Raw genomic sequence first — 72,089 nt, 5'->3', positions numbered from 1 at the left:
ACGAATGGGGGTCAATACAATAATGGTTAACATTTGTTGAGTGGTTACTATTCTCTAGGCACTATGTTAAGCACTTTTCAACATTAATTCTTTTATTTCTCACTACAATCCTATGAGATCAGGGGTATCATGCCCCTACTTAACAGAAGAAGGCCACTTATTTAGTGTCATCACAGCCCACACTCTCCATCATTACACTACACTCACTCTCTAACCATGGCTGGAAAATGACTCTGCATTTAAAGTTTGAATTATAAACAATTACAGTCAAAAAGACCAAAAATTCTCATGAATTAGTGCATGAACTTTGAGAAAAAGAAGGGATCCTTCGAACACATACTCGAGGAGAATGTGTAACTACATGGGACACTTAAGAAGATCAAATATATAAACTCAGGACAACAAAGAAGTTGTTGTAGGCAGGATGAAGAGGAAGACATTGCCCCTCATCCTGCTTCTTAAAAGTACCCCCAATTCCCTATGGGAAAGTAATACAGTTAACACCTAATGTCTGTTCTCTCTACTTAAAGTAAGAATTTAGCAAGTAATATGTAGTTCATTCCATAGTCCAAGTTTTGTTACTCTCAATTAATCCTTTCTGCTATCATTTTAAAGTTCTAAGTAGGGGCTGGCCTGTTGGCATAGTGGTTAAGTTCATGTGCTCCACTTCCACGGTCCGGGGTTTGTGGGTTCGGATCCCAGGCATGGACCTATGCACTGCTTATCAAGTCATGCTGTGGCAGGCATCCCACATAAAATAGAGAAAGATGGGCACAGATATTAGCTCAGGGCCAATCTTCCTCACAAAAAAAACAAACAGTTCTGAGTAAAGAATCTACTACAAGAATTATTGAAGTTCAGTGTGAGAATCAGATGAACCAGCACAGACAAAGAAAGAAGCCGTCTTAAAGAATTACACCTTAACAATGTGTATTTCCATCTGAGTGTGCAACGGAGTCACTTTTGTACCATTATCTCTTTGATCTGCACAACAAGAGGACAACAGGAAAGATACTATTACTATCCTCATTTTATAAAGAAAAAATAAAGAGGCCCAGAGATGTGAAGAGACATACCTAAGTTCATGGCTAACAAGTACTAACCTGAGACTAGAATCCAGGCTTCTCCTTCCTTCTCTAATCCTGACCCATGTTACTGACAATTTCTCAGATTTATTAATAAGCAACACAACTGATTGATTTGGTCTACCCTCTGGTGAGTTATCAGTGAGCAGTGAAATGTTCCAAAAGTGGACTAAGAAGGTACAGCTTCTAGAACAGACTTAGAAAATGGAATAGTCACATAATAATAAATGCTTTTAGCACTTAGAATATACCAGGCAGTGTGCAAAGTGCTTTAAATATATTGCCTTGTCCAGCCGTAAAACATCCTGTGAGGGATTATATTGTTAGCTCTATTTTACAGATAAAGGAGCTGAAGATTAAACAGGTTAATTTAAACCAAGGTAACAGAATCCTATATGACGGGGAGTTGTGTGTTCAGGTCCAGAACTCATCCCAGCCCCGGGAATCAACAGAGATAGGAACTCCCAGGCTGCCCTCCGCGACAGGGGCAGATGGCCCTGCCCCCAGCTTCCCCTCTCTGTGCTTAGTTTTCCACTCGCCCTCTCATCATACCTGCTGGCTCACAATCACGCGGTGATTTCTCCTCTGAAGCCTTCACTTTGATGCAGGAAATCCCATCAGGCCTCTGGGAGGCTAGTGCTCTTCTGATGTTTTTGTGATCTTCCCCTCCCTCAACTCAGAAGCATCTGAACAAGCCAAAAAGAAATTGTTTACTCCCCTGGTGGGAATGTTTACTGGGACTCATGGTGGGGCACAAAATTTAAGAAAAATAATGCTTAAATGCAATAGTTTTAAGAATAAAAATTAATGCAAAAAAATTCCATTTTAAATAAAGATGGGAGAGCCAATCCTACCCTTGCACCACTCACCTCCCTCCCCTTACCCAGTCCCGGCCCTGTCGGATCCTGTCTGTATTTAAATTCTTGTTAACTACGGACGTTTTTTGCATTAATTTTTATTTTTAAAACATGGCACTAAAACGTTATTTGCCTTGATGACAGCTTTTTTTTTTTTGAGTCCCCTTAACTTTTGTGCCTGAGGCCTCAGTTACCTCACCCCACTCCACTCCTGGACTGGGTACAGGGAAGACGCATCACCGATGGTGGGCACTGGTTTCCAGTTTACACTTTTCCCGTGTCCTTCCCTCCCTCCTCTGCACATTAGCTGTTCTCCGCATCAGCCCCACTGAATAAGTGACAGCCACGTGCACTCAAGTTCAAAGCTGAGCCTTGGGGGAGAAGGAGGGAAGAAAGTCTTCATCACGCTGCACCAGAGCTATAGCAAGAGTTTTGCTGTTTCTTTCTCTTCCTTAAAGGACACTTTTTATACTGTCAGTTGAGTAATTTGCCATGACAGAAATTCATATCTCTGATACCCTCAAAACAGAGTTGACATGTAATTTTAATTATTGAATTCCTATCACTGTTTCTCTAATGCAGTGGTTCTCAATCTTTAAAAAAACTAATCCTATGGGGCTGGCCAGGTGGCAGTGGTTAAGTTCACCTGCTCGGCTTTGGCGGCCCCGGGTTCCTGGGTTCGGATCCCCAGCGCGGACCTACGCACTGCCATGTGTGGTGGCGTTCCATATACAAAGTAGAGGAAGATGGGCACTGATGTTAGCTCAGGGCTAATCTTCCTCACCAAAACAACAACAAAAAAACAAAAAAACTAATCCTATGCACAGGCTGCTCCCCAGATCCATTAAATCAGTATCTCCAGAGGCGAGAGCCTGGCATCTGTAATCTTTGAAGCTTCCTAGGTGATTCCAGGGTGAGAATGATTGCTTTAGTGAAAGGCTAGCTTTTTATTTTCCTCCCTCAGATGGTTTTCCCTGTGGTCCTTCCCAGAGGACAATGTCAGTCAGGGCTGCAGAGCCAGAAGGAGCTGGATTCAATTCCTGGCTTTCCCACATGCCGGCTTATGACCTTGGACAAGATACTTGACTTTTGTCTCCTCAACTGTACTATGCACATAATCACAGAGTCTCCCTCTTGGACTTGTTTGGAGGAACCAAGCTGAGGCACCTGAAACACCCGCACAGTGTCCGGGGTGCGTGTGCCTGCATGCACCCATGCTCCCACACACTCAGCACGCGGTACTAGTATCACTAGTTATGAATCCATTCTGCAAATAAAATGACAAAAAGCCCAGTGAGTAAACAGATGAAGGCGGAACCGCCCTGCTGGAAGCCGGGGTGGGGAGAGACTCAGATCCACTCTCCTTTTCCAGGGTGCTCTGCAGAACAATTAGGGGTTCTGGGAAGTACTTCGAAGACCACCAGTATGGGATGTAATGACATTACAGGCCCAATTTTACTCTGGTTGGGGTGGCCTTTTCTGCCTCAGAACTGCTGCGCTCCTTTTCCAGTCTCTACTAGTGGCAGGTGTCGGGTTGCCTGGGTTCAGGGGCCACTCTGTGGCCACAGGACACAGCAGAGCAGAGCTGCTTGGCCCAAGTGGCCTCTGTGGCCTCAGGCTTATTAGTGGAGTAAACAGCCACTAACTGTGTTCATCGACCCACTGAAGACACTGCTCCAAACTCCCAGTCCCTGGTGGGATGAATGTGTTTGTTTTTTAGGTGTGCGGTGGTGGCGAGGAGGCTCCAAAGTGTTTCCTGTTGCAGAGTAGAAGGGTATTTAAGCGTGCTGTGCAGGAAGACCCCGAGGGCATGCTGGCTTGGCAAGGATTGCTCCCTTTGGGAAAAACTAGCTGCCTGTGTTCCCATCTGAGAACAGCTGTGCTCTATTTATGTCATGGGCAGTGTTGATTGTTTCAACAAAACCCGTCAAAAATCTCAGCCCAGGTCAGAGACCTCTGCCAGCTCCAGGCCAGTTCAGAGAGGGTGAGGCAGAAGGCACAGATTGGGTCAGCGTGACTGAGGTTGGCTCTGCTGTGACACAAAATTGGCCAGAGTTCCTTTTCCCTCAGGGAGGCCCATCTGAGCCCTGCTTGTTTGTGTGTGGCTTCCATTGCTTCCGTTCATTTCTTCCAATCAATACAGTGTCTTTCTTTTTTCATAAAGGAGTACTCCTTGTACCAAGTTAATAGCTGAATCAATGACTCCATAGTGAGAGTGTTTTGTTTTTTCCTCCCCTGAGCCCATTTCCAGACTTGTTTGGGAAGAAGGTTGATAGTTCATACCATAGTGTGTTTAAAGTGTCTGCCTGGATTGTTCTTTAGAGAAGATTTTAGTTAGACTCATAGTAGTTGGGCTCTTTAATCGCAAGTAACAGAAACCAGTTTGTGCTGGCTTTAGCCAGAGAGGGGAATTTATTATAAGAATAAAGGAACATCTCATGGTAGCAAAGCCAGGAGTGTGGTCGGGCTTCAGGAAGGAACTGGGAGCTGGAAGGCTGCCAGGACACCTCTGCCATGCCTCATCTCTGCAGCTTGGCTGTGTGCTGCTTTTCTCTCTCTGCCAACCGGTTTTTACGGGCTCTGTCTACAGGGAGATATGTTGCTGTCACTCAGAAGGCAGCACTCATCACTTCCACTCAAGAGATGTGCTCAAAATGACTAGTGTCTTTCAGCATCGAATCTCAGAGAAAAGAATCTGGTTGGTCAGATTCCATCAGCGATGGTCAATGGACAGAGAGCCCAGTGGCTGTCTTCTCAACCAAGGTTCCCAGGTCTGGCTGATGATTAGGCACTTGTGGGAGATTGTTTTTAAAATACCAACACAGACTCCACCTTAGAATCTCTAGGAGTAGGGCCTGAGACTCTGTATTAAAAATGCCTCAAGCGATTCTGATGATTAATTAGATTTGAGAGCCACTGAAACATAAGTCTTTGGTATCCATCAATCTTTCTACTAAGGTCTAACGAGAGACTGCCTTTTAAGCTTACTACTGTTTGTGGAGGCTATTACTGTAGGGCCAGAGTGAGCAATTCATTTCAGTGCAAATATACGTGAGTGGGATGGGGAACTCCCTACCCTGCAGAGCACTTGCTGCAGAACCAGTCTAGCAGAAATCTGAGAAGCCAGCTCAGAGCTGGATCTAATAGCATTATTCTTAAAGGGTTCGTGGTCAGGACTTTCTAGAAAAGATTTCAACAACCATTCTTACCAGGTGAAATCTGGCTCAGCGTTAGCCAAGCAGATGATGCAGGGCCTGTGGGTCAGTGTGAGAGTCAAGAAGAGGTTTAGAATCTAGGTCTTCATACTGAGGACAAATAGAACTCCATTGGGAAAATACCATTTTAGAGAATCAAGCTGTGTCTTACGTTCCCATGCTTTTATTTCTTGCACATGCTGTTTCTGCTGCTTCTAGAGGTAATAGGTAAACTATTACCTCTTCTCTTTCCAGCATCTATTGGTTTGTTCTTTAGGACTTAACTTGTGTTTCCACTTAGAGGAAGCCTTCTCTGACTCCCTAGTCCATTAATCTTTGCTTCTGCTCCTATAATATCCTCTGTATACCTTGATCACACCATAGATTGTAATCATTTGACGTCTCCATGACCTCCACTTGATAATGGGTGGTTAGCACTGTGGTAACTAAATCAACTTGTATGGGGGTTGGTGTGACCTGTCCTTCTACTGAACTGTTGTAGTGAGTGTCTGCTAATCTGGCCCCTGGCTTCCCTTCTGTCCTTCACATCCCCCTTCTTCCCACAGCCAAAGCCATTTTACTTTTGCCAACAATCTCAATACCATTCCAGGTTCTGGGATCACTCATCTCTTAATCATGGAAAACTTAAGGAGCCCTAGACCCGTAGCCCTGCATCCAGTATGCCTGCTAATCAGCACACCCTTTAGCACCATGACGAATTTTGAAGATGTTTTATTTGTGTTTTACTCTATGATATTCTAGCTAAATCAGCCATAATTCACTAGGCATGATTCAGATATTACTTCACTTAACTCCTACAACAAGCCTACAAAGAAATCTTGAGAGGGAAATCTGGGAGTCAGAAAGGTTAAGTAACCTGCCTAGGCCACACCAGAGTGTCAAGACCAAGATCGAAACTCAGATCTGACTCCAAACCTTTATGCTTTCAAACACTAGGCTGCCCTTTAGGCCCCTTTTGAAATTTACCTTACATTGTTAGCTCTCTCTCCCTGGTTATGCCTTATTTTCTCAGTTAGAATGAAATATTCAATAAGTATTTGTTGGTTGAATATAAACAACATACTTATGGATGGTATGAACTAATAAAAAGTGCCTAACCTCCTCTTATCGGTTATCAAGTACAGAATGATTTTCTAGACGTATTTGTTTAAAAGTTTCCAACAGGGGAAGATGGGCACGGATGTTAGCCCAGGGCCAGTCTTCCTCAGCAAAAAAACAAGAGGATTGGCCGATGTTAGCACAGGGCTGATCTCCTCACAAAAAATAAAATAAAATAAAATAAAATAAAATAAAATAAAATAAAATAAAATAAATACATAAATAAAAGTTTCCAAGAGAATGTAAGCCTAGGCCTATTTGCATCTTACCTACTTACCATGACTGAGGAAAAGATTTCTCCACTGTTGTCCTCATTTTCCATAAGACATTCCTGGACTCCAAGGAACCCTACTTCCACTGTGCTTTGTTTTAGGTGGGGTCCCTACATGGTAGGGTCTGAGAATGTGCAAGACACTGTATCAAGACAGGGTGATGGGGCCAGCCTCAGCTCTCAGAGTATTCATAACTGAGTCACAAAAGAGTCACACAAACCAGGCCTGAAGCAGGGCAGTTAAGGGAGGGCACTGCATACACAGGTTCTCAGATACACCATCTCCATATCTGACAGCCCACGTAAGGAAACATCCATCACTTGTCTTATTTATTTATTTATTTGTGAGGAAGATCAGCCCTGAGCTAACATCCATGCTAATCCTCCTCTTTTTTTTTTTGCTGAGGAAGACCGGCTCTGAGCTAACATCTATTGCCAATCCTCTTCCTTTTTTTTTCCCCCAAAGCCCCAGTAGATAGTTGTACATCATAGTTGCACATCCTTCTAGTTGCTGTATGTGGGATGCGGCCTCAGCATGGCCGGAGAAGCAGTGCGTCGGTGCGCGCCAGGGATCCAAACCCGGGCCGCCAGCAGTGGAGCACGCGCACTTAACCACTAAGCCACAGTGCCCGACCCATCACTTGTCTTGAAGGAGGGACCTTTAAGAAGACACAAGAGTTCTAAGGGATATCAGAAATGGTTTGCATCCAGGGGCCAGCCCCATGGCTTAGCAGTTAAGTGCACGCACTCCGCTACTAGCAGCCCGGGTTCGGATCCCAGGCGCACACCGATGCACCGCTTCTCCGGCCATGCTGAGGCTGCATCTCACATACAGCAACTAGAAGGATGTGCAACTATGACGTACAACTATCTACTGGGGCCTTGGGGCGGGGGGGCGAGAAATAAAGGAGGAGGATTGGCAATAGATGTTAGCTCAGAGCCGGTCTTCCTCAAAAAAAAAAAAAGAAAGAAATGGTTTGCATCCATTATAAGTGGGAAAGTAGAAAGAAAATTTAAAAACTAAATCAGAATTATGCACCTCCTCCACGCTCAAGCATGGTTCTAAACCTAAAGACATGCACTTAGACATCAGAGTAGAGTCAAACACCACCTATTCCAACAGAAGCAATGAAATGCAGACTGCAAGGAGAGAGTAGCCAAGCCTTTTCTCTCCAGGGGCTATAGCAAACTAGTCCAGAGCCTTCCAGAGATGACAGATGCACCAGGCAGATATACGACCCTACATTTGGGAGCAAGAGAGGGAAGGGCTGATTCAAGCAGACTCAGGTTTCACCTCCTGAAAGCGTAACACTTTCCTCCAGCTTTGTTAGCAAACTTTTCATTCTAGATGCAAAGGGTAATCACATCTAGGCTTCCTCCCAGGGCAGACAGCCACAGCATGCCTGCAGTGTGACAAGTGAAGCATCCCCATAAGCATAAAGAATGGGGAACCAGCAGCTTTGCCATAGATTTTGAATGTGAGTGATGAGCCGGTGACAGAAGTATAGTCTGGGCCAGGGCGGGGGGATGACCACGTGTTTGTTTCTTAACGTATTCACATTAAGATGCTGGTGACACTCATGAAATATCCAGAAAGCTGGTTGAGAAGAACTTCTGGAACTCAAAATAGAGGTCAGGGCAATAGATTTTTGGGACCTTTTGCAGGGAGGTGATGAAATCTTGTGTATCACAGGGAGAAGATAAGGCAAGGTGAAGACCAAGGACACGAGCCTCGGGAAACATACAGTGGACGAGGTATTCTCGTTATACAGTACCTACGTCCTTCCTCAGCCTTGAGAAATTCCTAATGCTTATCTTGTTCTATTCGCTTCTATCATGAACAGAAGTAGTAAATTTTCTCCCCAAACCTGACAGTTCAATAGAGCCTTGGAATAAATGACTTGACTTAGCAAGGCCATAAAAAACGTTGTAGTAGAGTGTGGACTTTGAATGGATTAATAACTTTTCTCAAGAAAAAGAACTGTGGTACCTAAGACAGCATAAGATTCTTCTTGAGCACCATTAATCCATATATTTGACCCCCAAATCACTTATAAGAATGTTTTAAATTGTTAAGTTGGAACTTTGCCACATCTAATTTTTAAAAGCTCCCCTTCCTTCTCTCCTCCCCAAAAACTAATTGGTAGAACACAAGGAAGTTGCCCGTATAAGGAATGGAAAATTTAATGTAAGCTTTATGACTTCACGTTTATTTACTATATTTTACCTGTCTTTCCAGAATTTCCTGAATCACCATTAAGTTATTGTTTGGAGTTCCCACATTTCTCTAACTGTACACACAGAATGAACAAAAGTCACGGTCATTGCTCCCCGCGTGCTCTTTATACATTTTAAGCAAGCTAGCAGGAGTGCCGTGCAATCGCCGAAACACTCAGCAGAGTAAGTGACTGGGTTTCAGCTGTCTGCACTGAAAACTGTTCCATAACGTTACACCTGGTATGTATGTACTTTCTGCATGGTTCAGGACTGAATAAGCACTAGACTGAGGGAGGTGGAAGGAATGCTAACCCAGGTGTTCTTGACATTATCAGATAAAGGCAACTGAAAAGGCTCGGTGTTGGCTGGTTGATGGATAAGCTTTATGACATTAATGAGGCAGGGGCAGGTTAGTTTGTTTTACACTTCCCTGACAAAAGATTAACCCAGTTTTCTCAGTGCCCACTACGGAAGTCCTAAATAAGAATTTTTATCAAATGGAACTCAAAAAAAAGCACAATATCACTGATGAAAACATTTTAGGAGCATACAGGAATAAGGACAGCAATGTTCAACACTGGACCTGAGGTCTTCATATGGGGCATGTCTACTCTATGAGGAGTACCTCAAAACCTTTCAAGGGGTAATTTTAAAGGAATCTTCCTCCACATTCTCACCTTTCATACACACCCTTCCCTCAAACTGAGCGATCTGAAAAACACCAAAACACCACATCCACAATATTTCTCCCATTCTACAAACCAAAGGCGCACCACTCACCTTCCCAACTCACGCTGGGCGGTACTGCCCTCAGGCATTACAGTTTCCAGGGTAAACAAGTAGTCCCTGGGGCTTCCTGACTTTCCTTGTTCCATATTTCTGTTAAGGGAGATTTAGAGACGGGGGTATTTGGGAAACTGTTAGGATGTTCAACATTTGGATATGTGGTAAAGTGGGGTACAGTGGAAGTAATGATGATTTTTACTGAACAAATTGGCCACTTCCATCTCCAAATTCCTGCCAAGGAAGAAATGTATCACTCTTGATGGAAGCCCCACCAGCAAAGCAGCAAGTACCTGTAAGAAATATTGAATGCTACAAACAACTTTTCTCATAAGTAATTTTTTCCACTATTTAAAATACCCATCCTTAGAACAATCACTGACTGGAAAGAGAAGTATCTTTGAACAGTCAAAACAACAGTAGTTTAGTGATGCTGATTATTTTCATTGTAACTTGGAATACTCTCAGGACTACTAGAATTTTCACGATGCACGGAATAAAACCTACAGACAAAACTTTCCAAGGTCAGATCATGAAATACTTATTCCAAATACAGTCAAATCTCTATTTAATCTTATGAAATGATTACTATTTCCTACTATCTATGAACAGAAAATAAATTAGATTCTACTTGCCACACCAGTTAGTTTTTAGCAGCCTATAACATTCTATAGGAAAAGTCTGATCCTATCTAATAAAATTAATGTTACTTTTTATTTGCTTCCTAATTCTACCAAAAGCCAAACTCTATTTCAATATGTGCACACACCCTTATTGAAAGAATATCTTGCCTTATCAACCTACTTGCTTCCTAAATAACTTATAATGATGACTGTGACTTATTACAAGTTAAATAATGAGAAATAGTCTATTGATTTATCTTGGTTTTTAAAAAATTATGTTAAATCTATGTGATTTTAAACCTTGACTGTTCTTAGTAATCTCTTACAAGAGGTGTTCTGTGATGTTCTTAATGATTTTTATGATATTCTTCAAAATTCATTACCAGAACATTTGAATTTTCAAGTCAGACACTTTCTGACAGAAAGGAAGTTTGATTTGGTTATTTGATTTAATGATAAGATGGTCGGGCCGGCCCCGTGGCTTAGCGGGTAAGTGCGCGCGCTCCGCTGCTGGCGGCCCGGGGTTCGGATCCCGGGCGCGCACTGACGCATCGCTTCTCCGGCCATGCTGAGGCCGTGTCCCACATACAGCAACTAGAAGGATGTGCAGCTATGACATACAACTATCTACTGGGGCTTTGGGGGAAAAAAAAAATAAATAAAATTTTTAAAAAAATGATAAGATGGTGGATATTTGATTTGATTTCATTATATAGTGGATATGTACCATAAACTGAATGATTAAATTTGCAGGTCCAAGATTTTGATGAACTATATATTTAATGAAATATATATTATGATGAAAATATATTGAAAGGACTAGTCGTATCAAAAAATATATCTGAAAAGGTGTTTTGAAAATTATTTTCCAGCTGGATTAAACATACTGGATTAAATAATGTTTTTCTAAGTGAAAGAGTAACAGTACAATTGATAATCATTTGATAGTCTTGGTAAAGCCCTTTGGGTTTATATCCCCAAATTGGAGAATGAATAATTCTAAATAACAAACTCTTCTAAAAAGTCAAGTAGCTACTAATTCAGTTTTCAACAAAAAATGAACAATACACTAATCATGATGTCAGATTAAGGATGATTAAAAACATAATGTGATTTTTGGCAGGGAATTTAAAGAATTGAGTAAAATTGTTTTATTAAAGCTACTTCCATTCACATCTTTTTATTTAGGGGCTGTTTTTCAGCATTTACATAGATAGAAATGAAAGATAGAAATAGAGTTGATGCTGAACCCTCTTTCATTCTAGCAATGCCATATTTCTCCAAGGATACATAAACTCATCAGAAAAATTAATCTCATTAAAAGAAGACTTCCAAAAATTTTACATTTCATTTAGTAAGTACAGTCATGTGCCACATAATGACGTTTCATTAACGACAGACTGCATATATGATGGTGGTCCCACAAGATTAGTACCGTATAGCCTAGGTGTATAGTAGGCTATAGGTTTGTGTAAGGACACTACGATGTTCACACAAGGAGGAAATCACCTAACGACGCATTTCTCAGAATGTATCCCCTTCATTAAGCAGCACAATGACTGTACCAAATTTTTAAATATATTTATATTTTGATCAATTACGTAAAATAATTTTAACACAACAGAGAAGAAATTTAGCACAGCCTTAAGTTCACAAGAAACTAAAAATTTTAAATGCATAAACTTATTTTTGTTGCAAAGATGTATTATAGCGTGACCAATAAGACTTCTGGGGGTGAAAATAGAGAGTAAAATCCTATAACACCCAACTCCAAGAATATGAAAATCTGATCTAATGGAATTGGCCCCATCCTCCAGCCCAGCTCCCTATTTCCAAACATTCCAAGCTTCTCTGGGGAAGGCATGTGGTGGGGGTTGGCAGTCAGAAAGTGATTGCCTTGTGATCAATGGGGACTTTCTCAGTTTAGTGGTCAGTTTGTACAAGTTTCACTACCTTTACTGTTGTCCTCTATATGCCAGTACAGACTAAAACATACTTTTTTTCATTATTATCACAATAATATGACCCTTTATGTATTTTCTATATAGTTGATGGTATTAAATTTCTGTGGTATTTGGACTCCACTGGATATATCTGAAACAGTGATGAACATCTCGTTTTAAAATGTCAACATTTACACCATGCTGGAAATTATATCCTTTGTCAATAAACTTGGGAACAACTTGAAACGTGCAAAGGAGCAAAGTTTCCTTGTAAAACTGTTTTTAAAAAACTACTAGGAGTACTTGTGCACAAAAGTCTGAAAATCCCTGCTCTAGACAGAGGAAAGGTAAGCAATGACCTTCTCAAGGCTTTAAGACAGTTGGAGCACATTTTTCAGCAGCAGTGCATAGACTGAACAACTAGGAAGGAGAGCTTAACATTTGTTTGCTCTTCCTGGCACCTAAGAGGGAACGCCAAGCACAGACAGGGAGTGAACATTTCTGCTGTTGAGTCAGTCTGTAAAAATTAATTTATGGTGCATAGTAACAGGGAAGGGAACAGCTCATATCTATAACTCTGCCCAAGCAGCAACTCCTTTATTAGACAGTAGTCAAGACTGAAGCTCTCTACCTTTTGCAATTTCAGGAAAAGGTACTGATCTCATGGAATATATTTTCCCATCACTATTTTTAACTGAGCATCCCTTATATGTTAGGTTCTGGGGATACAATATGGAAGAACCTGCACTTGAAGAATTTACAATCTCGTTGGAGAAACAGAAAAAAAACTGAGATAAATATGAATCTTTGTAGCACAAATTAAGGGTATAACAAAAGTGTAAGGAACAGAGGGAGTTACTGCCAAAGGTCAGGGTAGTTTGGGAAGAAGTCTGCAAGCAAAGCAGGTCTTAAAAAACCAGAATCAAGAGAACAAGGCTGATGGCTAATTTGCTGGGGACGGAAGTAGCACGGTGTAGGTGCGATGCAGGTACGCTGGTGAGAGGCACAGTGATTAGCCCAGAGCAGACGGCTGCTATAGAGGATGGAAGGTAGAAACCAGACTGTGGAGGGTGTTACCTGCCAATGGAGAGCTGTGTTTTATCTTATGAGAAATGCAAAGGTTTCTGAGACCAGTGTGCAACACTTTAGGAAGCTTTTTTTATGACAGTAGTATATAGAAGAGACAGCAAGAAAGAAGAGTCAGTTAAATCTTAGCAATAGTCTGGGTAGCTAGGATGGAAGCCAAGTGAGGCAAGGATACCACGACTGGAAAACAATCAAAGGACATTGTGCCAAATGGGGAGGGGGGACCACAAGTAATTCCAAGGTTTCAAGCTTATGTGACTGTGCTAATCATGGTCCCACTGACAACAAGACATCAAAGGGAAAGCAGGTTTTTATGTTCCAAGGAGCAGGGTCAGCAAGCAAGAATGGACATGTGAAGGGGAAGGTTAAGTCTCCGACTCATCTGCCACCACCAACCATACAGAAAATCACATGCTTTCTCTTATTTTGTTCTCTTGCTCAATAGAGGGAAAAAAGGATTCGTATTTATAATCATACTATATGACTCCACAGTGATTTATCAGTATTCACCCTAAAGAGATTTTCCTTGAGAACTAGAGGTACAAATGCAGATCTAGCTTAAAGCCTCAGAATCATCAGCCTCTTAGTCAAGTCTTAATGCAGGATCCATTAAAACAATTACCTCCACCCCTCAGCCCCTCATCAGTCAAGCTTAAGCCCTTTGACCTCTAGGCCTCATTACAGACTCATTACAGTCCTCGGGCCTCGAGAACACTGGGGACAGTTTTAAACATAAATCCTTTTCCTTCCCCACTGACTCCTATCCCCAGTAAGCCTTGTGAGTCTGTTACCTTTGAAGTTAACAGTATGTTGTATGTTTGTTCCATTCAAAAAAGGAACATCAAATTATTTCCTGATACATAACATTTCATACAAGCAGACATTGAAAACATCTAGTTTAAACTGCAGCAGGAAGATGTTCACACTGGGTAGGACAACCAATCTGTTCTTAGAACAGCAAATGAGCTGACGTCTATAAGGCGAGGTGACACAGCAAAGCGGTAATGTGCAGAGGCTCAAGTCACACTGCCTGTTTGAAACTCCTGCTACTTAATATTTTTTTTTTGTGAGGAGATCAGCCCTGTGCTAACATCTGCCAATCCTCCTCTTTTTTTGCTGAGGAAGACTGGCCCTGGGCTAACATCCGTGCCCATCTTCCTCTACTTTATATGGGACGCCGCCACAGCATGGCTTGCCAAGCAGTGCGTTGGTGCGCCCCCGGGGTTCCGAACCGGCGAACCCCGGGCCTCCGCAGCGGAGTGCACGCACTTAACCGCTTGCGCCACCGGGCCAGCCCCCGCTACTTACACTTTAGCACGTCAATCTCTTACCTCAATTTGTCCATCTGTAAAATGGAGATGATAATGCCTACACTGCAGGATTCTTGTTAAACAGTGGATTAAAGTGCTTTCACTGAGTTTAACGTTAGGTGCAATTCTTGTACCTTAATATTCAGCTCTAGGCTATCATGTTACCACAGTTGATTTCTTATTTATTGATGGACCTTTTATATTGCTCCAGATCAAGGAGGTGGGGATAGGCAAAATTTTTCTGCAAAGGGCAAGACAGTAATATTTTCGGCCTTGCTAGCCACATGGTCTCTATTGCAACTACTCAACTCTGCTATTGTAGCAACAAAACAGAGACAACATGCAAACAAATGAGCATGGCAGCTGTGTTCCCATAAAACTTTTATTTATAGAAACAAATTGAATAATCATATAATCTTCACATTAAAAAATATTCTTTTGATTTTTTTCAACCATTTAAAATTGTAAAAACTATACTTAGTTTGTAGGCTATACAAAAATAGGCAGTAGGCAAGATTTGGCCCATGGGTGGTTGTGTGATGACCCCTGCTGTAAATTAACAAGTTCAAGGGCTTTGTAAGCTTTGTGGGGGCAGGAAGATCTGAAATACAGGCATACTTCAGAGATGCTGGGGGTTCGGTTCCAGATCACTGCAATAAAGCGAGTATCACAATAAAGCGAGTCATATGAAATTTTTGGTTTCCCAGTGCTTATAAAAGTTATGTTGGCACTATACTGTAGTCGATTAAGTGTACAATAGCATTATGTCTAAAAAACAATGTATATAACTTAATTAAAAAATACTTTATTGTTAAAAAAGGCTAAGCATCACCTGAGCCTTCAGCAAGTCGTAATCTTTTGGCTGGTGGAGGGTCTTGCCTGGATGTTGATGGCTGCTGACTGATCAGGGTAGTAGTTTCTAAGGTTGGGGTGGCTGTGAAAATTTAAAAAATAAGACAACAATGAAGTTTGCCGCACAGAATGACTCTTCCTTTCATGAACGATTTCTCTGCAGCATATGATGCTGTTTGATAGCATTTTACCCACAGTAGAATATCCTTCAAAATTGGAATTAATCCTCTGAAACCCTGCGGCTCCTTTATCAACTCAGTTTACATAATATTCTAAACCCTTTGTTGTCATGTCAACAATCTTCACAGCATCTTCACCAGGAGTAGATGCCATCTCAAGAAACTGCTTTCTTTGTTCATCCATAAGAAGCACCTCCTCATCCGTGAAAGTTTCATCATGAGACTGCAGCAGTTCAGTCACGTCGTCAGGCTCCCCGTCTAACTCTAGTTCTCTTGCTATTTCCACCACATCTGCAACTACTTCCCCCACTGAAGTCTTGAATCCCTTGAAGTCATCCAGGAGGGTTGGAATCAACTTCTTCCAAACTCCTGTTAAGGTTGATATTTTGACCTCTTCCCATGAATCATGAATGTTCTTAAGGGCATCTAGAATGGTGAATCCTCTCCAGAAGATTTTCAATTTACTTCGCCCAGATCTATCAGAGGATTGCTATCTAAGGCAGCTATGGCCTTATGAAATGTATTTCTTAAATCAGAAGGCTTGAAAGTCGAAATTACTCCTTGATCCATGGGCTGCAGAACGGATGTTGTGTTAGCAGGCTTGAGAACAACATTCATCTCATTGTACATCTCCATCATAGCTCCTGGGTGACCAGGTGCATTGTCAATAAGCCGTAATATTTTTCATCTCTGTTTCTGAGCAGTAGGTCTCAACAATGGGCTTAAAATAGTCAGTAAACCATGCTGTAAACAGATGTGCTGTCATCCAGGCTTTGTTGTTCCATTTACAGAGCACAGGCAGAGTAGATTTAGCATAATTCTTACGGGCCCTGGGATTTTCAGAACAGTAAATGAGCTTTGAAGTCACTAGCTGCATGAGCTCCTAACAAGAAAGTCAGCCTGTCCTTTGAAGCCAGGCGTTGACTTCTCTCTAGCTATGAAAGTCCTAGATGGCATCTTCTTCCAGTATAAGGCTGTTTTGTCTACCATGAAAACCTGTTGTTTAGTGTGGCCACCTTCATTAATTATCTTAGCTAGGTCTTCTGGATAACTTGCAGCTTCTGCGTTAGCACTTGCTGCCCCGCCTTGAACTTTTATGTTCTGGAAGTGGCTTCTTTCCTTAAACCTCATAAACCACCCTCTGCTAGCTTCCAACTTTTCTTCTACAGCCGCCTCACCTCCCTCAGCCTTCACAGAATTGAAGAGAGTTAGTGCCTTGCTCTGGGTTAGGCTTTGGCTTAAGGGAATGTTGTGGCTGGTGTGATCTTCTATTCAGACCACTAAAACTTTCTCCATATCAGCAATAAGGCTGCTTCACTTTCTTAACATTCTTGTGTTCACTGAAGTAGCACTTTTAATTTCCTTCAAGAACCTTTCCTTTGCATTCACAACCTAGCTAACTTCTTGGTGCAAGAGGCCTAGCTTTCAGCCTATCTCGGCTTTCCACATGCTTTCCTCATTCAGCTTAATCATTTCTAGCTTTCGATTTAAAGTGAGAGACATGCAACTCTTTCTTTCACTTGAACATTTAAAGGCCATTGTACAGTTATTATTCAGCCTAATTTCAATATTGTTGTCTCTCAGGGAATAGGGAGGTCCGAGCAGAGGGAGAGAAACTGGGGAACAGCCAGTCACTGGAGCAGTCAGAAAACACACAATATTTATTAAGTTCGCCGTCTTATGGGCGTGGTTCGTGGCACCCCAAAACAATTACAATAGTAACATCAAACATCACTGATCACTATAACAAATATAACAATAATGAAAAAGTTTGAAATATTGAGAGAATTACCAAAATGTGACATAGAGACACGGAATGAGCAAATGTTATTGGAAAAATGGTGCTGAAAGATTTGCTTGATGCAGGATTGCCACAAACCTTCACTTTGTAAAAAACTCAATATCTGTAAAGCACAATAAAGCGAAGTGCAATAATACAAGTTATGCCTGTACAGGCTCGTGGTACAGAAGAAAGAGAAAACTTCTAAGCATAACAGAAAAAAGATATTTAATGCTGTCGTTCATTTATTAACACTGGACTCAACTATGTGCAGAACATTTTTGGAATGAAAGCTGTAGAAGTCACAGTCCCCACTCTCAAGGAGCTTATAGCTTATACTTCTCCACAGTAGCTCAGAAACTGCAAGTCTTCCTTCAAAATACAACAGTATCCTATCAGGCTTCTATGCGCACACAGGCATCCTCACACAAGACGCAGGTAGTTTCATACAAGACCCCACCTATAGCCTACGCCAGTGCACTACTATCTCGACCATCCTGCTTCCTCCACTTCTCGGTAATTTTACTACCTGCTCTTTCCCTCTCCTCCAAACTATTGTTTTTGCGTGATCATTCTGGGGGTAATATTCATGATGATGTACTAAAGAGAGCAAGTCCACTGGTCCTATCCTTAAAAAATGACCATTTAAACTAGTCTTCAAAGATACCATCTCCCTTTTAACAGGTAACATGTTAGTGACTCCTATAGTTTTTCATTCCAATCCAGGTAGAAACTTGTCCTTGGGAGGTAGGTTAAACCGGTCTATCTTTAGGCAAAAAAGACACATCAGAAAAAGATTTTTTCACAGCAAATGTTTTGAAGTATTTTATCCAAAAGAACAGAAAACAAATAAAACACAGACAAAATACAGTGCTTTGGTATATACCTCTGTTGGTTGTAAATATTGTGGATTTGAAATAATACAGCAGAAACCCAGTATGTCAATGTGTCATAACAACTGAAAAGTAGAAAGCAAAGAAATCAACACAGCTAATGATTAAGAAAAAGCAAAGGGTTCTTTGTAAGTAATAAATAATTATCAATAAATATTAGTGTCATTGTAGTATATAATACATACCACAATATTAATAAAAAATAAAGACGGACAAGTCTCAAATATTACTCATATTGTTAATTTTCTGGAATACTAAATGGCATTCATCTCTTAAGCATTTTCCTTACAAGAATTAGCAGTACTGAATACCTTAAAGACCAGAGAACATAACAAAAATCGAAAAGTAAAAAGAAGTACTCCTGATGTTTAAGATCTTATCAGAACAGGCACAATTAGTCTCACCAAAATCTAAAAAAAGTCCAACTGATACAAGGAATACCAATTGGAGGGGAGGACGGAGACTCAACAGAGCAATTAAAAATGAGTGAGGAGGACGGTGGTATCAGCAAGGAGAGCCAGGAGGTGCCAACCACGTCTCCCCCACAACAAAATCAATAAACAAACAACTCCAAACTGACAAAATTAGGGGAAAAGGTACACTTCCCTAAAACAAGGAAAGCGCTGGACCACAACAAAGCAGCAGCAAAAACCCTGCAGTGTGTGAAGACCAGGGACGGCCGCAGAGAAACGTGTGGGAAGCATTTTACCTATGTCGCCCCACTCCCCAGTCCAGAGCAGCTCGGCACCAGGAGGGACGCCTCGGAGGAATCTCACCCCACGGGGAAGAGAGGAGCAGGAGAATGCCAGCAGGCCTCACTGCTGTGAACGTTTGCAGCCTTTGCTCCTGAGGACCCCACAGTCTTCACCAGCACTGATCCCAGCTGACACTGCTGTCCGGAGTGCCCGCTGCTGTGTCTCCTCGCCAGGGCTGGAACTATCACTGTGGTGAGACCAACCCCAGGGGACCTAGTTGCTGCTGTGCCCCACACTCTGAGATTGGGTTGCCATAGTGCCTTGGCATACACAGAACCAGAGCTGCCACTGCTCTGTGCCTCGCCCCCAGTCCCAGGTCACAACTTTGTCCCACCATTACTGGGTCGTCTGTCACTGCTCTGAGCCCCGCCCCTCCAGGTCCCAGGTTGCGGCTCTGACCCATCATTGTAGGGGCCGAGCTGCCACTGCTCTGCACTTTACCCCTTGGTCCCGACATATGGCTTTAATAGCCTCCACCAGGGACACGCTGCTGCTATTCTGAGACTGCCCTTTGGGGCCAGAGCTGGAACTCTGACCCACCATCCCCAGGATGTGCTGCTACTGCACTCTGCTGCCCCCTGGGCCCAAGCCACCACTGCATCCTGTCATCTCCCGCCCTCCACCCCGACTGAGTCACTGCACTGAGCCCCAGAGACCCAGACCCCGGTTCCACGGTAGACACACACAGGCCCACAGCTTGGACACCAGTGCCACTGACGCCGCAAGTACACCTGTGCCGGAGGACCCAGGCACCGCGGTAGTTCCACACGTGCCTGAGCCTAGGACCCCACTCCACTACCACTCGGGAGTGTCAGCATGCCAGACCACGTGCCAAAAGGGATCCCCTTGGCTAGAACTTCCCCTCGTGGGCAAAAAAGGAGAGCAGGAGGACCCTCGCAGCCTTCACCTCTGAGGATTCCAATAGCTCTAGCCACGACTGTCACCTGCAGGACCTCTACAGTCTTGGCCACAGAAGACCCTCTCAGCCTATGCCAACGTTGACCTCAGCTAACAGAGCTGCATGGAGACTATGCCACTGTGCTCTCCCAGGAACCAAAGACGCCGCACCCCACCCAGCCAGTGCCCTCACAGGCACCTTCAGGTGAAAGTCTTTCTCCACCAAAGCCAGGCTGAAAAGGCTGGAAGAGGTGATTGCTCCCTCAAATGAGAAGACATCAATCCAAACCAGCAGAAAGATGAAAAAGCAAAGAAACAGGACACCACCAAAGGAACACCATATTTTTCCAGTAACTGACCCCAAAGAAATAATATCTGTGAGTTACCTGAAAAAGAATTCAAAATAATCATTTCAAGGAAGCTCGGTGAAATTCAAGAGAACAGACAACTCATTGAATTCAGGAAAACAAGGCATGAACAAAATGAGAAGTTCAACAGAGACAGAAATGAAAAAGAACCAAACAAATTCTGAAGCTGAAGAATACAATGAATGAAATGAAAAATGCAATAGAGAGCTTCAACAATAGGCTCAATTAGATAGAAGAAAGAATCTGCAAACTTAAAGATAAATCTCTTAATATTATCCAGTCAGGATAAAAAAAGAAATTAGAAAGAAAAAGAGTAAAGAAAGCTTACGTGAATTACCGTAGTCTCCCTTCTCCACAGGGGATACATTCCAAGACTCCCAGTGGATACCTGAAACTATGGATAGTACCAAACCCTATATATACTATGTTTTTTCCTATACATACATATCTATGATAAAGTTTAATTTATAAATTAGGCATAGTAAGACAATAAAAGCAATAATTAATAATAAAATAAAAAAATTATAATATACTGTAATAAAAGTTATGTGAATGTGGTCTCTCAGAGTATCTTATTGTACTTACCATCCTTCTTCTTCTTATAATGATGTGAGATGATAAAAGGCCTATGTGATGAGGTGAAAAGAGATGAATGACATAGGCACTGTGATGTAGCATTAGGTTACTACTGACCTTCTGACTATATCAAAGGGAGGATCATCTGCTCCCAGATTGCAGTTGACCGTGAGTAACTGAAACTGCAGAAAGCAAAACTGCAGATAAGGGGTACTACTGTACAGGGCACCATCAAATAAAATAATATTTGCATTATGGGAGCCCCAGAAGAGAGAAAGAGAAAGAAAACTTATTTAAAGAAATAATGGCTGAAAACTTCCCAAATCTGGGAAGAGATATGGCCATCCAAGTACATGAGGCTCTAAGATCCCCAAACAGACTTGACCCAAAGAGATCTTCACTAAGACACATTATAGTCAAGATCTCAAAAGTCAAAGAAAAGGAGAAAATTCTGAAACCAGCAAGATAAAAAAAGACTCATCACAGGGGCCGGCCCCGTGGCTTGGTGGTTGGGTGGGTGCGCTCCGCTGCTGGCGACCCGGGTTCGGATCCCGGGCTTGCGCCGACGCACTGCTTCTCTGGCCATGCTGAGGCCGCATCCCACGTGCAGCAACTAGAAGGATGTGCAGCTATGACACACAACTATCTACTGGGGCTTTGGGGGGAAAAAATAAATAAATAAAATCTTAAAAAAAAAAAAAGACTCATCACATACAAGGAAATCCTGATAAGGCTATCAGCAGATTCCTCAGCAGAAACCTTGCAGGCCAGGAGAGAGTACGATGATATATTCGAAGTGTTCAAACAAAAAACTGTCAACCAAGAATACTTTATCCAGCAAAGCTGTCCTTCAGAAATGAAGGAGAGATATAGACTTCCCAAACAAAAACAGGGAATTTATCACCACTAGACCTGTCTTACAAGAAATGCTAAAGGGAGTTCTTCAAGCTGAAATGAAAGGATGCTAATTAGTAACATAAAAACACACTAAAAGTATAAAATTCACTGGTAAAGGTAAATATATACTCCCATTCAAAATACTCTTTTAATACTGCAATGGGGTTGTGTAAATCACTTTGAACTCTAGCATATAGGTTAAAAGACAAAAGTGTTAAAAATAACGACAGCTACAATTATTTTATTAATGGATACACAATATATATAGATGTAAATTGGGACATCAACAACATAACATGTTGGGGGAGGGCAGGTAAATGTGCAGAACTTTTTTATGTAATTAAAGTTAAGTTGTTATGAGCTTGCTTAAAATAGAACATTAGAACTCTAAGGTGTACTATGAAAGCCTCACGGTAATCACAAAGCAAAAATCTATAATAGATACACAAACAATAAAGGGAAAGGAATCAAGGATACCACCACAAAAAAATCATCAACTCATGAAAAGAGACAGAAAGAGAGGAGGAAAGGAACAAAGAACTACAAAACAACCAGAAAGCAATTAACAAAACGGAGATAGTAAGTCCTTACCTATCATAGTTAGTCTAAATGTAAATGGTTTAAATTCTCCAATTAAAAGACACAGAGTGGCTGAATGGATATAAAAACAAGATCAATAAATGCTGCCTACAAGAGATTTACATTTAAGAACACTCATAAGATGAAAGGGAAGGGATGGAAAAAGATATTCCATGCAAAGGGAAAACAAAAGAAAGCACAGGCAGCTGTGTTTATATCAGACAAAATAGACTTTAACTCAAAAGCTGTAATGAGACAAAGAAGGTCATTATATGATGATAAAGAGGTCAATTCATCAAGAGGATATAACAATTGTAAATATATACATACCCAATATTGGAGCACCTAAATATATTACAAAATTATTAACCAATATGAAGGCAAAAATACACAGCAATGCGGTAATAGTAGGGGACTTCAATACCCCATTTTCAACAATGGATTGATCATCCAGACAGAAAATCAGTAAGGAAATAATGGACTTGAATGACACTTTAGACCAGATGGACATAACAGACACACACAGAACATTCCATCCAACATCAGCAGAACACATATTCTTCTCAAGCACACACGGAACATTCTCCAAGACAGGTCATACGCTGGGTCACAAAGTAAGTCTTGACAAATTTAAGAAGATTGAAATCATATCAAGCATCTTTTCCAACCACAACGGTATGAAACTAGAAATCAGTAAAAGGAAGAAAGCTGGACAGTGCACAAAGATGTGGAATGAAACAGCATACTCTGAGCAACCAATAGGTCAAAAGAGAAATCAAAAACAATCTTGAAACAACAAAAGTGGTGTATATACATACAATTCAGTATTATTCAGCCATACAAAAGAAGGAAATCCTATCATTTGCAACAATGTGGATGAACCTGGGAGGGCTAAGTGAAATGAGCCAAACGGAGAAAGACAAAATATCGTATGGTACTACTTATATGAGGAATCTTAAAACATAACAAAACAAAACAAAAAAAACCCCAGCTAATTTCATAGAAACAGAGAATAGAATGGTGGTTGTCAAGAGTTGGCCATGGGGGAAATGGGTGATACAGGTCCAAGGGTCCAAATTTGCAGTTATAAGAAGAATAAGTTCTGAGGATCTAATGTATAGCATGGTAACTATAGTTAATAATACGGTATTATACATTTGAACGTTGCTGAGAGTAGACCTTAAGCATTCTCATCATAAAAAAAACATTAACTATAATGAGGTGACTGACGTGTTCAGATCTTGATAATCATTCCACAACGAATTTCAAATCATCACATTTACCCTTTAAATATATACAATTATATTTGTCAATTATTCCTCAATAAGGTAAAAAAAGAAATCAGTTAGGACAGTAAAGCATCACCAGATAAAATATTTGGTTGACCCAAAAGGGTACTGAGAGCTTATAATGTTGAATGTCTTAAAAAGAAATACAAAATAAGCTTGTTGGTACTTGGCTACTTAGCCAAAAAAAAAAAAATAGGCAAGGAAATTCGCAGATTGACTTAAACAAACAAAACAAAGCAGGAGGACAATGTAATATTCCTTTGCCATTCTCAGATTTCCAACTGAAGTTTCACTTATCAATCAGCAACTCTGGAAGCTGGTGAGAGAGAAGTACAGTTTTGCTATGGCATGAATTGGAATTCTACAGTTAGGTGGCCACATGGAAAAATCACCTAAGGAGTGCGCCTAGTGGACCTCCTGGCATCCACACTTCAAAAGAGATTTGCTATTCTCTACTCCTCTGCCCTGGTCAGTAATTCAGTAAGGATTTGAAGGAAATTCTTTAATTCTTTCAGCAATACCTTATGGTATATTATACGGTACTATATGGGGATCAATTCTTTAATTCTTTCAGCAATACTTTACGGTATATTATACGGTGCTATATGGGGATCATAAAAATCTCAGCATACATTGGTTTCACCCCAAGAGTTTACTGTATAAACCTAAAACATCTAGATTTCCTTGTTTTACTATAATCTGCACGTCTACCCTTGTGCCTTCTGTTATCCACTTGTTCTTCTTTATTATGCTGATTCTACAGCTATGCTCAAAGGCAGAAATTCATTCTTTCAAGTAAGAAACCTACAGCACCGTGCAGAGAATTCTCATACCAAGAAAAACGTCAGGGGCTGGCCCAGTTGCGTAGTGGTTAAGTTCAGGTGCTCCACTTCAGCAGCCTGGGGTTCACAGGTTCAGATCCTGGGTGCGGACCTACGCACCACTTATCAAGCCATGCTGTGGCAGGCGTCCCACATATAAAGCAGAGGAAGATGGGCATGGATGTTAGCCCAGGGCCAATTTTCCTCAGCAAAAAGAGGAGGATTGGCAACAGATATTAGCTCAGGGCTGATCTTCCTCACCAAAAAAAAAAAAAAAAAAAAAAGCCTACTTTTCTCCTGTGCATCAGTTAGAAAACCTCTATAAAATTCATTCAATTATAATAGATAAATCATCAAAATAAAGTAGCATCACAATTATTAGAAAGCAAAAGAAAAGAAGCAAACAATGTCAATGAAATTGTTCCATGAAAGCTATAGGGAAAAATTCAATTCTGAAAATATTTTTCAGAATTCTGAAAGTAGTTTTAGCTTCTAAATAAGAATTTTACTTTCTCCACTCCATGAACATTTTTGTTTTTAGAATTAGTTAAAAATTAACTATTCAATATTTAGTTGTCACTTCCTATGTAAAATCAGTTTTTAATAATAAAAACATAAGATATGGTGGAAAGCATTATTTGACTTTATTAACCTCACTCATAATGTTGAATACAAATGCAAAGTTAAGTGGTAATCCTCAATTTTAAGTCTATTTCAAAGCATGGTCTCTTAGATTTAAGTATTAGGGCAGATATGTGTCACAAGAAGGAGGCAAACCAAAAAACCAAGCTGAAAAAACCCCACTGATTTATCTATGTATTATAAAGTTTGAGCTACAGCCCTTATATTCCTTTAAATGGTATTTTCTTCTGACTTTCCAATAATCTCATCATTAACTGAATTTTTAACCAGACCCTATAATCTATCACAAGTTTCTCAATTATGAATTGAAAAGAAATCTAAGTAGATATGTGTACCAAGTACTTCATGAAATTTACCACACACAGCTGAACTTCACATTTTAACTTCAAAAATTAAAAAGACTATGATATTCTTAAAACCCAAAGGCTAGATTAGGCCCACCTTCCAATCTTTTCTGCATTTTAAGAAATGATTTGATCTAATGATGCTAACATAGAAATACATTATATATCTTAACATCAATAAGATATGACATTCAAGGGGAGAGCCAATAAACCTTTGCATTTTAAAACCAAAAGGAACACATCTTGGACACCTTAAATTACAAAATTGAGTTCTAAGCAGGAACTGTTACTGTGTAACAAATACTGCTCATATCAAAAGTGCTGGTGACAAAGAATTCGATATGCCCTTCCCATAAATCTGTTGATATACATATTAGAGCTATAACTGTAATAAGATTTTAAATGTTTAAGGTGCTTAAATCTTGCACTGTAGGACTAATGCAATAAGTACTCATCTGCTACCTCTCTGTAGCAACTCCAGTTAGAGAGAACGATCCACCGGCAAAAGGACAAAAATGCTGTTATTTCCTAGAATGTGGCATTTGTGGGGCTGGAGTGCCCTCTATTGGTAATGAAGAGGACACACTCATTAGCTGTCCTGCATGCATCTTCTCATTAATTCGGAGTTCACATCCATCCTGAAGCATTCGAACTGCTATTCGGGCAATGTTCTTAGAATCGTCCAAACCACTGTGAGGCCGCCCATCATAATCCATTCCTAGTTTTTCAAGCATTATTGTCAGTTTGGTTTGGCTTCTAGGAACCTAAAAAATAAACATACAGCTTAGTAAATAATTCCTTAGTATTCTGTAAGTCACTGTAAAGTGGAAAAAATAAGAAACTGAAAATTAACAGTAATAGCTAAATAAAGTTAGGCAAAGGGCAAATACTCCTGGTCAAATAAAGCAAACAACTCGAACCTTCAGAGCTTTAAAAAAAGATCTTAGAGTTTGAGAAGAAAATACATATAAACAGATGGAATCCTTAAGACATCTGAAAAGTTTACAGGTTTGTAGTTTATACATCATTTATGAAAGGCAATGTATTGTTCTGGACATCTAAGTTGAAGCTCTACCTTTTTAACCCAAACAAATTTGCATGGTATTTTTCTGTAATGTATTATTTTACTTGACTGACTGCTTAGAAAGATACACCAAAAAATATTTAGCCTTTCTAGATGACTAAAAATAATGAAGATCAAGAATGAAAGACAATGTCATGGGGTATTTTTCAACCTATTTAAATACCCGCTCCATTTTGATAAATATAAAAATCTCACACAGTCCTCAAATTCCAATATACTCCCCTGCTTTTGAGAACCACTATTCTATCTCCTGTATATCCCTAACAGGAATGAGATTTGTTAAGTTTTACATTCTGTAGTTTGTATAGCTATGGCGCCTATGCATCTTGGAGCCTCAGCTTCTTCATCTGTAAACTGAGAATAATAGTTGTACTGTTTACTCACTGGGTTATTGGGAGAATCACAAAGCAAATGATATAAAACCAACATGAGAAACATCAATAGCTATCCTAAGCTGTAATACTGCAATACATTCTGGGCCTTCCACTAAAAATCACCTAGAAAGTGTGCTTCTAAAAATAACTTTTCCAAAACATTGAATAACTTACGTGAAATGAACTATTCCTAGAAATACACAACCTACCAAAACTGAATCGTGAAGAAAACAAAAAACCTGAACAGATATATAAAAGTAAGATAGACTGAGTCAGTAATCAAAAACAACAAAAACCTTCCAACAAAGAAAAGCCCAGGACCAAAATGCTTCACTGGTGAATTCTACCAAACACTTAAAGAATTAGCACCAATCCTTCTCAAATCTTTGCAACAAACTGAAGAGGAGGGAACATTTTCTAACTCACTCAATGAGGCCAGCATTACCCTGATACCAGAGCTAGACAAAGACACCACAAGACAAGAAAACTATGGCCAATACCCTTTATGAATACCGATGCAGAAATGCTCAACAATACTAGCAAACTGAATTCAGTAGCACATTAAATGGATTATATACCATGACCAAGTGTGATTTATTCCTAGAAAGAAAGGATGGCTCAACAAACGAAGATCAATGAAGGGAAAAAACACATGATCATCTCAATTGATGCAGAGAGAGCATTTGACAAAACAGAACACTCATTCATGATAAAAACACTCAACAAACTAGGAAAACTAGGAAACTACCTCAAAATAAAAGGGCATATGAAAAACCCACAGCAAATAACATATTCAATGGTAAAAGACTGAAAGCTTTTCCTCTAAGATGCAGAACAAGATAAGGATGTCCACTTTAACCACTTCCATTCAACATAGTATGGGAAGTTCTAACCAGAACAAGTAAGCAAGAAAAACAAAGAAAAGGCATCCAAATTAGAAAGGAAGAAGTAAAGTTACCTCTGCTTGCAGATGGCATGATCTTACATGTAGAAACCCTAAAGATGCCACCAAAAAACCTGTTTGAACTAATAATCAAACAGCAAAGTCACACGATACAAAATCAACACGCAAAAGTCAGTTGCATTTCTATATATAACAATGAACAATCCAAAAAAGAAATTAAGAAAACAATTCCATTTCAATAGCATCAGAAAGAAAAATTACTTAGGAATAAACTTAATCACGGAGCTGAAAGACTTGTACACTGAAAATTATAAAATACTGCTGAAAGAAATTAAAGACATAACTAAATGGAAAGACATCTGTGTCCATGGACTAAAAGACAATAGTTTTAAGTTATCAATAACACCCAAAGCACTCTAAAGACTCAATGCAATCACTAATAATATCACAATAACGTTTTCTGCAGAAATAGAAAATCCCATCCTAAAATTCACATGGAATATCAAGAGGCCCCAAATGGCCAAAATAATCTTGAAAAATAAGTTGGCGGTCTCATACTTCCTGATTTCAAAACTTTCTAACAAAGCTACAGTAATCAAAATAGTGTGGCACCGGCATAAAGATAGCCATATTGACCAATGGAATATAACAGAAGGCCCAAAAATAAACCCTTGCCTATATAGTTAAGTGATTTTTGACAAAGGTGCTGAGACCATTCAATGGGCAAAGGACAGTCTTTTCAATAAATGGTGTTGGGAAAACTGGATATCCACATGCAAAAGAATGAAGTTGGACCTTACCTTATACCTTATATAAACATTAACTCAAAACGGATGAAAGACCTAAACCTAAGAGCTAAAACTATAAAACTTTTAGAAGAAAATACAGGGGAAAAGTTACATGACACGGGATTTGGCAATAATTTATTGGCTATGACACCAAAAACACAGGAAACAAAAGAAAAAATAGATAAATTGGACTCCATTAAAATTTAAAACTTTTACATATCAAAGGACACTATTAACAGAGTGAAAAGGCAGCCCACAGAATGGGAGAAAATACTTGCAAACCATATATCTGAAAAAGGATTAATATCCAGAATATATAAAGAATTCCTGAAACTCAACAATAAAAAAACATACAACCTGATTAAAAAATGGACAAAGGATTTGACATTTCTCCAAAGAAGATAGGCAAATGGCCAATAAGTACATGAAAAGATGCTCAACATCACTAATCATTCCGGAAATACAAATCAAAACCACAATGAGATACCACCTTGTACCGTTAGATGGCCATTATTAAAAAAAAAAAAAAAAGGAAACAGAAAATAACAAGTGTTGGCAAGGATGTGAAGAAATTGGAACCCTTGTGCATTGCTGATGAGAATGTAAAATGGTGCAGCCACTGTGGAAAACAGTATGGGAGTTCCTAAAAAAATTAAACACAGAATTATCATACGATCCAGCAGTTCCACTTCTGGGTACACCTAGAGTGAAAGAATTGAAAGCAGGGACACAAACACATATTTGCACATCCGTGTGCATTGTAGCATTATTCACGAGGGCCAAAGGGTAGAAGCAATCCAAGTGTCCATCAACAGTTGAAAGAATAAACAAAATACGGTATATATACATACAATGGAATATTACTTGGCCTTAAAAAGGTAGGAAATTCTGGGGCCAGTCCGGTGGCATAGTGGTTAAGTTCACTCGCTGCACTTCAGCAGCCCAGGGTTAGCAGATTCAGATCCCCAGCATGGACCTAGCACTGCTTATCAAGCCACGCTGTGGCAGGCATCCCACGTATAAAGCAGAGGAAGATGAGCACAGATGCTAGTCCAAGGCCAATCTTCCTCAGCAAAAAAGAGGAGGACTGGTAACAGATGTTAGCTCAGGGCTAATCTTCCACACAAAAGAAAAAAAAAAGTCAGAAATCCTCAAACAATGGAATATATTTAGCCTTACAAAGGAAAGAAATTCTGACATATGCTACAACATGTGTGAACCTTGAAGACATTAGGGTAAGTGAAATAAGTCAGTCACAAAAGGACAAATATCGTATGATTCCACTTTCACGAGATACCTAGAGTAGTCAAATTCATAGATACAGAAAGTAGGGTGGTAGTTGCCAGGGGTTGAAGGAAGGGGGAATAGGGAGTTATTGTTTAAAAGGTAGAGAGCTTCAGTTTTGGAAGATGAAAAAGTTCTGTAGATGGATGGTGGTGATCACTACATGACAATACGAATGGTCTTGATGACAATGAACTGTACACTTAAAAATGGTTAAAATAATAACATGTCTACTCAGCAAGGGAAACAAAAGAAAAAATAAACAAATGGGACTGCATAAGACTAAAAATCTTCTGCAAAGCAAAGGCAACCATAAACAAAGCAAAAAGACAACCCGCCAACTGGGAGAAAATACTTGCAAATCATATATTCGACAATGGGTTAATGTCCAAAATACATAAAGAACTCACACAATCCAACAAAAAAACAAACAATCTGATCAAAAAATGGGCAGAGGATATGAACATTTTTCCAAAGAAGATACACAGATGGCCAACAGGCACATGAAAACACCTTCAACATCACTAATTATTAGGGAAATGCAAATCCAAACTACAACAAGATATCACCTTACACCTGTCAGAATGGCTATAATAACAAGACAAAAAATAACAAACGCTGGGAAGGATGTGGAGAAAAAGGAACCCTCATACACTGCTGGCGGGAATGCAAACTGGTGCAGCCCCTATGGAAAACAGTATGGAGATTTCCCAAAAAATTAAAAACAGAAATGCCATACAATCCACCTATCCCACTACTGAGTATTTATCCAGAGAACATGAAATCAACAATTCAAAGAGATTTATGCACCCCTATGTTCATCGCATTATTCACAATAGCCAACACGTGGAAGCAACCCAAGTGCCCATCAATTGACGAATGGATAAAGAAGACGCAGTATATATATATACACAATGGACTACTACTCAGCCATAAAAAAAGACAAAATTATGCCATTTGCAACAACATGGATGGACCTTGAGGATATTACATTAAGCTAAATGAGCCAGACAAAGACAAACACCGTATGATTTCACTCATTTGTGGAAGATAAACAAACACAGGGATAAGGAGAACACATTAGTGGTTACCAGAGGGGAAGGGGGTGTGGTAGGAAGGGGGAAACAGGTAAACGGGCACATATGTATGGTGACAAAAACTAGACTACTGGGGGTGAACACAATGCAGTCTACACAGAAACTGATATATATTAATGCACACCTGAAATTACACAATGTTATAAACCAACATGATCTCAATAAAATAACGTTTTTTATTTATTTTTTGGTGAGGAAGATTTGTTCTGAGCTAACATCTGTGCCAATCTTCCCCTATTTTGTATGTGGGTTGCCGCCACAGTGTGGCTTGACAAGTGGTATAGGTCTACACCAGGGATCTGAACCTGTGAACTCAGGCCCCTGAAGTGAAGCATGCCGGACTTAACCACTACACCATGGAGCCGGCCCCTAAAATAATTTTTTTTTTAATGATTAAAATGGTAAATTTTATGTTATGTACATTTTACCACAATAAAAAACAAATCTCAGAGATAAAATGAAAAGTCCTGGATAGCACCATAAAAATGGTTAACTCTATTAAACAAAGGCTACTTCATTCAATCATGTTTAAAATTTAAACTGTGTGAAAACTTGGATAAAGAACACATAAGCTTCATGCTTCCTCTGGCCTCGCAAGGAAAAGTTCTCAGCAGGTGTCTGACCAGAAAGGTGAGTGGTAGGAAACTAGGAGGGCAGATTTTGCTGAGTGGTTTGAAGAAGAGCTGCAAAAACTAGCCTACTTAGCAGACACGTTCATCACATAAGCCAACTGAAGAAGTCCCTATAAGACCCTGGAGAAATCATTTAACTTCAAGTGACAAGCCTCTTGGATTTCAAAGGAAACTGAGTCTTTGGAAATATCATAGCGCAAAAGGAAATCTTAAATATTCATGCTTTTGCATGGGCTTGATAGTGAGGAAAGCTACTAGCAAGTCTGAAGACTTATTGAAAGCCACCTGGAAAACTGTAGGAAATTAGTGTTTTTCCTCCCTTTCAACACCAGAGTATGATTAAGGGAAGGACCCTTTCTCTGAATCCTCTGCTCAGCCTGAGAATTTGACTTTGAGAAGAGAGCTTTGTAAGGTACAGTCTGATGGTACACTGGAGATGAGGCTGACTGATCTGCCTCTAGCAAAGTTGTGGCTATCTGCAAAAGAGGAGGGTCCTGTCATTCACAGGAAGGCAATGAACATTTGCAAAGTGCAATGAAGTTGCACTTTGCAACTTCTTATATGTGTAAGCAAGCTTTTTCTTAACAAGAAAGCAAGAACAGAAGGAGTCTAATTTCAGCGGAAAATGAAATTCATGTGAGCTTATCTCAAATTTATCCCAAAATTGAGTACCTGTACAGGAAAAAAACAAAAGAACAAAAACAAACACAAGTTTCACCTTCAAGAGGTATATTTAATTCTTTACTCTTCCTTCAAAAACAACATTTTAATTCATATATAGAACTATAAAACTATAAAAGAAGTAAAGAAACTAACACATTTGTATATTTTTGTAAATGCTAAACTTACATTTGAGTCTGATGACGCCATACAGAAGAAAAATTTTATTTTCTAAAATCTTGTATAAAATTGTGTCTTAGGCTGTATTTTTATTCATATTGTTTCAGACTACCTATACAAAAAATCGAACCTCATTTTAAGTTTAAGCTAGTTATTTAACAGAAATGCATTACACTTCCCTTATAAGTTTTTAAAATTTATGAAAAGGAAATAAAAACATTAATTTCAAGTTTAATTATCCATCTCCACCCTCCACTCTCAAGAAAGGTTGGGTAAAAAGTCACTTTTAGTTTCAAAAAGAAGAAAAGAATACTTTGTACACATCATATACCAAAGACCAAACCTTGTCAGCATCATATACAGTACAAATTTGTGATAAGACTTTTAGGCCTACTTGGATAAGGCAAACCAAAAAAAAAGAAGAAAAAATTTTAAAAAAGAAAACATAAGTTTCCTCAACTTACACTACTAATTGGCATTATAGTTGATATCTACCATGAAGAGGAGAAAACCATGCAGGAAATTGATCAACATAAACAGATCCACAGAAAAATATTATTCTCCACTTCAAAGAGCACTGACAATTTTACTGCCTTAATATCCCCACAACTTTCTGATCACTCTGAGGCACTGGGAGCTGTAGATGTTTTTACATAGACCTGAAAATTATTTTATGGTTTTATTATTAATAATTATTCTTAGAATAAATAAATTATTCCTCTAAGTTAAAGGTTTGAGAAAGATGCCCTAATATAAGAATGCATTACCACTTGGGAGTTGCAGCCAAAAAAAAAAAACCCTAAAGATGATCCATCCCCTACAAATTTATATGAAATACAGAGGAGAGAGGCACATTTGAAACCAAATCACAGGATACAATGAGCAAAATCTAGACTATGGGAAACTCTACAGGACAAATGGCTCAGTTTCTTTAAAAAAAAAATGCTAGAGGGAAAAAGGAGGTAGAAGAGCAGCCAGCTTCTAGATTAAAAAACTTCAGAGACACGTCAACCAGTTGCAAGTGTGTGGACCTTACTCCGATCCTGATTCAACACACAAAAGGTAAAAGAAAACAAAATATTTATGATAATTTGATGACATTAAGGAATTAATTTTTTTAGGTGTGATAATGGTATGGTAGTTATGTTTTTTAAGAGTCTTTATCTTTCGGAGTTAAATCATGAAATGTTTACAGATCAAATGAAAAAACGTTTGAGATCTGCTTTAAAAGAATAAGGAAAAGGGAAAGTAGGCCGGGACACAGATGAAACAAAGTTGCCCATGAGTTTCTAACTGTTAAAATGGGGTCACCAGGGTTCATTATACCTGTCTACTTTTGTACATGGTTATAATTTTTTATAACAAACTTTTTTTAAGAAATCACAAAATGAGTGAAAAGATATATCCATAAGAAAGGAAAAAATATTTATCTAATATAATCAAGAGAACAATATCCAAAATAAGGATCTACAAACCAATAACAAAAGGAGAGACTACCCAATTTGTAAAAAATGGGTAGATTTAAACAGGGACTTCACAAAAGAAGAAATCCAAATGGCTAATAATCATGGGAAAAGAAGCCCAGGCTCATAAGTAATTTAGCAAATGCAAATTAAAACCTCAATGAGAGGGCATCACACACGCACCAGATTTACATTCAAAACATGTGGCATAGCAGATTCTGGCAAAGACAAGGAGCAACTGTCAATTCACACACTCTTCTGGTGAGAGTGCAAACTGGTACAGTCTCTTTGGAAAGCTCTTTTTGCATTATCTAGTAATGTCAATGATGCATACATCCTATGACCCAGCAGTTCCACTCCTAGATTTATACCCTGGAGAAATAAGTGCACAAAGGCAGCAGAAGACAGGGACAAGAATGTTTATAGCAGCACTGTTCATAAAACCCCAAACTGAAAACCACCCAAACGGCCAGACAAAGCAGAACAGACAAACTCTGGTATATTCACACAATGGAATTCTACACAGCAATCAAATAAATAAACTACAGCTACACACATGACATGGATGAATCTCAAACATAATTTTGAGAAAAAAAAACAAAATAAACAACACAGCCAGTATGATGCCTATTATATCATGTTCAACAACAGGCAAAACTAAACTTTATGGTACAAGGATAAAAAATATTTATATTTAACATAAATATTAAAGCTCTAAGGAAAAACAATGAAATGATTCCCATGAAAGCTTGGACCACCAGAGCTCTGGGAGAAAGGAAGGGAGTTAAGTGGGTGGAAGTTACAAGGGATTTCTCTTCAAAACGAACTGTTACATTCCACTTTTCTGTATGCATAGCTCTCTATTGTAAAAATGTTAAAACCACAAAAAAATGTTTTTAAGAAAAAGCACCTTTTCTCATGAACCTACTTTGGGACGTGCTTCACCAAAATGAGGTTGTAAACGGATAAAGAATATTACACAAGATCTAACACATGACAGAGAAGCAAAGGAAATCTCCTAGATGATTTCAGAAGAAGCCTGAAGAACAAATAGTTTAGATTACAACAGGATTAAAGGTTCAGGAAGTTAGCTGCCAAGGAAAAAAAGAAAACGAGAAACTGACAGACCACCTAAGTGCTTTGAGTACAGAGAAGTGATTTACAGTTTGACTGGAGAGTAACGGGATAAGAAAACAACTAAAGAAGTTAATTATGAAATCCGGGGAAAAGCTGTGAACCCTCTCCAGCGTCATAGGAATGTCAATACAGAATAATGATTTGATATAAAGGTAATGTCACTATATCAGAAGGATGCAGGGAGGGGAAGGTCATGCAGGTACGGTGGCTTTTAAATAGAGCTAAATCTTCATTTTGCATTGCAGGAAGTTAACAGATTGCTCAAATTGAAAATTCAAAAAATAGGGGCCGGCCCGGTGGCTTAGTGATTAAGTGCGAGCGCTCTGCTACTGGCAGTCCCGGTTCGGGTCCCGGGCGAGCACTGACGCACCGCTTCTCCGGCCATGCTGAGGCCGCGTCCCACATACAGCAACTAGAAGGATGTGCAACTGTGACATACAACTATCTACTGGGGCTTTGGGGGGAAAAAAAAGGAGGAGGATTGGCAATAGATGTTAGCTCAGAGCCGGTCTTCCTCAGCAAAAAGAGGAGGATTAGCACGGATGTTAGCTCAGGGCTGATCTTCCTCACAAAAAAATACGCTGCGGCGGCCCGGGATTCACCGGTTCGGATCCCGGGCAAGCACCGACGTACCACTTGTCGAGCCATGCTGTGGCGGCGTCCCATATAAAGTAGAGGAAGATGGGCATGGATGTTAGCCCAGGGCCAGTCTTCCTCAGCAAAAAGAGGAGGATTAGCAGATGTTAGCTCAGGGCCAATCCTCCTCACAATAAATAAATTAATTAATTAATTAAAAAATAAAAAAAGAAAATTCAAAAAATAGCATAAACACATAATTTAGAAATATGAAAGTTACTATTAGAAGAAATAACTTTAAAAAGCTGAAAGCAGGGCCGGCCCCGTGGCTTAGCGGTTAAGTGCGCGTGCTCCGCTACTGGCGGCCCGGGTTCAGATCCCGGGCATGCACCAACGCACCGCTTCTCCAGCCATGCTGAGGCCGCGTCCCACATACAGCAGCTAGAAGGATGTGCAGTTATGACCTACAACTATCTACTGGGGCTTGGGGGGAAAAATAAATAAATAAAAATTAAAAAAAAATAAAAAGCTGAAAGCATTTGCCTCAGGAGATTAGGAACTGGTGAGGGCCGTGATGGGAGACTGTCATTTGTTACAAGCTTTGCAATACTATTTAGAAAATTTACACTACATATATATATTAACTTTGATAAAATTAAAATTCAGTGGGGAGCACCTGTTCCACAAACAATCCACATATCGAATACCCCTATGGTTTCAAACCTCTGTTACTGAAGATTATGCGTATATACTTAACCTATTAAGTAACAGGTTGAATAAGAAAAGTAGCTTATCTTTATTTCTAAACTCAGAAGAACATAAATTTGGAATCTGAAAAGTAACAACTAATTATATGCCTTCTGTGAAAAGCACTTAGTAAATCACAACTTAATACACAATATAAAATACAAACATAATAAAGAGCAGTATAATCAATAAAACATAGAAATTTTACCTTGTAAAAGTTTCCATATGACTTTCGAATATTGATCCACTTTTTAGCAAAAGGAGGGTATTTGAGCCTGCTTAGCCGGCACTGAATGTTCAGGAACTTACTCATATCCCATGAACTCACGAATCAAAAAACAGGAAAAAAAATGGATAAAATAAATGCTATACTATTCTTATAAGTGAGTATTTTAAGTCATTCTATTTGGTTTTTATTTACAAGTCACCTTTCTTTCTTATATTCACACACAACATCAAGCTTAGAAAATTAACCTCTCTTGCCCCAAAATACTAATAGAAAAATAAACTTTCAAAAAACAAAGAAAAGTAGAAGTGAGGCGTATTAAATTTTTTTCACAAACTGACTAATTCTTATTAGGCTCATCTTGATCATTTTTGTGGTTCTGATTACCTAGGCAGATCTCTATCTTGTCAACTATTTTTTCGTAATTCTAAAATAACTCTGCTAAGCTTACTTTTAATGCCAGGTTTATATTAGGAAGTTCTTTGAGGGCGTGCTTTAAAATAAAACAAAAAACAAAAAGAAATGAACAAAATACTTGAAAGAAACAAAAGTAGTTGGTATTGAGTAGTTAGAATACAATTTGCTCTGCTCTATGGTGTAAGTTTCTACAACGCTCATTAACCTACAGAGTTAGGAGAACATTGACTGTATAGTGTGGAAATCGTGTTGGTTCATACATGGCTTTTCCTAGGCAAAGGGAGTCAGAATAAGAGCAGTAGGAATTATTATAGCCTTCAGCAGGAAAGAAAAAGGCTCTCAACTCAGCTGCTGCACTGGCAACAGGAGTACTTTCAGAAAATTAAAAACAAGTGCCTGTCCCCAGAATCCTATTGCTTCTGTGCATTTGCAATATCCTTGGAGGCAACTTCCACCTAACCTGAGCTGCTAGCCTGGGTTGTCCAAATTATTTCTAGAGGTATCCATTATTGTTTTTTAGTGCTCTGGTTACAAAATTGCATGTTTTGAATGATCTGTCCCAAAATGTGAGGTTTTTACAGAATCACACATACTGTGTTATGACAGCAAGACCTGTATACTTTAACAGGAGCACTCCTCATTCATGTTTAAAATCAATAATAGATTTCTAAAGAGGTCCGTCAACATTTTCCCAAACTTTTATTTTTATTTTTTTATTTTTGTGAGGAAGATCAGCCCTGAGCTAACATCCATGCCAATCCTCCTGTTTTTTTTGCCGAGGAAGACTGGCCCTGAGCTAACATCTGTGCCCATCTTCCTCCACTTTATGTGAGACGCCGCCACAGCGTGGCCTGACAAGGGGTGTGTTGGTGCAAGCCTGGGATTCGAACCCAGGCCACCAGCAATGGAGCGCGTGCACTTAACCGCTACGCCATGGGGCTGGCCCCTCAAACTTTTATTTTATTTATTTATTTATTTATTTTGTGAGGAGATCAGCCCTGTGCTAACATCTGCCAATCCTCCTCTTTTTTTGCTGAGGAAGACTGGCCCTGGGCTAACATCCATGCCCATCTTCTTCTACTTTATATGGGACGCCGCCACAGCATGGCTTGTCAAGCAGTGCGTTGGTGTGCGCCCGGGGTCCAAACCGGCAAACCCTGCCCGGGCTGCTGCCGCAGCGGAGCGCGCACACTTAACCGCTTGCGCCACCGGGCCGGCCCCTCAAACTTTTATTTTTAAACACAATTATGTTGTGATTAAATTCAATGCTCTTTCCTGTTGTATGGGAGGGTCTCTAAACTCTTTATGTAGGTGACATTCAGCTTTAGTGTACAACCTGTCCACAGTTTGAAACAGAAGTTCTTTAGGACTTTCTTCCTCAATCTTAATAGCGTTATGGGTATAGGAGCTGCCTTGACACAATGCCGTAATGCTTGTACTCATCTCTCTCATCTATCTGCCCACTAGGCTTGTCATTTAACAAATGCTTTCTGAGCACACATTTTGAGCTCAGCACTACAGTAAGCATTATGGAAGACTATTATACTTAAGTAGCACAAGTCTATACTCTAAAAGGATTTTTCATCTCCTTGCAAGCATAAGTCTTACATAAAGTTTAGATATCAGAATATTTAGTCAGATGGCAACATGAATGGTATATATACAAGACTGCAAGAACAAAAAAAGAGAGTTGCAGTGTTGGAGTAAACACAAGGCGGGCTGAGAATAAGGGTAAAGAGGTAGTGAAGGAAGACAGCCTTCTGGTAGAGAGGAAGGCAGGAATAAGCACGGAGAAACGACAAACCCTGTGATTCCTGGGCCAGCCTGCCCAGAGAAAAAGAGAATAATGGCAGGTGGAGCAGGCTACACGGGGAGGGTGGGATGAGATGAGAGGACCCTGAAAGCCAGACTGAAGAGTCTGGACTTTTTTGAGCGAGAAGGTGTTCTCACAAAAACAGAGTTTCAGTAAAGTCATTTTAGTTTTACATATTAATATTTATCTATTAATATTAACATATATTAATGGATAAATATTAATATTAATATTTATCTTTCTCTAGTCCTGGATTAGACTGTTATCACTGCTTTCCCTTCTCTCTTTGATCCCTAGAATTCAAAATTTAACTAGGAAAAAGAATATGAAAGGAAAATACCATCTCCTGTGGGGGACTCTAGGACCTTTACTAAATAATATTTTTTGTGGTTATTCTAAAAGTTAAAGTTACATTAAATTTAAAAGTAAATAAGGAAATCGTTAGTCTTAAAAAGCAGATAAAAAAGATAATTTTCCTAAATACTTACCCATCTGTTAATATGGAATATTTATACTTTGTTCCTAATTCCTTCAATTTCATCCAGTCAACTACTTTTTTGAGTACCTGAGGGAAGGTATCAGCTCTGTCTACCTGATCCTGAGGATATAAAAGTAAAATATATAAAAATCAAGGTAGCCACAGGTAGTCTGTACAAAATACCCAGACACAAACAATGGAGGGAAAGGAACAGTAAGAGAAAGTCTTCTCTGTGACGTTTTAAACTCTTCATGATTTCCTTGGCTGAGATCCACCTAACATTTCACTTTTAGGTCAATTAAAAATTGTTTACAGCCAAGTATTAGAGACTGCTCTCAAGTGAAGTATATAATCCTCCCAAAATTAAGATTTAAGATCATCCCTAGTGGTTCTTTTTTAAGGCCTCGACCTGGTGGCTTACTGATTCTCCACAGTGGAGAAAAGGGAAATCTCAACTGAAAGCCACAGCCCTCCCTCTAAAGGGGTCTCCCTATCTCAAAGCTCATATCTTCCCACAACATACTGCACACCGTTGCCAGACTGACCTCGCTAAAATGTAAATCTGATCCATCACAACCCTTTCATACTTAAAATCCTCCGAACGCTCCCCAAGGCCTTCAGGATAAAAAGACACACAAGCCTCTTCATGACCTGGCTTGCCTCTGCCCACCACTTTGGCTTTATTTGTGACCTTGTTCTTGCTAGGCCATACACATTTGAACCATCCCGAACTACTTACAATGCTGCTGTTCACACCTGAAATGCCCAGTTGTTCTTTTCTGCCTATTTACCTATCACAATTGAGCCCAAGTTCAGCAACTTGAGGAAGTTGTTCCCAGGGCAGCCCTCCACTCCCTCTGTCACAGGAAGCGCTTTTTATAGATGCCCATAATACCCTAATGGAACACTGACTTACTTGTCAAGTCTTCCTAATCACATTGTGACCACTGGTTTAATCTGTCTGTCCTCCTGATTAGAGATCGTTAAGTGAGCTGAGGAGAAAGGGACTTGAACATCTTTGTACCCTTAGTACCTTGGCAAATATTATAGTAGGCCCTCAAATACTTGTTGAGTGAATGAATGAATGAATAAAAGAACTAAGTAAACGAACATAGGGCCTACCATGTTAGATAACAACCAAAAATCAGAGACCTAAGAAAACCTGAGCTACATATAAAGTCAGGCTGTAAACAGGGACACTTTAAAACTTGATCTCCAAGTGCAGCAGGGTAGCACTTCCTTTACTAACGCTCCCAACAAATGAAACCTTTAGATTCATCACTACAACTCCTTACAAGAAAAGGCTGAGAAAGACTTTACCAGGTATAAAATTTGCTTTTCTATTTTTTAAATATTAGAATATGAAAGATCTTTACCAAAGCAAGGAAAGTATCACATTAATTTAAACTGTTTACAATAATAATTTTGAAAAACTATGAAATAAATCCCTAACTTCAAAATTTCTCTCAAACTCTAGAAAAAGGAACATAGAATTATAACCTGAGTAATTCCAGTTAGATTGATGCAGAAATCAGAAAGCTGTGTGTTAATCTCTGGTCTCACATACTGCTGAAACGTATCTTCCTACAAGGGAAGGACAGCAAAGTTAAAGTATTTTCTATGACAGAACATACATGACACATAATACATGACAAATTCAGCCACACGACCTTGTAATTTTATAGGTGCTCATGACATAGATCTTTCTAGAGTTTTAACAACTTAAGGAAAATTTCCTATTCCCAAAGCACTCTAATTTTTTAATTAAAAAATTGTTTCACAGTTTAAAAAATTTTAAGATAAAGCAAGTGTCTGAAACCAAGCCATCAAACCAAAATTTAAATAAACATTTTCCTGAGGAGCAAAATGTTGACAATTTTGTTTGTAGTTATTTTGAAACTGTAAAGCCTATTAATGCAACCTCTACTTCAGATACTAAGAGCTTTTTAAATAATAAATCCTTTTGAAGAAATGCCAGTCTTCAGTTATAATAAATTAGCTCCAGATTACTGCTCTCTCGTTTACTCCTGAACGGTCCTTGTTTTTGGTTAAGATTCCATTAAACTGAATTCTGAATACTCAAAGTCTGACTATATGATATGTGGTAGTCTAAAAGGTGATAATACTATATTTTTTAGCAATTTTTAACCTCCTCAAGCAGCTTTCACGCTTGCCTTCTTATCTTATGCTCACAACATCTCTGTGAACTCAGTACGGCCAGCATTGTTATCACCAGGCTCAGATCGCAAAGTGCTTTCTCCTCTAACCCAATACTGCCTCCCTAAACCAGGTCACACTAAGTCACGTGTTAAAAATTAAGGACAATTTCAAAGCCTGAAAATTGACATTGATGAGTGATTTTAGTGGAGTGACAGGATTGAATACATAACTTAGCAGCAACTGTTAATATTACGTAGATATGGAGAAAAAGACAAAGAATATTCCTTGCAGTAGAAGATGAAAAAACTAAGAAAAATAAATGTTTATATTTCCTAAGAATAAATTATTTTTACACACTAGTGTATTAAGCAGCTGAATTATATAAGTAGTTACCAACAATTGTAAAACAGCAAAATTAAGGAACAGCAAAGAACACCTGAACTTCAAAAGTAGATGCTCTTTACTTACCAGACAAGTTGCAAAAGCAAAAATTCTACTTAACTGAATGTCATAGATAAAGTCTATATTCTTTTAAGTTTCAAAATTTTGTTTCATAATTTTAAATGAAAATCTTTCAAAAATATGCAGCAACCTCCCTTACCATTACAAGGTAGGTAAGGAGGTAACACTAAGCATAACATTAATAACATTTTATTTACTATTTAATACTTCTAACAGAATGCTATAGAAAACTATGCATTCATTGACCAAATATTTAATAACCACTTAAATAAATCACTTAAATAAATTACATAGTAAGTTAAAAAATAAAGTAGAGTAGGTAAGAGGGATCAGAAACATGGGGTTTGGGGGGCGGGTATTACACTATTAAACTGGCAACCAGTTAGGCTTTATTTAGAAGATGAGAGTTTAAGGAGGACTGGAAGGAAGTGAGCATGAGAGAGAGGGAATTAGCAGCAAGACCTCCGCAGGAAAGGAAGGAGAGCTACAGCCCCGGAAGGTGAGGGGGTGGAGCATGCCTGGCATTTCTGAGCAACAGCAAGCGGGTCGATATGGTGCAATCAGATCTAACAAGAGGCCGGATCATATAAGGAATACGACTTTCACTCTAACTGGGGAGCACTGAACGGTTTTGAGCAGAGGAGTGAAATGATCTGACATTTTTTAACATGGATCACTCTGGTCACTATGTTGAGAACTGGCTGTGGGGGACAAGGATAGAAACAGAGGTCGGTTAGATGGTGAATGCAATAAATCCAGACAAGAAAGTATCGGGGCTCAGACTAGTCACAGCAGTGCAAGTTACGTAGCTGGGTTCTGGAGATATTTTTAAGGCAGAGCAAACAGGAGTCGCTGATGGACTGAATGTGTGATGTGAGACAAACAGTGGAGTCAAGAATGACTCCAAGGTTTCTGAACTGAGCAATTAGAAAGAGTTGCCATCACTCAAGCTAGGAAAGGCGGAAGATGAAACAGGGTGAGGGTATATTCACTTCGGGACATGTTAACAAATCCGTTTAGATGTCCAGTAGAGATGTTAAGTAAGCTGGATTTGGGACAGAGGTCCAGGTTGGAGATATGTATTTGGAAGTCATCAGCATACAGTTTCTAAAAGCCATGGATCTAGATGATAGATGAGATCACTAAGGGAGAGGATCTATACAGAGAAGAGGACCTAGGATTGAAGCCAGGGCATCTGATATTAGGAAGTTGGGAAGAAAAGGAGGAAACAGCAAAGGAGGCTGGAGAAAAATCAAGAGAACGAGGTGTACTGGTAGTCACCTGAAGAAAGTGTTTCAAGGAGAGAGTGATCAATTTTACCAGGATTCAGGTCAAGGTCAAGATGACACTGTTGAGTGATAGGATTTAATACATAACCTGTAGTGGTGTGGGTTTAAGAGAGAATGGGAGGAAATAGAGACAGAGGTATACACAACTTTTTCAAAGAAATTTGCCATAGAGGAACAAAGAAATGGGGTAGCTGGCAGGAAAGTGGGATCAAGTGAAGGCTTTTTATGGTGTGAAAACTTACATGTTTGTATGTGATGGGAACAATATAGTAGAAAGCAATAAATCATTAATGTCTAAATGAGGGAAGAGAAGTGCTAGAGCAATGACCTATAGTAAGAGAGAGGAAGTGAATTATGCAAGATTATCTGCCTTCATAGCTGTCATTTTTCCTTTTAATTTACTGACCTTTAATCTGCTTTGGACAACAAAATAATGTAAATAGGCGGATCAAGAAGATAACTAAAAGAGGCTTTGAACAATACTAAGAAAAAAATCTATGCGTTTTAATGCACAAAGCCTTTTTATACTTACTCCCAGTGTGTTGGTGGCAACTGGGGACACCACAGAAGTATCCTCTGGATACATGAGATGCTATGATATACCCTCACTCAGATTTTACAAGGCAAACAATACTATTTTTGAGAATTCCTGCCGACTTCCTGAACTAACAATGCACTGACAAGTATCTAAAGCACATATATTGTATGGCTTAAAAGCCAAGGTTATGTGAGTCCTTTTCCCCATAAACTTTTCACCAGAAAGATGGCCAATTCAGAGTTGAAAAGTGATGTCTGTAAATCATCATTTTTTTTTTTTATTATTTTTATTTTTCCCCCAAAGCCCCAGTAGATAGTTGTATGTCATAGTTGCACATCCTTCTAGTTGCTGTATGTGGGACACGGCCTCAGCATGGCCAGAGAAGCGGTGCATCAGTGCGCGCCCGGGATCCGAAGCCGGCCGCCCGCAGCAGAGCGCACGCACCCAACCGCTAAGCCACGGGGCCGGCCCCTGTAAATCATCGTTTTTAGAGATCAGAGTATACATTAGTCTGCAGCAGTAGTTCTCAACCCTGACTGCAAATCAACTGAGAAGCTTTAAAAAAAAATGCTGATATTAGGGGTCCCACCACAGAACAACTAAACCAGAATCTCTGAGAAGAGGGCCAGGTATCAGTATTTTTTTTTTTTAACTCCCCAGGAGATTCTGATGTCCAGCCAGATATATGTTCTAAACAAATGGAAAAAACACTGTAATTTTAGCTACTGGAAAAGAAGAGAAGTAGACTCTGAAATTATTTTATTATAGCTCTTCTATTAATCAAGCTGATACAAAGTACACAGCAAAAGCAAAAAGCCCACTTTAGAATTCTAATTCTAGCTAAAACAGCAAATGAGATCCTTTGCCTTACTAGTGAATGCCAGAACAGGTGCTAAAATAAAATTAAAATATAACAATTCACTTACGATTTCTAAGGTATGAGTATTCAGTAAAACAACAGGAAATTCAATTATTTCATGGATGAACTCAGGTGGGTTGCCCTCCTCACAAGTGGCTTCAAAGTCAATGATACAAATGTAGTCATAGTAACTGTCAGCACAACTGCTCTCCTTCAACATCAGCTTCTGCTTCTTGTAATAGTTTTTCAGCCTCTTCTTCAGTACATCCTTTACTCCCCTAAGAAAACGAGAATAAAATTAACTCTGTGGTGACTCTTACAGTCAAGAATACGAACTCTTACCTGCCAGCACTGCGTTGAACAGACAGTCACAGCATAATTTAGCAATTGTCAGCTAAAATAAATATAAAGAAAGCAAGACTCAAAGCTAAGTTAGCAAAGAACTAATTAAAATGTTTAATACAGTATCAATATTTTCCTTAGCAAGCAATTTCACTTTTGTAGTCTATAAGAGCATTTTCTCCAATAAATACTGATATTTCAAACCATAAGCATTATCAGCATACACCACCTACATAGCCATATTGCCTTATATACTAAGATGACATACATGACACAAAAGCTCAAATTAATACTGAATTATTCTACTGACCAAATACAAATTTCAGAATATGAAAATTCAATTGAATTGAACATATTGTGCCATCTCTTTCCTTTCTTTTGGCTTTTGTAGGTTAGACAACTAAAAAAATCCATATGAATATAAAAGCATTATGAGCCTACTATATAAAGTTGAATGTCTGTTAGCTATTTAACTGGGAAAACTAATTTAGAAGATATGTAGAGTGAACTGTGTCCAGAGTAACACTGTCATATTCAGTAGGTTCTTAACTGGAAGCAGATTTCTTAATTTACCATAAATGTAGGGGTGAGGAAAGGGTTGTTCTAAATAAATAACAATGATTGTAATGGTGGTCACGTTCTTCAAACAGTACATATTTCTTCAAAAAATTAAAAGTCACAGTCAGTGCTCAGACTTCCTTTAGCGTTACTTGGCTGAGTCCTATAATGGCTCGCAAATACAGAACGGTAGTAAAAATAAGAGGATCTAAATTATAATTAAAGTGTAGTGACAAGTAAGACATTTTGGTCATATCGCCCATGAGTGACTATTAGAAAAAATTGTTTTAACTTTTTGTTTTCCTTTCTAAACTACCACTGACAAGGTATCCTATCCATGAAAATACTGATAATTAACCAGATAGTTGTTTTACAACAAAGTGCCTTAATATATTTATTTGCTTGAGATTTTCCAAATTACCAAAACCTAGGAAGGAAACCCCTTAACTCCTTTCATATTAAGGTACTGTGAGTGACCCTTGTGTCATGTGACAGCTTCGGATGACTTTGTCTTAATTTCTTTTCTTTCTTTCTTTTTTGGAGAAACTATATTTTACTAAAGGGTTGCCTGCAAACCTCATGGCAACACAAACATATCACCAGTTGATCCAGAGAGAAACCTGCATCTTTAACAGCTCCTTTGCCCCTCCACACCCAAATAATCACCATTTTTGCCAATTCCAACTCAGAAAAACATTCAGAATCTGGTTCTCCTTAATTCTCCTTAATTCTCTCCAGGACGGCTACCATTAGCTTGTTGGACCATGGCAAATGCTTCCACTATCACAACTCTCCTATTCCCTCTTCACCTTACTTGAGAACTAAGCACTAATGCCAGTTTCCTGCTGAAATACCTTCTGCTTACAAGGCTCCCTTCTGCTTACAAGGCAAAATGCAGACTTGAGCACAGAGTTCTTTCACAACTTGGCTTTGACCCATCATTTCAGTATCACCTTCAGACGCTCCCCCTCCCCACGGTACATCGTATACTGCAGACAAAACATACTACAAGTCATTGCCTGAATACGCGGTACGCTTTTATGTTCTATAACTCCGGTTGTACAATAATTGAAGAAAAAGAAACATCATGTAGCAGAAAACATACAAACAGAAATTAGGAGTTCTGAGTTCTTTTTGCCCGAAATACCCTCCTTCTCTTTCTGTTTGGCACATCAATTCAAATGTCACCCTTGAATTCTTGAGACAGACTCTCTTCTGTATTCCCATGCTGTGCTTGGGGCACTGGTCACTCTGTATTAGTGTGTTTTTCCAAGACTGTGAGCTTTACGTGTTTTACCTTTATAACTTTAACGCCTAGTGTAGTGCTTAGAATTCAGTAAGAGCTTGTTGAATAAATGTATAAACATACATCTAGATCTCTAGCTCCCATACAAGTCAGGAGTAAGCAACTGATCTTCACACCTGGGAAGGACCAAAATTTTGCCCAGAAAATCTTCCACAGGCTACAGACTATATCTTCATAATAGAAAGAGTCAAGGTAAAAATTTTCTTCAAAAATTATGATGTAGACAGTCTAGAAGTGTAAAGAATGTATGTTTGCTCTTTTGAAAAGGAGTGAAGCTCTATTTTGAAGCAAAGAGGAGGATTACTGCTTATCAGACAGCAAGGATTCAGGGATACCCAGAAACAAGAACAGTTTTCATCTACTACACATAGTTAGTTTTTTTCTTGATGCCTGGCAGTTCTACTCTCTATCAAAAATCTGTATGTTTTTCTGCATTCCAAAGGTCATTCCTGCCCCATGCCCTAAGTCAAAATAAAGTACTTTGTTTTGCAAAAAATTATTAAAAACTTAAGCATGTATACATCATTAAAATACACACACAGCTGGCTGAGCTGCAAGGTTTTCTCATTCAACATACAGTTAAACATAATGCATACTATCATTCTGCATAGTTTTAGAAACTAAAACAGAAAAAAAATATTTCTTGGTAGGTGAATGATTTTTTTAAATTACCTGGTTTCAAAGAAACTCTCTTTATAAAAATAATACAAATGGACAAAAGGGAAACATTTGATCTCATTAATAAAATAAGATACCATCAACCAAATGAGCAAATAAAAAAAATTTACAACATACTTGGTATAACAAGGTAGAAACTCCTACACACTGCTGGTAGATTGTCAAAAATATTCATAGACTTTGACTCAGTAATCTTTATCATCTAAAAGACTGACAGAAACAGAGTTGCACACAAAGATTCGCATACAAGAATGTAAATTAATGTTATCTGAATTGTTAATAATGGTTATCTTTTTATATAGGATTAGAGATGATTTTTAATTTTTCAGTGTTTTCAAGATTTTCTAGGATGAGCATGTACTACTTTCATAATTTTAAAAAGTCATTTTTAATTACCTGGTTTCAAGCTTGAATTCTGAAAGTTTAGCTCTGAGTTCTTCCTTACTCATTCTGTTAATGCATCCATTCGTAATGGCAATCTCTTTGTAAACTGGGTCACTGAAATCACTTGAATTGGAGGTAATGAACTTAGATCCTTTTGTTTCTTGGCCATCAAATCTACATCGTTGCTTTTTCTACAAAAAGAAAAAAAAGGTATAGTTGATAACTAGTACAAACATCTTAAAGATTCAAATTTCTGAGGTCTCTCTGTGCTACATGTTCAACGAAAAGCACCTATCTCGGCTACTGGAGGGAAGACAGAATAGGAAGAGGAAAGATGTGTTTCTAACACAACTTACCTCGCTCTCTTCTGAGTCATGAGGTTCCTTACAGGTAAGCTAAGTAAAAAGAGCACTGGGTGCTGGAGTCAGAGCCCCCTCAGCAGAGCCCCAGCCGAGCATTAACTAGCAGCATGACCGTGGGTAGTTACTTATTAGCCTCTGATCTTTAGTTTCCTTATCTATAAAATAGAGCATAATAGTAATTGTCTTAAATGGCGGTTGGTGTTTGGTAATGGTAAGGGTAAATAGCATTTACGCAAGATTATTATAAGGATTAAATGAGATTATGTATATCAGGCTCCTAATACCATACGCACCGTGGCTATTAATAAATGGTAACTTTACTTATTACTACTACAGACTGTAGAACAGACCTTTTCAAAGACAATATTCTAAAATTTACAAAAGAATCAATTTTTAAATTAATCTTTGCAAAATTATGCATGTCTAAGTCAATAACTTTCTGAGAATTTTTTAACCTGACTTCATTTCACAAAGTGAACAGAAATTCCCAAATATAAAAACAAAATGAACTAGAAATGTAGTTTAAAACTTTCTAGTACCCAAGGCAAAGAAGGAGATGTATTCAGTTTCAAAACACACAATTTCCAAAAGTTACAGGTATACCAGTTATTCAGAAAACCTAGTTATTACTATATTGTAAACCTTTTCTCTTTTCTTAAATCAAAATCTGTGTTAAGAAAAAACATGATTCAATTCTAGTCACTCCACAAGTAGGCCCAAATTACTAACACGGTAAGTTTCAAAGATTCATTTAAAAGTTAATTATTTTCCACATGCAATGTTACAAACATTAGGTGTCCCAGGATTTTCAAAAATACATTGGTCCTTACTATTAATCCATATTAAAGCTTGTTAACTTAGTCATAATTTACCGCATTATCCCCATGAACTTTAATTACACATTAAGGAGGGATGACCATGGACAGGCCACAGTCCCAGGCTTAGAACTAATCCTGATGGTTCAGGAACTATTTCTCACTCTAAACTCTCAATTTAATGTAACATATTTACGGAAATGCAGTGCTAGGTACTGCGCCAGAGTACTCGAGAACTGCTCACTCTCATCTCCTCTGAGGAAGAGGTCAACAATTCCAATGTGTGGATTGCCCATAAACTGAAGAATAACTATATTGAAGTTCCTTGTTGACAAATGTGTGAAGAACTTTATTACACTAATCTTTGACTGAAGAAAATAACTACCTTTCAATAATATATTAAATTTACAATACCTGCTTACTTTGTCATTAGAATTTAATCAGGATAATTTGTCCTTTGTCTTTAAATTTACATGGAATTTTAAATATCATCTTCAGGCAAGTTAAAATTTAGGTCAACGCTGAGTAACAGTTTGCCTACCAAAACACGTCTCAGTTAATTTAACGAAATTTTCTCTAGGCTAAACTCTCTCTCTGATTCACTTGCTTAATCCTTATCTAAAATTGTAGCTACAAAAATTACCCACAAGTAACACTGAGGCCTCTTCTAGATATGCTATAAAGCATGATTTCTATAAAGAAAGGTCAGCTTCCTTTCCTCGGTCCAACTCTAGTGCTCTTCCTTCAGTGAAGTTCAGGGGATAGCCAAGGTCCAGCTCTCAGCATCTCCTCCCAAACTTCCGGTCTACACTAACGGTTTCCAAAGAAAGATGCTTACTTAAGTCAATTGCTAAGGAGCAGAAAGAAAATATTAAAAGCCTACAATGTATTATTAATCTAGAAAAACACAAAGGTAGTTTACTAAAGAACATAAACATTGACAATGGCATCCTCCCCAACGTCTATGTCCATCTGTCACATTTCACATACAGCACTGGCCATATAATGAGGAAGTGGGACAGATTCCACAGAAAGGAACATTCACCTTCTCGGTACTGTGACATTTTGCAATTTTCATGTGTCTGAGTAAGCGGTGGTATGGTTTATACTATCCCAAATAAGAGAATTTGTGCATTATGGAGAGGGACTAGGAAACTCTTTTATACCAAACAGAGGTTTACCGACTATACTGTGGCAAAGTACTTGAGTGTTGTTGAATGTAAAGATCAGTTACATGTTTTCTTTTACAAAAAGATAGGTATTCCAAAATTGTTGTCTTTTTCTGTGATGAGAAAAGGATTAATAGCTTGAAACCTAGAAGTTTTTTTTTAATGAACATAATTTGTTGTTTCAAGATGAAAGAAAATATGTTCTAACACTAAGTTAGATAATAACTGCTTATCAAAACTTTTCTGTGGCAAGAACATTTTGAAAATAAGTTTTGGAAAGGTTTCCATTATTTTATTGCCAAAAAAACTGTGCATTACCTATTTAAAAAACAACAACAACAACTCTGCATCTGCACACTATAAAAAAACTCAAGAGGCAGAATTTAACTTGATGAAAATTCTTCCACAGGAAGACTTCTGAATGAAATTTGAACCTACTTGTTAAAAATATAAAAGTTCAACATCTATTAGTTTATGAAACAATTGACATTAGGGATAATGGAAATTCAGCTAGCTGAGTTCCAACAAAAACTTTGCTTAATTGAGATGGAAAAAAAACCTCTCTCGTCATTTTTTCCCCCCAAAGCCCCAGTAGATAGTTGTATGTCATAGTTGCACATCCTTCTAGTTGCTGTATGTGGGACGCGGCCTCAGCATGGCGGGAGAAGCGGTGCGTCGGTGCGCGCCTGGGATCCGAACACGGGCCGCCAGCAGTGAAGCGCGCGCACTTAACCCGCTAAGCCACAGGGCCGGCCCATCTCATCATTTATTAAGAATACCCAACAACAGGTTCTTAACAAAAATGACAGTTAAAATCAATTTGGAACATAGACTCAGGCCTTAAGTCATCATATCTCAGTTTTAAGGCTTTCAAATATAATGAAGCATATTCAATCACACTTATTAACAATAAACTTTAAAAACTTATTTTTAAAGTGAGCTACATGATGGTGTTAGTAACAGTATCTCAGATTGAAGAGGGAGATGAGGTGGAAGAGTGGGTCTTTAGAGAGAAGGGACAAGGAAGACCTCTTTGAAAAGTAATACCTTAAGGAGAATGAGATAACTATGGCAAGACCCCGAGGACGAGCAGGCAGGACAGAGGCAGCATACAAAGACCCAAAAGAGAAAGACTTGCCACCATAAAAGAACGCGAGGGAGCCAGGCGCACTGGGAGCGAAAGGGAAGCACTGTGTGCGATGCAGTTAGCAACGGAGGCAGGAGCCAGGTCCTGCGGGGCAGCACACTGAAGACGAAGGAGGAACCCAGTCAGACTCATGTTATTGACAGACCATTCTCGCTGCTATGTGAAGATCTGGCTGTGGATGGAGAGCAAGAGCTAGGCAGCCTCTTGCCAACACCCACTCTATGAGGTGCTCAACATTTGTTTATTGATAGAAAATGACCAATTTTATCTGCAGCGCTGGTCAAAATAATTATATTCGCTATATAAGATGAGACAATAAGTTGTAAGACCGTTTTTACAATTTTGCCACTGCAACTAGAAACTACTGGTAACTGTCAAAATCATTAATATCAGTCATATACTATGTCTATATGAGATAGTATTAAATGGGCAAAAACCGGGGACGAAGCTCCAACTAATAAACACAATGACCTTAAGACTGAGAGGAGATGGGCTTCAAAATTTTAAAAGGTCACATATCTACAGCACATGGCGCGGTTTTTTAAAAAAACAGCCTACCAACTACCGATCAGGACTAGACAGAAGGACCCTAGCAACAGCGTGCACAGAATGCTGACAGCGGAATTCCCACTCAGAACTTTACAACCACAGTTCACGTGCTTCTCGTCTCGACTATTCACTCTCACCCAGCAAGTAATTCGGCCCCGAGGGGGCTCAGTGACAAGCGCCCCGAGTAAAGGCTCCCGGGGCTGGGGTCGAGGGGCGCGCGGGCTGCGGTTCCCACGGAGCACCCTAGAAGAAAGGGGCGCGGGCGTCGGGCGGAGCGGGCGCGGGCCGCCTCTCACCTCGGGATTCGGATGCCGCGGCTCCTCCCGCCGCGCGGGAGCCACGGCCTCGCCGCCGGGCTCTTTGCTCTGCTCCTCCTCCATGCCGGGGGTCACGTAAGAAGAAAGCCGCTGGAGCCCGGCACTCGCTCCCTCTCACTGGCCAAGCCCGAAAGCCTCGCCTTTCTCCGTTGAAAAATTACCGGGCTCACGTTCCCGCGGCGGCGGCCACACAAACTCCGGCGGACACCTCCCACTTCCGGGAGCGTGTGGCGTCCATACGCCGCGCAGGCGCAGTGAGCGGACGCGCGCGGAACGCGAGCGCATCTGCCGACAGGGGAGGGAGAAGGAAAGGAGAGAGGCGCGCGCAGAAGATAAAGGGGTTAGAGGTCCCCGTGCGCATGCAGCGCGTGTGCTGTTGAGGGTACGCAGGAGTCTAGACTCTGGTGATCGGGGCACACCCCCAGAGTAAATGCTCCCATCACCGTTTCCTGAGAAGAAAAACGAGAGGTACCATAGAGGTCAGTTTAAACCATCGCGAATATTTACAAAACTATTTGCATTGTGCATAAGGAGTTTAAGACGTCCACCCTGGACAAGAAGAGGAAATGGGTCTGGACCTATTAGGAAACTGAACAGAACACGGCAAACGAGTGTTTTCAGACGTTAGACAAGAGGTGGTTCTGGACTGTTACACCTCTGCGAGAAAAGAAACAAACAAGATGAACTTTACCACCCTGGCTAATTTCCAGTTAGGGGTGCAGGGAAGGGGAACTCAGAGACCTCGGGTGCCTCTGAGAAGACAGGGATTGGAGTTGAGGGGATTTGGGGAGGCCAGGTTGGTTGGAATTTATGGAGTGAAGTTCATGGAGAAAGAGCTTCAGAAATCTGCACAGGAGGAATCTTGGATCTTTAGCTGAATAAACATCAGTGACTAGGTCATGTGAAACTCCGGAAGGCCGGGAAAGAACAATTATTGGGGAGTCAGCCAAACAGTTCTCAGAGTTCACCCAGGACTAGGAATCACTTGAGTTCCCCACAGCTGGAGTGGAGAGACTTTGTTGAATACGTGAAATATGCTGTAGAGACCTCAGAGGTGTCTGCCTTAGTAGTGAGGTAAACTAGCCCTAGACTCTAGGGCCTAGAGTAAAAGCTATTGTAGACCCTTCAAAAGATTGAAAACAAGCCCCGAAAGGATCAAACTGCTATTAGCTAACCTGTCTGCCAGAACAAAGTCTAATTCTCTCTAAAAGACTGCAATAAAATCCACGACTCAATAACATTAAATTCAAAATATCAGGCATCTAGTCAAAAATTAATAGACATGCCAAGGAGTAGGAAAATATATCATCCAGTCAGTCAATTGAAACATGTCCAGAAATAATAAAAATGATGTCATTAACAGACAAGGACTTTAAACACGTATTATAAATGTGCTGAATATGCTCCAGGATTTAAAAGAAAAGATGACAGGAGAGAAACTGAAGAGATTAAAAAAAAGAAGCAGCAAATAGAATTTCTGGAGATGAAAAATGTGATATCTGAAATTTTAAAAAATCTCTGAGTGGGGCGGGTAGTACATTAGTCACTGCAGGGAAAAAAAAGTAATGATTTTGAGGACATAGCAATAGAAACAATCCAAAATGACACACACAGAAAAAATAGACTGAAAATAAATGAACAGAGCCTCCATGACAATATAAAAAGGCCTGATATATATGTAATTGGAACCCCAGAAAGAGAATGGAGTGGAGAAAAAAATATTTGAGGAAATAATGGACAAAAATGTTCCAAATTTGATGAAACCTATAGACCACAGATCCAAGAAGGTGGAAAAGGCCCAAGTAGGAGAAATATAAAGAAAACTCCCCCAAGGCATATAGTAACCACATTGGTGAAAAATAGTGATAAAGAGAAATCTTAAAAGCAGCTAGAGAAGAAAATGTTATTACATACAGATGAGCAAAAATAATTTTCATAGACTTCTCATTAGAAACTATAAAAGCCAAGAGAAAATGAAATGACAACTTTAAAGTGCAAGAACGAAACAAAACTGTCAACTTGGAATTCTATACTCACCAGGGTGAGACAAAGACTTTTTCAGACAAACAAGCCCAGGAAAGCCACATCCTGAAGTAGAGGCATCCCAGTTGACTTGCAGACCTGTGAGGAAGAAAAATGAACGCTTATTGTAAGCCACTGGGCTGAGCTGTTATTCAGCATTATTATTAAAATAATTAACGAATACAGGATCACTTCAAGTCACGTGGCAATGAGTGAGGACATATAACTCCTTAATAGACAAAGGGACACAATTGGAAATCTACTACAAATGTTTTACTTCTCATATCACCAGTTTCTTCCTAAGTGGACTGTATTTTTTCCCTCATAACTGCAGACTTACCTTTGTGTTTATAAACTAAGGTTTACAGGCTCAGAAATCACTAAGATTTTTAAGGTACAACGCCAGAACTGATCAACTCTTTTTGCCAGGATTTATTCATTTTCTCTTCAGATAATGACTTTGAATCCTGATGTGCTACAACAGAGAAATTAATGAGAATTGCTAACCTCATCTATCTTTCCCCCAGAAGATATCTTTTCTCTCAAAGAATTAAAAATGACACAGTGAACCCTATCAGGATCCACATTACATGAACATTAATAAGCATGAGTTAACGAACTGTTCCACTTGAACTTTTTGATTTGGTACATGTGTCTCAACTGTTAAGGAAAGAAGATTCACTGTCAAGGACTGATAATTTATCTACAGTGCAAATGATGGGCTTATACCTTAGTGCAGTTGCCTGTATCTATGGGAATGCTAAGATACTATAACCGCTCATTCATTCAACAGATATTCATTGAACACCTTCTGTGTGCCGGGAATTAGCATTCAACAAAATGACAAAAACTCTTTGCCCTAGTGGAGTTTACATTCAAGAAGTGGAATACAGAGAGTAAACAAAACAAATAAGTAAAATGTTTACAATATGGAGAAAAAATAAGCAGGTAAGGGGAAGGGGGGGGATGCCCACATGGGGAGGGGTGCAATTTTAAATAGAGTGGTTATGGAAGATCTCTCTGATGATGTGCTGTTTGAGCAAAGACCTGAAGGAGGTGAAGAAGCAAACTGTGAGGATATCTGGGGGAGGAGAATTTCAGGCAGAGCAAGCAACACATGAAAGGGTCCTGAGCTGAGAATGTGCCTGGAATGTTCAAGAAATACCAGTGTCCCCTCCTTTCATTTGATCGTGTGATATCAGCATACAGGAGACCCAAATGTTACTAAACGTTGACTCTGCTGTTACTTTCCACATACCACCAAGGGAGAAATCCCGATGATGCTTGTGCCTCCTGCACATGAGAAATATGTGCCCTAGTTGGACAGCTAAGGGAGAAAGCCTCCCTAAATGCTTCAGGTATGACACAAGCTGAAAAGAGAGGTTTGGGAATTGGTTACTTTCTTATTAACCCCAGTGAAAAATGTACCTGCCTTTCATTTAACTACGATGTCCCTGGATTAATCTGCTGTCAGTGATAGATCCGTGTATTGTTAGATACCAGGGTTTGTAAATTGTTCTAGGCTGAACTAAATATGTGGAGTTCAATGCTATTTGTGGAATACAATGCTATTTGTTTCTAAGTTGTTTACCGTTGCTGCCTGGTGTCACATTTGTATATTTAGTTCTATATGTTTAGGTCTGTATCTGAGCACCTTGCTCTGTTCTATTGGTCTATGGTGTCTTTTCTTATACTGTTCCTACACTGTTTTTATTGCTTGGCTCTGCAATATGTCTTAATATCTTATAAAACAAGTTCTTCCTCTTTATTCTTCTTTTTCAAGGCTGACTTAGCTATTTATGGATTTTTGGTCTTTCACATACATTTTAGGACAAATTTATTGGTCCTCAAAAAATCCAACAAAAATTTTGATTAAAATTGAATTCGCTAGATTAATTTGGGGAAAACTAACATTAATATTAAATTATCCTATTGAAAAATATTTCAGTTTATTCAGATCATCTTTTATATCTTTAAAATTTTATGATTTTGTCCGTAAAGGTCTTGTACGTTCTTGGCTAGTTAATTCCTAGATAGATGATGATTTTTGTTGCCATTTTGAGTGGTATATTATTTTGTACTATTTTGAATGGTATATATATATTTTTAATTTAGGTTGGTTATTTATGGTGAGAAGAATGCTATTGGTTTTTATAATTCCTAACCTTTCTTATGAATTTTAATAGTTTTTTTATTCTGTTGGTTTTTTTCTAAGATGGATGGTAATATTTCTGCAAATAATGTTTTAGTTTTATCTTTCCTACCCTTAGACCCCTTTTATCTTTTTCTTCTCTTATCACATTGGCCAGAAGCCTTGGTAATATGATAATAATAATGGTAGTAGTGCTAATTTCATGGGAATTGTATGTAAAACTTCTCTATTTATTATCATGTTTTCTACAGGTTCCAAGATTTTTTTCTTTAATACTTTAAAAATATTACTTTATTTTCTTCTTGTATCTAATGTTGCTTTGAAAGTCTGATGTCATTATGATTCTTGCTGCTTTATAGATAATCTGTTCTTTCTGGAAACTTTGCATATTTTATTTTTGTCATTGATGTTCTTAAATTTCACTTTAATGAATCTAGGTAAGGATTTTCCTTTTTTGTCCCTGTTTGGTTTTCTGTGACTCCTTTCAATCTGAGGTCTTTCATTTTTCTTTAATTTAGGGAAATTTACTTTCATTACTTCTTTAAATGTATCTTCTCCAATTTTTTTCTCTTTTCTATCTCAAACCCGTAATATCTAGGTATCGGCATTGTGCTTCTACCCTCCATACCCTTCATATTTATCTTTCCTCTTATATTTTCCATATCTTTATTTTTTCCTTCTGCCTCCTGGGAAAGCTCCTCAATCTGATTTTACAAATCTCTAACCTATTCTTAGCTGTATCCTCCCTGTCATTTTTCCCATTTATTGTATTTTCCCTCCAGCTAATTTATTTAGTCAAAGAATAACTCAGGGACATTTAGTTAATTTACTTCAGGAATTTAGTCACATGAGGAAGGCAGTCATTAGACTATTGTTAAGAAACAAACACAAAAACAGGATTTGAAAGACAAAGAAGAGAGGAAAAAGGCCACGCTCTGGAAACAGTGATTGGTGTGCACATTTTTGGGTTAGCCAGCAGCTTGAATGAGCAAATAGGGGTATCAGAGAAAACGATTTCAGTAGTTTGTGGATTTTTTGAAAACTGAGAATTTAGCTAGGGAGCCATTGTACCAGGCTGTCTGTCATGGCTGCCAGTGTCTTTGCAGCAGGACTTCCACCTTGTTGAAGCTGCATCTGCACCATTTCCTCACTTGGAATGTCTCATTTTCATAACTCATATTTCCACTTTTTAATGATTTATTTTTGTTCATATTGCTAATATCTTCATTTATCTCCTTAAGTATATTCATTATGCATATTTTCAACCCTTAGTTCATCTGTTCTAATAATTCTGATTCAGTTGGTATGGGCGATTCAATGTGTCGTCTGCATTTCATGGTCTCTTTGCTCCTCCAGAGATGCTGGGTTATTTTGGCCTGTGAGCTCGTGTGCCCAGGGAGTGGCTGGTAATGTGAATTGGGGAGGAGGCGTGTATGATCCTCCAGATGAATTTAAAAAGGAAGCCAATGAGCCCCAGTCACCACAGAATTAGTGCTAATCATTCCCATTTGTTGTCACTCTACCAGGCAACTAAGTTCAGGATTTCACCTTTAATCTCTTAGGAAGAAGTAGTTTTGAGAGGCAGACTCCCCAGTTCATAATCCACTAGCCCTGGGATTTGGAGGGGGAGAGGCAAAGAAGTCAACGCCAGGGAATCTGGTCAGCCTATTCTTGTTTCCATCGACTGCTCTCTGCTACCATGTGCCCTAATGCTTCTACCTTGATATAAGACGTGGGCAGGCTAGGGATGTTGCTGCTGATTTCTGCTTTCCTGCAGGCTTTCTCATGGTTGCTTCTGGTTGCCCCATACCCCAGGCCGAGCACCACCAGCCCCAAGTAAACACATGTACCTCCTACACCATTTCAAAACTGCCTTCAGATTCCCAAGGAGTTTCTTGTTTTGTTGTTGTTGTTGCTGCTATTCATTTCTCAAACCCGTGATTTTTTTCTTAATTCTAGAATTTCTCCAGGGTTCATGGAAGAGAGAGGCTAATGAGTTATGAAGCTACATTATTATTTCTACAATATTAAGATATATGGTATATTAGTTTGCTAGAGCAGCCATAACAAAGTACCTCCGATTGGGTGGCCTAAGGAAAAGAAATTTATTTTCTCACAATTCTGAAGGCTAGAAGTCCATGATCAAAGTGTCTACAAGATTGGTTTCTCCAAAGGCCTCTCTCCTGGGCTTGTACATGGCCATCTTCTCCCTTCACATGGTCTTCACATGGTCTTCCCTCTGTAATTATCTGCATCCAAATTTCCTCTTCTTATAAAGACATCAATCATATTGGATGAGGGCCCACCCCTAATGACCTCCTTTTAATTTAATTACCTCTTTAAAGACTCCTGTCTCCTTATACAGTCACATTTGGAAGTACTGGGGGTTAGGACTTCAACATATGAATTTTTACGTTAACATATGGCATTTACATTCTATTTTGGACCTGTAATTTTACATTTGATTTAGCTTATTTCTCATGTTTTGACTTCCTCCCTCACCAGCTAAAGTTCTATGGTCCATTTTCATAACTAAATCTCTTGCCAATGTCCTAAATTTCTTTCCCTATCTAAATCCCCATGGTGACAAATCTGTCTACCTTCTCTATGCTTGCTCCAAGTTCAGAGAGATGCCTTAGAGATCACACAACAGGTAGATCAGTGCTGTGATAAATGATCACCACTTCCCCTGAGCACTGATCCTCCTTGGCAACCCTACCACATTTCTCTCCTCATCTTGCCTTACCTCTCCACAACTTGTACAGACTTTCTGTGCCCTCACTTCCAACCTCCAATCTGCTTCCCCCCTTACACTCACGAGATGACCTCACCTTGTGCTTCATAAAGAAAATAGAAACCTTCTGCAGAAAATTATTTTAGCTTTCCACCACCAAATCTTTACTGACCCATAACCAATCTTGTCTTTGTTTAAAATTTTGAAATTTTGTTCATGATAGATTTTTTGCATTAATTTTGATTTATTAAGAGATTGCACTGAAGGGTTGGCCTCGGTGGCGTAGTGGTTAGGTTCGCATGCTCCACTTCGGCGGCCCAGGGTTCATGGGTTCAGATCCCAGGCATGGACCTATGCACCGCTCATCAGGCCATGCTGTGGCAGGCATACCGCATAAAATAGAGGAAGATGGGCACAGATGTTAGCTCAGTGACAATCTTCCTCAGCAAAAAGAGGATTGGCAAGAGATGTTGGCTCAGGGCTAATCTTCCTCACCAAAAAAAAAAAAAAAGAGAGAGAGAGATTGCACTGAAATATTTTTAGTGTTTATCTTAATTACTGAGTTTTTTTTGGTGCCTGCTTAAATTGTGTGCCCAAGGTGAGTGCCTCATTTGCTTCACCCTAGTCCCGGCCCTGCTCCATCCCACCATTCCTCCTTCCCTCTTTCACTTTCTGCTGAATACACCACATGTTCTCTGAATTCCCCTCCTCTCCTACCTTTCCAGGAACCTTGAGTTTTGTACTTTCCACTCTCTTTTCTGTATTTTCAACCTTTTCTTTGCAAATGGACATTTCCCTTCTGTATTTAAATGGGCTCAACTCAAAATTTTCCAACTTTGGTGGCGCAAGCGGTTAAGTGCGCATGCTCCGCTTCTGCGGCCCAGGGTTTGCAAGTTTGGATCCCAGGTGCACACTGATGCACTGCTTGTCAGGCCATGCTGTGGCAGTGTCCCATATAAAGTAGAGGAAGATGGGCACAGATGTTAGCTCAGGGCTGATCTTCCTCACAAAAAAATAAATAAATAATTTAAGAAAAGTTTTCCAACTTAAAAAGCCAAACCAAACAAAACACCTCCCTCAACCTCAGAACCCCTGCAGCTGCTGCACTCTCCCTTTTTTCATTCCAAGCTAAACCTCTTGAAAGAAGGGTCTCTTTCTCTACATCATCATTCACTATACAACCTACTCTAATCTGGGTTTCACCCCCACAGTCCAGGGCATTTACTTCTCCATTGAGGTCACCAATTATCTCCATGTGGTTAAACCCAGTAGGCTCTTGTCCAAGTTCATCCCATATGACCTTTCAACAGCATCCAGCATTGTTGGCCATTCTTTATTTACTGAAACACTTTCTTATTTTGGTCTCCATGACAACGCACTTGCCTGGCTTCCTCCCTTTCTCTCTGGCCATTCCTTCTCAATCTCCCTGGTCAGTTCCACCTCTTATATTCAATCCTTTAAGACAAGAATTCTTTCAGGGCTGGATCCTAGACCCTCTTCTCTTATATTCTTTTCTCAGTATAGACTTTCATCCTAGGTGTTCTTATCCATTCTTATAGCTTTATTTACCATCCACTTGCCAATAACTCCGAGACTTATATTTCCATCCAAGATCTTTTTTTTTTGTCCCCCCAAAGCCTCAGTAGATAGTTGTATGTCATAGCTGCACATCCTTCTAGTTGCTGTACATGGGACACGGCCTCAGCATGGCCAGAGAAGCGGTGCGTCGGTGCGTGCCCGGGATCCGAACCCAGGCCGCCAGTAGCAGAGCGTGCGCACTTAACCGCTAAGCCATGGGGCCGGCCATCCAGCCAAGATCTTAATTCTGAGCACCAAATCCAGATAACTAATTGCCTGCTCACCACACCTCACCACATATCCAAAAGTGAGTTCATCATCTTCCCACCAAAACCTCCCACTTCTCTGTCATTTCTTTTCTTTTTTTTTTTTAGTATTTTTTTTATGAGGAAGATCAGCCCTGAGCTAACATCCGTGCTAATCCTCCTCTTTTTGCTGAGGAAGACTCGCCCTGAGCCAACATCAATCGCCAATCCTCCTCCCCTTTCTCTCTCTCCCCAAAGCCCCAGTAGACAGTTGCATGTCACAGCTGCACATCCTTCCAGTTGCTGCATGTGGGATGCGGCCTCAGCATGGCCGGAGAAGCGGTGCATCAGTGTGCGCCCGGGATCTGAACCTGGGCCGCCAGCAGCAGAGCATGCGCACTAAACCGCTAAGCCACGGGCCCGGCCCCTGTCATTTCTTTTCTCAGTAAATGGTTCTAGAATCCACACAGTTGATCAGGCCGGAAATATGGGATTCACTTGTGACTTTTCATCTTCTTCACCTTCCTTAATCAAGATGGCTACAAGGCTCAGAATGATACCTAAATGTGCTTATTTCTCCAGGTTTAGCATGAAATACCTTCTGCTTTTCCAAACTTCACTTCTTTCAGCACCTAAATATCCTATGCTAGTCTCATCTCAAGGCTTTTCCAGGCTAATTTCTCTCATTCTTTAGGTCAGAAATTAAACTTCACTTCTCCAGAATGTTTTCCCCAGATCCCCAGATTTTGTTAGATTCTGCCCTTTATGAGATCTGCTTCCTTCCTTGGCATGTTTTTTTCAGAATAAATATTTGACTGTGTAATAAAAAGACCTTAAATATCAGTAGCTAAAATGATATAGAAGTTTATTTCTCTCAGAAGTTAAAGGTTAGCTCTGTAATGCAAAGGTGTCAAGGGCCCAGGGTCCTGCTATCTTGTCGCTCGGCCATTCCTAGCATGTTGTCCTCATCCTCATGTTCCAGACAGCTCGGCATTCTCTGTGCGTTCCAGCTAGTAGAAAGAGGGAGAAATTGAAAGGGAGATTGTGCATTTCCTTTTAAGGTCACACCCAGAAGTCATGCACGTTTTTTATGCTTATATCCCATCTATTGGACTTAGTCACATAATCACACGCTAGTTGCAGAAAAGGCTGGGGCAAATGTTGTTTTGGTTCTGTGAACAGTTAGCTGTGAACAGTTGAAAGTCTATTGTTGTTGAAAAAGGAAAGATCAAATATTCGGACAACTAACAGTCTTTGCCACAATCCTGATGAACATGCATATCCATGCACACCCTTCTTCCTGCAAATACAGCACACTCATCCCTTCCCCAGTGGGGACAACCCCAGATCCTATCAAGCTAGTACATCCAGCTCAATGTCTATGATCTCTGGGTGACGTGCAGTCCTCTCCATCAGGCTGAGATGGGGCTCTTCTTGTTCCAGCCCCTTGTAAACCAAAAAAACAAGTTATCTGCTCTGACTGTACCCAATACAAAACAGTAGGAGCAGAGGCAGGATAATTAGAATAAGAATGCTTATTTGGAAAAAAGAATAGTAAGAAGAAGAATGGAAAACAGACAGTCAATGGGCCATAGAAATGACCAATTCCTGCTGACCAGGAACTGGACAGACTCTGGGCCCAGATTGGTTCAACTCATGCGGCAAACACTGTCTCTGCTCTCAGCAGAATGGGGACGGGAGGGGAGTATCTCGTCCATCTCTATATTCTGTGGCTCCTATCTGATAATATCCATTTCTCTTATATTTGATTGGCATGACTCCTTTGTATAACATTTGGAAGTTTAAGTAATTTTATTCAATTTAGATATCAATATATATGTGTATATATTTTGTGAGTTATATATATAATATGAGAGATATATATAATTTGTGAGTTAAATCATCCCTTGTTCTGATAGTTTCTCTTCTTGTATGGTATTAAAAACATATGTGAGACCTGGTACAAATCACGTCCTATCTCATCTTGAACACAAAACAAACGGGGTCCTCTGCTCCACCCACAGCATGGGGATGTGTAGGCTTGCTGACAAGCATGACAACCCAGTGACAGGAGAGGTGTGTACAGATGACCCTTTCATTAAATAGATGATGTAAAAAAGTTTATTTTGCACAGTTTTATATGTGTTTGTTTAAATAAACATGCTTAAACCTGCATATTAGGGGCAAGCCCCATGGTGTAGTGGTTAAGTTCATGTGCTCCACTTCAGCGGCCTGGGGTTCTCTGGTTTGGATCCCGGGCATAGGCCTACACACTGCTTGTCAAACCATGCTGTGGCGGCATCCCACATACAAAATAGAGAAAAATTGGCACAGATGTTAGCTCAGGGACAATCTTCCTCAAGCAAAAAGAAGATTGGCAACAGGTATTAGCTCAGGGCCAATCTTCCTCACCAAAAAAAAAAAAAACCTGCATAGTAAAGATTTCAGATTTATTTTGAAATTGAGCAGAAGAAATTCAATTTGTGTTTTTGATACATAAAATAAAATGGATTTTCTATTATAAAAAACTTCAGATATTTATTTACCCTTTGAATTATAAATGATTCATTTGAAAATTATCTTAATTCAACTGAGTTGGATTGAGAAATAAGAAAAACAAAGTAAACATTAGAAATAGATTGTATTTTAATAACACATAATTCCTATTTGTAATTTTGTTCAGCTTCCTCATGTCCTTATATTGTATCAGAAACTCAGCAAATTATTTTTAAAATTATAGATTTTCTCTGATTACAGAAGTCATGCATGTTCAATTAGGAAAATAGGTGCATTCCTTTGAGATTTTAACAGCAGTAACACCAGATATCCTCTACTTGATGACCCACAGGCTGTACAAGAAGTTAGTTTCTTGAAATGCCACCAGAGGGCGATCAATCCAAAAATTGCACTATCTGATGTATAAACAGGCTTCTATGCTGTGGAGGTGCCAACAGATTTTCAGTTTTAGTTTAGGAAGACAACAAAAAAGAGGAATTAAAAATTTTTAGTCAGTAGAAAATTTATCTGAATAAGTGTTCAATTTTTGAAAAGTTTCATCACTATGCTTTTTGGAACCTAATTAAACATTCTTGAATATAGCAAACATTTATTGAGTGCTTACTGTTAATTGTGATAGGTGCTGTTGATAAAACTTGGTCCTGACACTTTAGGATTAATATTTTCTCTGGGGAAAGAGGCATATATAAACAAATGGATTAGGGTCCGATTTGTTGTGTATCCCATTAAGAATCTTTGAAAGCAGTGAAGCACAGAGTTAATTCTGCTGAAGGCAAATGAGTCAGAAGAATGCTTCACAGAAGAACTGGACCTTACAGAATCAGTGGACATGTGAACTTCCAAGTTAAAGTGGTGGCTTGAAAATGTGCATTTCATTTTCCTCCCTCTTGAACAAACATAAAATAGGAAGTGTTTTAAGTCCTAAACCAGCAAAGATTAGGAGAAGAGGAGAGGAGATAACAGCAACAAAATTTTGGAAGCTGAAAAACTGATGGTTCAGTGGTAAGTGATTTAACAGACCTAAGGAAACAAAATTCCAAGCTGTCAGTGGGAAGGCTGAGACCCAACCACATTTACACAGCAAAATCTTCAAAGGGCACAATTCCTGGGCTCTTTAAGTTATGACCTTGAGTCTAGGGCTGGAGGTAAAAAGGAGAGAAGAGCTAATATAAGGAGGACCAGAGTAAAAGCTGCCTGAGAAGAAATCAGAGACCTAGACCCTCCTCACCATGGCAGAAGTCTGGATGTTTATTCTCATTGAGGGGGGTTAAGAGATTCTCATTGAGGGGGATTAGGACCCTCACCCCAAACCTCTTCTCCGACTTGGTCCCCAGAATGCACCAGCTACTTTCAGGTGGGAGATTAGAAGACTCTTCGCTGGGGAATCTGGCCATCCAAAAAGAAAATGCTTAAAGAAACTGACATCAAGGTTTCCCCAACAACCTGCTCACCAACATCACCCTATAGTGAAACTCATAAGCTCAGAGTTTCTAATCATTTTTTAAATTTCCTCCTCTTAATTTTGAGCAGACCACCAAGGATTATCAGACATCCAATGGAACCCTATAATACAGAAGATAGAGACCAAAACAAACAAGCACAAACAGAAGAAGCATCTTGGAGGAAACAGAAACAAAATTTGAAAGCAACAGCTACAATCATATCCTCAGAGAGATAAGAGAGGATATTTTATCCATTAAATAAGAACCAGGGCTATGGAAAGGGAAGATTTAGAAAAAAAAAAAAACTAAAAAGAGCTCTTAGAAATTAAAAACATGGTATCAGAAAACAAACACTGTGTGGTCTCATGTGGCAACCACTAGCCACTATATTTAAATTTAAATTACTTAAGATTAATAAAATTAAAAATCCAACCTCTTATTTGCACTAGTTGCATTTCAAATGCTCAAAAGCTGCATGTGGCTAGTGGCTAAATATTGAAAAGCTCAGTTAGAGAACATTTCCATCATTGCAGAAAGTTCCGTCGACAGCACCTGAGAAGGTAAGTTTGAGGACTTCTCTCATCAAGTAGAAAAGGACAAAGAGAAAGGATGAAAAAAATCACAGTACCATCCAGGAGATCAAACAATTGAATAATGAAAGTTCCAGAAGGAAAGCAGAAAGCAAATGGAAGGAAGAAAATACTCAAAGAAAATATTCAAGAAAATTTCCTGGAACTGAAGGCTATAAGTTGCCAGATTGAAAGAGCCCAACAAGTGCTTAGCCTAATAGATCCATTCTGAGGCATATTCTTGTGAAATATTAGAACACTAGGGGTAAAAAGAAGATATTATATATTTCCAGACAGGAAAATGTAGTAGGACATCTAGTATTAGGAAATAGAGAGGCTTCTGACTTCTTAGTAGTAACATTGGAAGCAAGAAAACACTGGAGCAATATCTTCAAAATCTGAAAGAAAATTATTTGCAATTTAGAATTCTATACCTAATCAACTGTTCATAAAGCATGAGAGTAGGACAAAGCTATATTCAGACTACAAGGTCTCAAAATCTTATCTTCTATGCATCCTTTCTCAAGGTTCTACTGAGGATATCCTCCACAAAATGTGAGAGTCAGCCAAGAAAGAGGAAGAACATAGTACTCAGAAAACAGATCTAACATGGGACAGAGGCAAAGGGAATCCCCAGGTTGGTGGAAAAGGAAGATCTGAGCACCACAGGTGTGCTCCCGCAAGGGGCACCAGTGAGGGTCAGAGCAGTGCAACTCAACAGACAGGCATGTGGAGTGCCATTATCCCCCAGGTCCTTGAAGCTAGTGCATACACTAGTTATCAGGTGCTCAGAGAGTCCAGCGAACCTGGCCAGATTTTTATCTGTACTGGCTTTGTCTTAATGAAGGACTGATGAAGTTACTACTCTGTCCTCCAAGTCCTACTGCCAAGTTAATTTAAGATATTCATTTCACTCCACAGAAACGTTCTGCTTTCAACTACTTGAGAGCTGGAAGTAGAACATGGTAAGCTAAGAAGGAGAAAATACAATGCAACTCACTGTTCCTCACCATATTCCCTCTGGATGTCCTGTACTCCATTCCACAGTTCTGTCAGATGCCCTAAGGCCCGACGTTTCCAGGACTCATTTACAACTTTGCCCACTGACTTCCAAAGGGTTCCTGTGAACAACCAGGGAAGATGAAGCCAGACCATGACTCAGAAACTGTTCAGATTATCTAGGAGTCTTCACCAAATAGGAACAATTCTGTCTTTCTTCACACAGCTAAATTTGAGTTTTCCTCTTAATTTTTTAAAGCTAAACAATATGATAGCTAGGTATGTACCCCTAGATGGAAAATCTATTTTTAAAAGGCCATAAAGGAGAGGGACAAAGGGGGCTTCTGATGTACATGTGTTTGTTTTTATTTTTCTTTTGTTTACTGAGGAAGATTAGCCCTGAGCTAACATTTGTGCCAGACTTTCTCTATTTTAGATGTGGGTCACTGCCACAGCATGGCTGATGAGTGGTGTAGGTCGGTGCCTGGGATCCAAGCCCATGAACCTGGGCCACCAAAGTGGAGCGCGCTGAACTTTAACTACTAGGCCATGGGGCTGGCCCCCACTTCTAATGTACTTTTAAGTTCTATTTCTCAACCTGGGTGGTGGGTACACAAGCCTTGTATTATTATTATTTTTAAGTCTTTTGTGTGTATGATATATTTCACAATTAAAAAAAAACACAGAAGAGAAAAATATAATTTGCAAAAAATTGTAAACATCTACTTGCTTTTAAACAATATAAATAATTATAAATTTGTATATTTTATTAAGCCATGACCAAAATAATAATGAGAAGGGGTTTTCCAAGCAAAGGAGACAAGAGTACATTTCGTGGGACATGCAGAACAGTATGAAGAAAGGTGAGGAGGCTTGAAGGCAAAGTATTCACCAGACTAATAGTCAAAGATGCAGTCGAAGGAAATTATCCTATGCTGAAAAACACTCTTAGTATTATAGTATATTAGGATTATACGTTCTTACTAGTACAACAGGCATAATCAATGGCACATCTTGGCTATTTTTTTAATTAAAAGGATAAAAGATTATAGAAGCATCCAGGCAGAAAATTAACACTAGAAGTCTAAAAACAGAACAAAAATTAGGCTGTCCTCAGATTTCTCTGAAATATTAAATTCCAGAAGTCAATTGACAATATCTACAGCATTTTTAGGGCAAGAGTTTACACCCCAAGAATTTTGTACTTAACCAAGCTTTCTGTCATGTGTGATGTAAACAGAAATTCTCAGGTACACAAGGACCCATAAACAAATACTTGAGGGGCCGACCCAGTGGCCTAGTGGTTGAGTTGGGCACGTTCTGCTTCAGCAGCCCGGATTCAGTTCCTGGGCGCGGACCTACACCACTCATCAATGTCCATACTGTGGCGGTGACCCACATACGAAATAGAGGAATATTGGCAGTGGATGTTAGCTCAGAGTGAATCTTCCTCAGCAAAAAAAAAAAAAAAAAAAACCCCACTTGAATAAGTATTCCAAGCAATTGAAAAATAATTAGATTTAAAATGAGGATTTCATGATTTAATTTTGTTTGTCTTAAAGGCATTTCTTTGGTCATCATCAAAATTACCAAGCTCAACACCACAGAAACCATGTGACAATAGCTTTTAAATCTTAGTGTGCATAAAAATCACCCAAGGAGCTTGGTAATAATGTAGATTCCTGGTCCTCATTCCAATTTTTTGACTTCACAGATCTGGGGAGCCTCAGCATCTTCACTTTTGCCTAACACTTAAGAGATTTTGAGTAGGTATTAACACTGACCATGTGTTGTAGTGGAATTAAGCCAAGAATAAACTACCAAGTTTCAGACTTGGTTACAAAACAACTGATATTAAGATAAGGGATAGGGGGCCAGTCCGGTGGCACAGCGGTTAAGTGCGCGCGCTCTGCTTCGGAGGCCCGGGGTTGGCAGGTTCGGATCCTGGGCACGCATGGATACACTGCTTGTCAAGCCATGCTGTGGTGGCATCCCATATAAAGTAGAGGAAGATGGGCACGGATGTTAGCCCAGGGCCAGTCTTCCTCAGCAAAAAGAGGAGGATTGGCATCGATTGTTAGCTCAGGGCTGGTCTTCCTCTCACACACACAAAAAAGGATAAGGGATAGAAATTTAAATAATATTTAAAATCTGTAATCCAAGTGGCACTGTGAGTCTAGGACACTGTTAAAAGACTAAATAGATGGTGAAATAGTTTTATTAATACCTTTACAAATTTATTTTTAAATAATTCCAAATGTATAAAATAGTTGCAAAAACAGTTTAAAGAATTCCCACATGCATTTCACCCAGATTCCCCAGTTTTACCTCTTTTGCTCTCGCTTTCTCTCCCCCTTCACTCTCACCCTTCCACTCTCTCATCTTTAGTCTTTAGTCTAGTTTTGAACCATTGAGTGCAAGCTTCAGACGAGGTGCTCCATCATCTACATACATAAATGTGGACTTCCCTCAGACAAAGACACTCTCAGATAACGCCTTGAGATAGCGATTTCATTTCCTTTGGAAATATACCAAGGAGTAGGATTGCTCGGCCATATGGTAATTCTATTTTTAATTTTTTGAGGAACCTCCATACTGTTTTCCGTAATAACTGTACCAATTTACATTTATTTATTTGTTTGTATCAGTGTGGACTCATGGCTTCCTATTTTAGTCAAGGGGTTGTAATCCATTACTATCAATTTTTTAATGCCCAAATTGACCCAGATTTGCCCAAGGGAGTCCCTTCAAGCCAGTTCCTGTGTCCTTTTGACATGTTCCCATCATTTTTTAAGCATTTCCTTACTTTCTTACATAACAAAATGTTTCAAGCTCACTACATATTTACCCTGTCCTGGCCCTGGAATCAGCCATTTCTCTAAGGTGGCCTGGTTCCCTTTAATGAAGAATAATATTTGGAAACCAGTGCACTCATTTCTATTGCGATGTCATTGCTTATGAGCCCTCTTATGAACAGAGCTAAAGATACACACAGACACAGGCTCTATAAAACTATTTCTATATTTACCTGTCTTTATCTGTGTAAACTGTAAGTTCACATCAAATCACCAGTTTCAACCCAACACCTCAGAGTTCAGCTCCCCTTACCATATTGTAAGCTCTCCTCCCACGGTTAAATCCAGCTCCAGTTATTCTCAATATAGGTAGTTATTTGCTTATTCCAATATCCCCACCATGCTCTCTCACTCTCCATGGCCCCTGCTGTCTCCTCGCTCAGTTATTTATTTATCTATCTATGCAGGATCTAGCACTTGTTGTATTCATGGAGAAGGAACAAAAGATAATCTACAGGACACTTAACTGTTAAAAACTTAGCTCTCATTCAATCACCTGGAAATGTGACTTTCACTCACAACAGAATAAGTGATGACCACACTGTTAGAAAACATTGAATTAATTTTTGTTCTATGGATTGTGTTGATGGAAGAAATTGGAATTTGCTTAGTAAAGTAAATGAACCCACCAGGCTTGTGTTAACTGACTTCTTGTATTCTGATGTAGGTTCTTCTGTGAGTCAGAAAACTCCAGGCTCTCTGGGGCTTTGGTTTTTCTCTTTCAGCCTACTCAATATAAAATGTATCTTCAGCAGGTCCAAATCTGAACACAACAGGAAAACTGGCTACTTTGATGCCCTTATCAAGTACTTTCATTACTAATGAAATAATGTTATTACTATTTTTACACATATTGACAATCAAATCCTTAAAACAGCTTTTTGAGTTAGTCAGGGCCGGTCTGTGGTCCCCACTTGATGGAGTAGAAAGTGGGTGCCAAGAGATTCAGAGAGGTTTCGTTCCAGGCCCTCATAGCTGGGAGTTGACTAGTCTAACCAGAACTACGTCTTCTGTCCCAAATCCAGTCAACTTTCCATCTTTCTTTGGAAAAGAAAGTGTAAGGAAAGAAACTGCAGTTATATAACAAAATCGTATCTTTCCCAATCTATGAAAAGATTTCAGTTTTTAAAAGCAATAAACCTTTTTCTCTAGAAAGGTCAACCACGGAGGAATCGTTCCAAGAGCAGGAAAGCACCATTCAATTTCCCTACTACATCTGCTGAAGGAAATGATAGTCACTGTATTGCCAAAGGAGTTGGATGTTAATCTTTCCGTATTTTCCTTTGCATTTAACACCTTGGCCCTGTACACTTGCTGGTCCCATACTGACCACAATTGCTACCACACATACCTTTGCTTAGTGTGGCTCAGTTTCAGGGCATCACTGACTAGAAATAAGAGCTCACAAGTCCGTTGCTCTGCTTATGCTGAACTGTAGTTAATTCATTCCAAATAGAGGAAAATCTCTTCTACTCTGAAAATAAACTGGAAAAGATATTTCCACAACATCAAATTGATTATCCAAGGCTATTTGTTAGAGAAGGACAACATGAGTGATTCTTTTGTTTTGGTTCCACTTAACTTATTTTAAACTACTTACATGTCTTGTTTTACATGCAGGGTAGTAATAATAGCTAACATTTATTAAGATATAAATATGGGTATCTTCCTTTCCCAGTTTTGGCTAAGGCATGAAGACAATAGATATTAAATGCCAAAGTGAGTTGTAAGACAGACCACCCCAGAGGGCTTACAAAGTAGGATTTAGTTGAAAACTATTTATACAACTCTTGACTACTTCAGCCAAATCAAATATACAAAAGAGTTGAAACTGAAGGAAAAAATTTTGGAGAAAATGTGTTTGGAGAGAGGTGCTCTCTGGGTCCTTTCCCATATGTACCAAAGGAGTATGATGGGGATGCTTCCGTCTTCATCTCAAGTCAAGGCCTTTCCTGGGACCATCCAGAGCTTGGTATGTGTCCCCGCCAATGAAGAGGCACAGTGCGCAGCTCTCTGATTTGCACCCAGAGTATCTAGAGGGCAAGAGCGAAGGGTGGACTGGAAGCATCATTAGCAGGGTGAAGGAGAGTTGCTGCTGGGTTAAATCAGCTTGCACTCCCAGAATGTCAGGACAGAGTCCATGTGTGGACCATAAGGGAGAGAAGGCTGGCTGGGAGCCTTCTTAAACCCTGGCCGAGGGACTGCCTGGAGGAACAATGGAACTCCAACAGAGATTCTATGTGGAGTGGGCAACTGAACACACACACACACACACACACACACACACACACACACACACACACACAGCTGAGGGGGTAGCAACCAGACAGCAGCTAGGAGAAGATACATGGGCCTCAATGTGGGAAGTGCAGTTGAATGTCATGGTGGGGAACACTGAAACACCAGAAAAAGAAGTCACTTTTCAACATTTGCCATGCCCAGAAAGTGTGAAGCCATCTTCCAATGGTGCGGATTATGGAAGAACTTTTCTGCCCACCCCCTGACCTTTCCTTCCACCTCAACTGATGGGAAACCCTGGTTATGAAATTGGGAGAGCAAGATGGGAGGGGTATGGTGAGGAAACAGAGGAGAATCATGCCCCCTATACCTGGCTTCTCAGTAGAAGACCCCAGCTAGGGGGAACTTTCGAGGAAATGGGAAGCTTTTACCATTATATGGAACATGACTTCCTAAGCATTAAAATGAGACTGTGCAACTTAATGGGGTTGTAGAACTTTTTATTATATAAGAATAGTCAGAAACATTAGAGGACTGCCTGATTTTTCATTCAGGGCAGGGAAAGACCTTCTCTCACTGAATA

The 72,089-nt window shown here is 39.4% G+C and overlaps 1 protein-coding gene and 1 pseudogene across 1 annotated transcript; both read right to left on the bottom strand.

Annotated features, from left to right (window-relative positions):
* Positions 1-14,858: 14,858 nt before the first annotated feature.
* LOC131393991 (tigger transposable element-derived protein 1-like) lies at positions 14,859-21,239 on the bottom strand (annotated as a pseudogene).
* Positions 21,240-25,001: 3,762 nt separating this feature from the next.
* Positions 25,002-52,354, bottom strand: ERI1 (exoribonuclease 1). The gene is made up of 7 exons (XM_058525136.1): positions 52,135-52,354; positions 47,809-47,987; positions 44,596-44,806; positions 40,721-40,804; positions 39,231-39,340; positions 36,495-36,609; positions 25,002-26,124 (listed from the first exon to the last, which is right to left on the bottom strand). Exons 1-7 carry the CDS (start codon positions 52,216-52,218, stop codon positions 25,882-25,884), a joined length of 1,026 nt encoding a protein of 341 aa, XP_058381119.1. The 5' UTR covers positions 52,219-52,354; the 3' UTR covers positions 25,002-25,881.
* Between the last annotated feature and the right edge of the window lie 19,735 nt (positions 52,355-72,089).

Source organism: Diceros bicornis, chromosome 29 (genome assembly GCF_020826845.1).
Source record: "Diceros bicornis minor isolate mBicDic1 chromosome 29, mDicBic1.mat.cur, whole genome shotgun sequence".
Classification (NCBI taxonomy): Eukaryota; Metazoa; Chordata; class Mammalia; order Perissodactyla; family Rhinocerotidae; genus Diceros; species Diceros bicornis.
Note: the sequence above shows the minus strand (reverse complement) of the source record. Positions and strands in the feature narration are given on the sequence as shown.

Excerpts from the sequence above, each read along its gene's own strand:
- ERI1 (XM_058525136.1), bottom strand. The coding sequence starts at position 52,218 with ATGGAGGAGGAGCAGAGCAAAGAGCCCGGCGGCGAGGCCGTGGCTCCC. Across the intron at positions 40,805-44,595 it reads ATACTCATACCTTAGAAATC|GAAGATACGTTTCAGCAGTA; the intron begins GTAAGTGAATTG and ends CTTCCCTTGTAG. Across the intron at positions 36,610-39,230 it reads TATTCCATATTAACAGATGG|TTCATGGGATATGAGTAAGT; the intron begins GTAAGTATTTAG and ends TTGATTCGTGAG.